This window comes from Staurois parvus, unplaced genomic scaffold (assembly GCF_062004578.1).
Source record: "Staurois parvus isolate SC_StPar_1 unplaced genomic scaffold, SC_StPar_1.0 ptg000362l, whole genome shotgun sequence".
Classification (NCBI taxonomy): Eukaryota; Metazoa; Chordata; class Amphibia; order Anura; family Ranidae; genus Staurois; species Staurois parvus.
The window spans coordinates 3,808,898-3,880,986 of NW_028318158.1; the positions used below are offsets into that span (position 1 = coordinate 3,808,898).

Here is a 72,089-nt window from a genome sequence, read left to right on the forward strand (position 1 = left end):
AGAGAGAGAGAGAGAGAGAGAGAGAGAGAGAGAGAGAGAGAGAGAGAGAGAGAGAGAGAGAGAGAGAGAGAGAGAGGGGGGGGGATGGAAAGAGAACAGAGAGAGAGAAGGAGAGAAAAAAAGGCAGCGAAAAACAGAGAAGGGATAGAAAGATGAAAAAGACAGACAATGAGAGAGAGAGAGTGGAAGTGAGGGGTGTGGGAAAGAGAAAGACAGAATGTCAGAAAGAACAAAGAAAAGAAAGAGAAAAAAAGAGGAAAAGAAAACAGAAAAGAGGAGACAAAATAGACAGAGAAGGAGAGAAAGAAAAAATAGAAGTCGGAAAGTGACAGAGGGAGAGAGAAATTGAGAGGGGGCAAGAACAGGGAGAGAGAGTAGGGGTGGTGGAGAAGGACAGAAAATGGGAGAGAGAACAAAGAGAGACAGAAGGAAAGAAAACAAAGAGAGAGAGAGAGAAAGAAAAGAAAGAAAGAAAGAAAGAAAGAAAAGAAAGAAAGAAAGAAAGAAAGAAAGAAAGAAAGAAAGAAAGAAAGAAAGAAAAAGAAAAAGGAAGGAAGAAATAATTGAGGATATTAAAATAAATAATAATACATAAATAAATAACAAAATAAGTGTACATATTCACTTCAGTTATGCAATCATGTGAAAAACATCCGCATATGATTGATTAGGTCTTCAAAATGAGCCAAACTTTGCTTTTCATGTGATTGATTAAATGAAGTTAATATTACTGTACATTTTTGAGTGAAGATTGTCAACTCCTTTAATATATCAACCTATACATGGAGAATGAGAGTGGAAAAAATAAGAAAATTAAATATAAATAGTAAGTAAGAAAGAAAGAAAGAAAGAAAGAAAGAAAGAAAGAAAGAAGGAAAGAAAGAAAGAAGGAAAGAAAGAAAGAAAGAAAGAAAGAAAAAAAGAAAGAAAGAAAGAAAGAAAGAAAGAAAGAAAGAAAGAAAAACAACATTTAACAGAGATACAGAGAATGGTCATAATAATAGAGAAGTTACTTGTGGCCAATAAAAATGTCTTGATGTAAAACAAATGGTAACACTGTAATCATTCCAGCATACAGAGAAACAATCGTTTATTCTATGAAGATTCATCTTTAGGTCAATGCTGTCTCCTGTACAAAAATATAACGTTCTATTATAAATCAGAAAGACATCCATACATTATATAAAGTGATAATAAACACCAAAAGTGACTCCTTCCTACACAAATAAACTTTCTCCTTTATGAAGCACTGACACTGAAAGACCTCTTTCCCTTTTCATGAATCCTACCTCCGGTATCTGCAGGCGCTATAGACTGTGAAGTCCCAGCCCCCCCAGATAATGGAGTGATTAGTTGGGCTCATTTTTGGGGCCCTGTGATGTTTCCTTGTCCTCTGCAGCCCATCGGAAAGGCAGATGAAAGCCCCCGCGCCGTGTTTGTGTCCGCACAATCCTTCCTTGCGATATTTTGGGGTCTGGGAGCGGATTTGCGTCACTGAGCGCTCCTTGGCGCAGCAGATAAAGGCGGACAAATATTGGAAAGGGAAATGCTCTGCCAGTTATTAGGGACACAATTGTTTTTTTTATATTGCTTCTCCGGAAGAAATAAGGATCGCTGCCTGTGCCTTAAAATACTGGAGGGGAGTCTATTTTTGGAAGGATCGGGCAGGAAAATCCGCTGATTCGGAGGGGTTTTGGAGTGGATGACAAACAGGATGAGCGCGGCTATTGTCCAGCCTGGCCGGGCTATTTACAGACGGCGTGCTGGGCTCCTATCACTGCTTATCAACACAAAGGAAGAACAACAGCGGCGGGGTGACAGGGAGAAGGGGGGGGGGGGGGGGCTGCCACAAGTTCAACATCCAGCAATTACCATCCGCAGCCACAAAACGCTGCGCCAAACCTGCGCCGATAATCATGCTGCTAGCTTTTATCACCCTGTCCAATCATTTCAGGAGCTGGGTACAGATGGATTGCTTGCACTTATAGGATGCTGAAAGTGAGCAGAACTATATATATATATATATATATATATATATATATATATATATATATACCTTTAGGAAACCAATATTATTTATTTATTACAGGTACTTATATAGCACCGTCAATTTATGCAGCGCTTTACATGTATTGTACGTACACATCAGTCCCTAACCAATATATTTAATTATTATTGTAACAACTGATATGATTCACACATGGAACTTTGTATTAAAGACCTCACACTGGGGTTGCTTTACTAAAACTGGAGAGTGCAGAAACTGGTGCATGGCAGCCAATCAGCTTCTAACTTCAGTTTGTTCAATTAAGCTTTGACAATAAAACCTGGAAGCTGATTGGTTTCTATGCAGAGCTGCACCACATTTTGCACTCTCCAGTTTTAGTAAATCAACCCCAACGTGTAATGTATTCAAGGTAGCGTGGACTCATTTTAAGTGCATTGCACAGTACATAAAAAGATGAAAGTGATGGAAAAAAGGTTATTCATACACATAAGCAAATATAATCTAATATAGCAGATGGAGGAAATTTTTCAGAAATAAAAAAATATGGGCATCCTCTGACAGCTATAGGAAATGATCCCCAAATCCTCCAAATGTCTTTTGGGGATTTGTCTGTCTGGCTCTGGGATCTCCATAGCACTGTACAATAATGACCTTGTTACATACACCTATAATATAGAGCCATGTATCTATCTATCTATCTATCTATCTATCTATCTATCTATCTATCTATCAAAAATGTAGTTTTATGTAGCAAAGTTATTGTAGAGAGAGAGGAGTTTTGTAACTCTATTGGGCTTAATTATTAAAGAGGTTGCGAGCCATTACACATTACAGATACAGTATATTTTCTGAATATTCGCTTCAATTATCGAAACACATGCAGATGCAAAATAACTAAACAATTTGTTTTTCAAAAAAATTGGAATATCGAAGTCAATATTCATACACATTGTTGTGCGAATATTCTCAACTCCATCAGTAAACCAGCCTCTATGTATTGGTAATATTCATTGAAAGTTGAGAATGATTTACTAAAGCATTGAGAATGTTCCAAAAAAAAAAATAAATAAAAAATTACAAAACACAAGAACAAAAGTTAAAAAACAAAGCAAAAAACAAAACAAAAAAAATAACTGCAATTATCCAATCATGTGCAGATGAAATAATCATGAATTTATTTTTTACATGATAGGATAAATGAAGTAAAACTCCATTTCTCTTTTTTCTTTGTAAATATTCTAAGCTACTTTAGTAAATAGATATTTATAAACCCAGGAGTAACAGGAATGGCCAGTCCAGAGGACACTTGTACAATGTAATCATTTTTCAGAGATGTTTCATTCTTCAGAATCATGGTTTGATGACAAAACTATATAAATGTATCAGATGTAATGTAATGTCCGATATTGCATAAACTGTGTACCCGCATTAAGTAGAGCATAAAATGTATGTATCCAGAGAAATGATGGAGAAAGTGATTTCATACACAATACAATGGAAATACAAACATGCTGCCATACAGATCCATTACATTTTAAATATATATAAATATATACACACACACCTTTGTTCACAACAAGCCAGATAATAATAATAATAATAATCTACTGTTATTCTTATTATTACTTTATAGCTGGTTTGTTGAATTTGTTCTGAACAAAGGTATTATTATTTATTATTATTATTATTATTATTATTATTATTATTATTATTATACAGGATTTATATAGAGCCAACAGTTTGCGCAGCGCTTTACAAAATGAAGGTAGACATTACAGTTACAATACAGTTTGGTACAAGAGGAAGCAGAGGGAGTATATACAATGTCATTGATCTGTAATAAACAGCACAGTACAGCATAAAACAATAATAATAATAATAATAAATAAAAGTTTGTGCATTTGGTTTTTTAGGACTGATTATTTTATGAGACCTGATAACTGACATGTCTGTGGTCCCTGATAACTGATATGTTTGTGGCCCCTGATAACTGATATGTCTGTGGCCCCTGATAATTTACACATCAGTGGCCCCTTCATTGATCCAGTAGGCCTTTCCCTCTCTGTTTTGGAACATTGAAAAGTTTTATTCTAACTTGTCTCCGTGCTCCGATTGGCTGACGGGCGGACAGAAGGCGTGGCCGCTCCCCGTGCCTCCGCCATACAAAACAACGAGAAGGAGGCGTGTCCAGGATGCAGGGGCGAGGCCGCCTTACATAGCGGGCTAGCAGCCAATCAGAGCAAATTCGGGGATTGGCTGTAGCAGAGCGGAGAAGTTGGGCAGTTTGTCGGAGTTGTCCCGTGCACAGTGCCGTGCTGCCTCCTCCGTACACACAGCGCCCAGGAGCGGAGAGTGTTGGCCCCACACCCCGGGGGCCCCTGTGAGATCAGCCTGTACCATGTACACCACCGGCCTGGCCCCGTTCTATGCCGCCTCTCACTTCAATCTGTGGTCTGCCTATTGCTCGGGGGGCTTCCCTCCTCCGGACCCCGCTAAGAAACCTTCCTTCTGCATCGCTGACATCCTCCATGTGGGGGGGGACCCTGACAGCCCCCCGGGATCCTCCCACATGGGGGTCCTACACCCGGCTCACTACCAGACAACGGGGGGCTCCCCCCTCAGACCCACCCCGGTCACCCCAGACTCTGGATTCAGGATCTCCCCTCTGTCCCCCTACCAACCACCCCACCACCACCACCGTGGGGGCCCCAACCCCAGGGGGCCCCATGGGAGCACCCAGCCCACCCCCTCCAGCAAGGACCTCAAGTTCGGGATTGATCGGATCTTGTCCACAGAGTTTGACCCCAAAGTGAAGGAAGGCAACACCCTGAGAGGTAATCTGCCTGATGGATTTATTATGATGATCAATAATCCACATATCGCTCATTGTTATCAATAATCCATTGGGGGGGGGGATTGCTTGTAGAATTCCATTAACACTTTGTCACCTATCACCAAATGACACGGGGACAATTGTGCATTGCATGGGATGTGAGATTTAATAGAAAACGTAACAGTAGTACATTTCTGATATGTATTCTACATTCTATATAATCAGTCAATAGTATTCATTATTTTTTTTGCTGTAGATGTAATGTAGATGTAAAAATATATATAAAGAAGGAGAGAGAGCAATATATATATATGTGTGTGTGTGTTTGCCATATTTTTTTAATTATAGTAATCTTTTTTCCACAATGCTACGTCATTGATATATATTATTATTAAAAACAACAAATAATAATATTAACAATAATATATATAAAGAGACAGAGACAAAGTTTTACATATATATATATATTATATGTGTGTGCATATTTTTTATATTTATAGTGCAAGTAACCTTTTCTCCACACTGCTACGTCATTCAGATAATAGATATTATGCAACTAAAATATAAAGACAATATATACATATGTGTGTGCATTCCTTATATTTGTAGTGCAGATAATCTTTTTTGCACACTGCTTCACCATTGATATAATACAATTTTTCCTTTGTTAATCACATTATTGGGGGCTCATTTACTAAAGGCGTTTGTAATCTTTACAAAATAATTGGTCTGACTATTCAATTGTCAATTATCCATTCATCTGCAGATGAAATAAATGAACAAGAATTGGCTTTAAAGTTAATTGTAAAGATCGGAGAATGTCCAAGCAAAAAAAAAAAAAACAAAAAAAAAAACAACACCCTTCAAGTATCTAATCATGTGCAGATGAAATAATAAATATGGAGAGTATCTTCTTGGTCCGCTTATAAAATATCACTTTCTGGTGGATCTCCAGATAACAATTCCTCCTGAATATTTCTAAAAACATTTCTAGTCAATCCGTACACAATATATGTAATAGTATATCTTGAATACTGGTAGAAAAAAAATGACATGACCCTGTCCCCAGTAGGTGGAAAAATATGCCCATTATTTATCCAGAAGACTGACATATAGCACATATTCTGACACTGATCGTATGTTTTATATTCCTTTACCAGATCATTATTGCTGGCAATATTATATATAATTATTGTACATACATGATATGCAATCAGCGATACAATATTATTTGTGTATTGCTAAACACTGATAGCTAGTCACGATTTTTAAAGGTTAAAATGAACATATGTAGAAATCTTGTAGCACTGATGTAATACACATAATTAAGAAATGATCGCACCGATAAATACTGCTTGTGATATTTGTTATATAAAATATACATAAGATTTGTATCTAACACATGAATTAAAAGGAAAACGTATAAGCAGAAAAGTTACGTTTTCATCAATGTAATTTATACATTTTACATTGATATGCAGTTTCTATGATTAATGTTCAATACACAGCAATAGATCTGCAGTGTTATAATCTATTCGTTTCATCAAATATTTTCCTAGCGATGTCAGGGCATTTATTGGACAGTCAAGGTAAAAATCTTAGGGAAGTCTTGTAATACTATTTAATACAAATCAGTCTGTTCCCAGATGGTCATGTCTGTTCTATCTGAGATTACAGTATCATTAATCATCCATCATATATATCATTGCAATTCTAGGTGATATGATAACAGGACACCTTTACTACACTGTAACATAATCTAGGTAACAGACCTAAAAATCACATTAGAAATTTAGAAATATTATTTGGGGCTTATCTGCTAGAGGAATGTTGTAGGTTGAATAATGATGATAATGATACTACTACTACTACTACTACTACTACTACTACTAATAATAATAATAATAAGTGAACCTGTCGTTGCTTTAAATATCTCAAATTTTTTTAAGCTCACAAGCCTGATTGAGCAGTATATTAATTAGTTTATTAGGACAACATATATAAAAAAAATTACAGTTATTTAAAACACACACACACTAATAGGGAAGATAAAGGGAGTTGCATCTATAATATGGAATACTGTTATTCATTTTTTGGGTGCTGAATTTTATATTTATGAACAATGGAAACATATATTTTGTTTCATAGAGAATGGAGAGTGTGTAGAGTATATATATAAATATTTATATTTATATATGACAAAATGGAGTATTATTTAATCTTCTGAGCAGATTTGAGCTCTTCATTATATATCAATGTACAATGGAATAAGGTGTAGTATTTTGTATAGAATAAAGAGTACATATCTTTCATTTATTGTATTTTTAAAAAGAATTGAGTATTGCAACATATTCTATGTAGAGTCTGTATTATTTATCTAGGTACAAAGATTTTGTTGCATTTTATATAGAATGAGCAATGCATATTATTAACTGTTTTTTAAGGAGAACAACGTATTACAGTATTTTTTTCATAGGTTTGTGTAATTTTACAGTTTTTTTTCAATGAGTTGTATGTTATATAGAATGAGCAATATATATTATTAATTGTATCTTTAGGAGAGTGGAGTATTACAGTATTTTTTATTGTAGATTTGAGCTTTGTATTATATATGTAAGTACAGCAGAGTAACAAGTTGTATTTAGTAAAAAATGGATAGAACATAGATTTTTTGTGAATTATTTATTTTAATTAGAATTAATGAGTATTAACTAATATTCTATGTACAACTGAGTTTTGGATTATTTTTTATGTAGAATGGTTTGTTTTCTGTATAAAAGCATGCAGTGCATCTTTTGTGATTTATAGATGTGTGCTGTATGATATAGAACAGAATGTGGAGTTGTTACGTTGTATCCATTGTACAATGCAGAGTGGGTGGGGGTGAGTGGGGCACAGTGCTGGGGTGGATGCTGGCATGCCAGTGGGTACAGCTGGATCTGTTAACAGATCTTCTCCTTTGTGATCACAGATCTGACCTCATTGATCAGCTCAGGCCGCCAGTCAGGAGTCCACACTGCCCCCCACATGCAGTCTACAGCCAGCCAATTCTTCGCCTCTCTAGAGCCCCTCAGTGATACCCCGACTATCCTGGGGCAACTAAACAGCAACCAGAGGAGCTCAGTGCAGCAGCAGTTCCAGGACACCTTCCCAGGTACTGTCCCCTCCCGGCCAGTCCATCTATAGTTCACAGCTCACACATTTATAACTACCACACTGGCTAATGGGAGCTTTTACGGCCCATTGCTGTCATTAAAACACCATCACTGCAACATTTCCCCTATAACATGAATGGCCTTCTATGGGCCAGTTTAGTACCCCTTTAAACAATTCCAAATAAAACTTTTAATTGCACAATAAGAATGCAAAAACCTACCACAGTTTTATCATCATTATTATTTCTTCCTTATTGTTATGATCATTTGGTTATGTATTATGTACATATGTACACATGAAGGCTTGTTTATTTAAATATTTTTTTACACTGGCTTGTGTTCAAACATTCAGTTGGGTTCAGGGTAATATTCTTTCTTTTTGACTGATCCTGATTCAATGGGGGTTACTAGAGGCAACTAGAACATCCACTTTGCATGGAAAGTTGCACTTTGTAAGGGAATTTGCCCCCATATTGAAGTCAAAATGCTTTTTTAAAGAAAAATTCCTTGCATGTGATTGGGTATTTTTTGCAAAGTGTAATGTCCCCAAGTTCTCTAAGCTCTGAGAAAAATACCCTTGCAAAGCACAACTTCCCTTGCAAAAGTGAACAGCCCATTTGACCTTAATAAATCAGCCCCTGTATTTGAAGTGAACAAAAGCCAGCCTAAAAGTATCCACTTTAATAAATGTACCCACATTGGGAGTGATTTACTAAAGGGGAAAAATTATGTCATTTAGCTAAGAAAATGTGCATTAACCTTAAATGGCCAAGTATTTAAAAAAGCATAGATTTACTTTGCAGAATATTGGTTGACTGAAGTTAATTGTGCTTCAAAGAAATGAAAAGATATCCTGTGTATACATTTGGATTGATTTACTGAAAGAGTGCAGACTGTTCCCTTAACTTAGTAAATAAAGTAAAGCTATTGTTCATTTTGAATACCCAGTCATCAGAAAGGGAACAATCATAATAATAAACAATATTTGGCTCTTGCTCATGATTGGATCATTGAAGTGAACGCAGCTTCACCTTATTCTAAAATAAGTAAACATCCTTTTTCAGAGTATACATACTCTACCTCTTTAATAAATCCATGACATACTTTAGTGAGCAAAATACAATTAAAAGTAGATTTATTTACTAAAGGAGTTGAGGCTGTTCACTTAGGAAACTGCATGTTCCCCTTTAAAGAAGGTGAACCTGTGTTTACTTTGAAGACCCAATCTTTTGCAAGAGAAATGATTAAACCAATGTTTTTGCTAGCATGTGATTGGTTGATCATTCGAACTTCATCCTGAATGGTTGATCATGTGAACACAGCTTCATCCTATTTACTAAACTCAGTGGACATTTACTAAGTCAACATTGTCTTTCTTTAGTAAATCAATCTCAGTGGGGTCATGCCACAGTAAGAAGCAACTCTTCTTTAACCTGGCCATAGATCGATTGAATTCAGATGGTTCAGCAGGGACCAGCTAAATTTCTATCCATGTGTGGCCACTCCCTCTCGACAGATGTTGATCTAATGATTGGCTTCTGTTGAACAAGTTTGATGGAAAATGTTTCTTGATCAGCGTCTGTAACGAATGGGCTGCAGCCGCTGATCAATGAATTCTGACAGTGGAGGAGTCCCGCTGTCACAATACATTGTCTCAGTGGGGATGATTCCTCTATTTGCCTCTCTTGTGTGGATGGGGGTATCTGTTTGTTTGTTTTTCAATCAGCCCCCTGGTTGGTCGAAAAAAAACCCCAAATACTCTATAACCAGTCTTAGGCTTTAAAGTTTTGTACGATATCACCCTCACAGCTCAGATCTGCATATGTTTGGCTTAATTGTACAATGATACAAATAGTATGTGTTCACCCACTTTATGAACTGATTTGCCTATCTATATATATTATCATATATCTTATATGCTAAAAGCAACCAATGCAATTTATTGTTTAGCCCCTAGAGGGCATATTGGATGACTTCTGGTTGGTTGATGCTGGGAAAAGCTACACTTTTTTTTTGTGTCTCCCATTTTTATAGAACTACAAGACGCAGCACTTAGAAGTAGAACTCCCCCCACCCTTGGCAGATGGTCATCTCATGATATTTTCTGTTTCTGCTCGTCAGGCCCATATGCAGTCCTCACCAAGGATACAATGCCTCAGACGTACAAGAGGAAGAGGTCATGGTCCAGGGCTGTCTTCTCCAATCTCCAAAGGAAGGGGCTAGAGAAAAGATTTGAAGTGCAAAAATATGTCACCAAGCCAGACAGAAAGCAGTTGGCGGCCATGCTGGGGCTCACCGATGCCCAGGTAAGATGATGGCACAAATGTGACACTGCCACAGGGCAAAGTTTCATTGACCTAACATTGCTATATAGAGCACAACTAAACCACTAGGTTTAAACCATGGTTGACATTTAGTTTGCTAAAGCATGGTGTGACATAAACAATTGCTATGTTCTTAAATATACTGTTTCATCTTTTCCACTGATCTCCTTCAGTCTCTTTCAACCACTTCCTATCTATATGCATTCATTTCAGAGTCAGCTTAACACCTTTGCTCTGGATCGGCTTCCTGACAGTGACAATGGATGGCCGTGCCTGTGCAATGTGTGCAGCACATAATATTGTAGTCTCCATCAGGGGTGCCTGTGACAGGGTGACAACACAGGAGCACAACTGGGAGACAGTTGTCACCCTAAACCAGGAAATGCTTGAATGATCCTCATTTGTATAATCACTAGGTATTATTAAAGGAAAGCTAAACTTTTGAAAGATTGACAGAATTTTCAAAAATATTTTAAAAAACAGGATACGAGCTTGTATGACAGAAGTGGATACAACACCACCCTGTTCTCTAAGTTAAATGAATATTCCCTTTGCTAGGTGAACGGCCAACATCCAATCAGATGTAAGGAAAAATCCTGCTTTTTTCCCATTTGCCTTGCACCTGATTGGATATTTAAAGTGTATATTCACTTTGGAACGCCTGTTTTAACCATGAAAAGGCCTCTGCATCTTGTAGTAAATGAGTGCCTTACATATGCTTGTTGTGCAGTCTCACTTTGTTGAATGAGCTGTGCTTGGCGCTAGTTCTGCCAGCCAAACAAGACACATTTTACAAGACTGCTTTTGCACTGATCCATTTTTCTTCTGCTTTTGTGTTACCATGCTTTTGCTATGGATCAATGTGAAAATAGTCTAAATCATACAGCGCTGCCACTGTGGCAATATGTACTTGCCGTTCCTGCTCACCATAGTAACTTGTGGCTTGTTGGTCATGGAGGGGATGGTTGGGGCAGTATAAATGGGGATCAAGCGCCTGTGTTTACCACTCCTCAGCTGCATGTGTAAATGAGGCCTTATAGATTTCTTTTGTTCAGCCCACAGGCTAAATAAAAGAAATCCAACAGATTTCTGCATCCACCCTAACAGAGCAGATGGAGCAATCTCCCTTTCCAGGCTATTATATTTCGACAGCCTATGGTGCGTGTTTAGGCTGTAGACGTACCCAAACAGTGCCTGCATCTGATTGGAATTCAGGTGCTGTGATGACAGATTTTCTAAAAGTCTCCTTTGATAAACATCAGTTGAACAATCAACTTTTGTTGAACTTAGGAGGGCCATACATTTGTCAAATTTCATCCAAACCAGCAAGAGACCTCCGAAATGCAAGCAATGCATGGCCAGGTTAAGGCATCATGCACACTTGAGCTCAAAAATGCTTCTTTTGCAATACACAAATGATTTTTTTTCTGCTTCTACATGCCCCTTCATGTCAGCCTATGTTCATGAATACATAGGAGTTTCCAGAAGTTTAGAGGCAGGGGCGTTTATAGGCAGAGAAAAAACATCACTTGTGCATTCAAGAGGGGAGCATTTGTAAAAAATGCATGTAAACGCATGTAAGCATGCCTAAGTGCAATGCCCATTTAGTTTAGGTGTTTTTTTTTATATCAGTGGACAGAATAAATTAATATTCTGGCCAATGAAAAAAACAAACACTCAAGCGTTTGACACACACCTAAATGCGTTTTCAAATCACCACTTAGGCGTGTTTTTGAAGCTGCTTTCCTCCTGCTTGGAGAAAAGCGATTACAAAAGCTCCAGTGTGCAATGAAGTTTAACAGTCGAAATGTGATCAGTGTATGGCCAATCTCAACTGCTCTAGCCGATTACTCTCCACATGTCTAATAGGGTTGTTCTCTAACATCTTGCTTTCCTTCCTCCATTGATGAATGTTTATGCTCCTGAATAACATTCCAAATATATACATTTTTAAAAAATAAATGTTCAATCAGGATCCCGCTAGGTTATGTATTTTCAACATGCCTAGCCTCAAGTGTTAATTATAAACACTCCAAAGACATGCTGGTAGGTTAATTAGCTACTTAATTGGTCCTAGTATGTGTATGTATGGATGTGAGTTAGAGACCTTAGATTGTACTCTCCTTGAGGGTTAGGGACTGATGTGCTAGTGCAATATATGTAAAGTGCTGCGTAAATTGACAGCACTATATAGGTACCTGTAATAAATAATAATAATTATTATTATTATTATACAGGATTTATATAGCGCCAACAGTTTGCTCAGCGCTTTACAATATAATGGGAAACAATACAGCAACAATACAGTTCAATACAAGAGGGATAGGAGGGCCCTGCTCCTGGGAGCTTACAATGTAGGAGTAATTATAAAAAAAAACAAATGATTAACAGCTTCTTGTTAGGTTTCTAAGTACAGAAACACACTGTAAAATGAGAACACAATATAGATAATATGTACAAATTCTACATCCTCTATTTGTGCTGAAAAATGTCTACATATTTGTTTCATATTAAAAGTACACAAAACCTTCGTGCCGATAAACTCATCAGTTGCAAAGAGTCCTAAATTTGCATACTGCTGATAGAAGTTCCTTATCCGGTGGGATAAAAGAGAAGAGAATATTAATGTAGCATAGTAAGTGTAGTGCAGAGCTGTTAACTTCAATCATACAATTACATGAAAGTTAAAATACAGGTTTTTTTTTCACAGCCACACTTTATTCACTAAACTAAGTGAATATTCTCTAATCATTTAGTAAATCAACCCCTTCCATATGCCCCTTCTAGACTGTAAACTTGTAGGAATGAGGCTTTTATTTGCAATGGTTCATGCTACCAACTCCAACATGTTCTCCCTAGCTCAGTGCTGCAGACAATTTTGGTGCTACAAATAAATGTTATAGATGGAGACAGTCATTTGTAAATTGATATGTAAACTTTTTCAATGTAAAATTTAATCTCACAAATCCAGTTACTTCAATTAATTACTATGCCAAATATATTAATATGCAGACATATTTATACTATAATAAAATAATATATTATCTCATAGCTTTACAGCTGTGTAATTTGTTTGTTTGTTTTTTATATTTTTTTTTATACAATATAATATTCCTATATTTCTAAAGGGGCCCAATTAAAAAGAGATTTCCAATATAGGTACAAGCCTATGCATAAATATGACCCTATTCATGGGCATTTTCTCCCATGTTTGCAGTAGTTATAACTATATAACATAACATTTAATGCCCTGGGTGTAGGGGAAAAAAGGCAGTACTTGCAAATCTGCTGGGTGACAACTGTGCCATGTATTGTCCCCCCCTATTGTACAGCGCTGAGCAAACCCTTTGGCGCTATATAAACTCGTAGTAATAATAATAATAATAATGTGTAGGGTGACAACTCTCAGAAAATATGCTTTGAATTCTCTCCATGGGAATCCACACTGAAAAAAATGGATGCTATCAATGGGACTAATGTAATAAAGTAATAGGGACTGTTTGCTTTGCAAAGTGAATGTTCACCAAGCTTAGTTAATAAGGTCAACTTAATCTATCCAGTCATATGCAAGAGAAATTAACAAAAGAGATTTTTCGTTCTCCGTAATTGGATAGTTGATTTAAACACAACTAAGCACACTGACCATCGTCCACCCATTTAGTAAATCAACTCCTGAGATTCATTGTTTGAATCAATAACTGTTAAAAGCGACAGGCAAATATATTGAGTGTTTGCCACTTTAGGAATATGACCTTATTTTTGCATGTTTACTTCTGATGCAGATTTTTTAAATAAATATGTGGTTTTATGAACAGCTATAGCCCAATAATTTATATATTGATCATAATTGTTATTCTGCCTTCACACTGATACAATTAGTCATACATCAATAACATAGGAGTTGATTTACTAGAGGACCAAAGTATTTTGAAGTGAAGCAAAGTAAACATTTACCTTGCAAGGAATACATAATCATGCTAAAAAATGATTGAATAATTAAAATAAGCATTGCCTCAACAAATTGAATAAAAATTCACTGTGCAAATAGGACCTAATCTACTCCTTGTGCATATCAACCACATAAATGCATTTATGTATTTCTCTGAAATGACTTTTCTCAAGCTCAGAAAAGCAGTTAAGAGTGCAAAAAAAAAAAAAATAGAACCACTTTTTGTCCTCTAAAGACTGTTACAGGAAAATAGAGTGATTTTTGTTCTATTGCACATTGCGAAACACAGGATTGAGGGGAAGTGAAAATCAGTTTTTCTCTTGTTTAAACGGATTTATGAAACGTAAGGATGAATAAGGCTATAGATTGTGCCTCTTTATGTATTGTGGTCGGGATGAAGCAAGAATCTGGTTTGCTGCAGAAAATGATTTGGATGTTTCAGACATAAAAATAATGCTTTTGTCTTGCTCAACATGATGAGAAACCATAATACAGGGAGAAAAAAGGGGAACCAGTGTCCCCCCTCCTTCTATAAAATCCAAACTTCTGCTTTATTCTTTCTTGTTTTCAGCTTAAAATCACCCTCCTAATAGTGGACAAGCTAAAAAACCCTTTGTAGAACAGTTTGTATCTAATATGATTACATTCATACCGCCATAGATTATATGCTGTTACACCTTTAACAAATGCTGCATCATAGCATACATTCAAACAAAGTAGTGATTTTGTTATTTATTCACTACCAGTCTGATTTTGCAAAAAATAAATCTCTGTTTTTAAGTCCTTTTTTTAACTTAAAACATACCTGCTTTTTTTCCAAAGCCATACAGACCTTCCTCTTCCCCCCGCATGTCTGTCAAATTTTGGCAAACTCTGTAGGCTGCCTGCACATAGCACAGGTGGATCCAGACACCAAAAACAAACGCAGAAAGCACACAACACAGGTACCAGCGCCCATCTGAACGAGGCCTTATAATGCACTATTCAATTATATTGGATCCTTCACACAGTGTAAACTGGCAGCTGTCTTAGCAATATTGTTAATGAACCCAATTTATTATTCCATTATAAAGTTTAATTTATACTTTCATTATTATAATACAGGATTTATATGGGGCCAACAGTTTGCTCAGTGCTTTGCAATATAACAGGAGACAATACAGCAACAATACAGTTCAATACAAGAGGGAAAGGGGGGCCCTGCATGGCTTTATTCTCAAGCATCCAGTTCCAGAATGAGGCTGGAATTTTGCAAAGCTTCATGATCCCATGATGGGGAGCCATTTGTACAGCAGGCAGGGTCTGCTCAATATCCTGGCTGGACCCCCTTCTGGGTCTCATCAACTTCACCCTGTGTTCCTCCTCCAAAATGTTCCTCCTTCCACTGATGCTTGATTCCATATGGCCATTCTCTATGCAAATTTTGGCCGGTTGATGAACCAGTCAAAATTTGCTCCATGGGTGATCTTGCCACCACTCTCCCACCTAATATCCTATTGAAAAATCAAAGGAGCTGGAAAATTGTGGACCAAAGAGTGCCTGCATCCAATCAGATGCAGCCGCTGTTGGATATTTTGACAGCCATTCGTGTATTTGTGCTTTATAGTGTGGATGGAAGAGTCCGTTAGATGTTTTTTTTCAACTGTGTATGACTGGAGTAGCCTAGAATAGTCAAGCCACAACAGCTGTATAGTAAATGCTGGATCAAGCAGTCACTCCGCAAGAGTTATATAATAAATACTGGATCCAGCAGTCAGTCCGCAATAGTTATATAATAAATACTGGATCCAGCAGTCAGTCCGCAATAGTTATATAATAAATACTGGATCAAGCAGTCACTCCGCAATAGTTGTATAATAAATACTGGATCCAGCAGTCACTCCACAATAGTTATATAATAAATACTGGATCCAGCAGTCAGTCCGCAATAGTTATTTAATAAATACTGGATCCAGCAGTCACTCCGCAAGAGTTATATAATAAATACTGGATCCAGCAGTCAGTCCGCAATAGTTATATAATAAATACTGGATCCAGCAGTCAGTCCGCAATAGTTATTTAATAAATACTGGATCCAGCAGTCACTCCGCAATAGTTGTATAATAAATACTGGATCCAGCAGTCACTGTGCAAGAGGTATATAATAAATACTGGATCCAGCAGTCACTCCGCAATAGTTATATAATAAATACTGGATCCAGCAGTCAGTCCGCAATAGTTATATAATAAATACTGGATCCAGCAGTCAGTCCGCAATAGTTATATAATAAATACTGGATCAAGCAGTCACTCCGCAATAGTTGTATAATAAATACTGGATCCAGCAGTCACTCCACAATAGTTATATAATAAATACTGGATCCAGCAGTCAGTCCGCAATAGTTATTTAATAAATACTGGATCCAGCAGTCACTCCGCAAGAGTTATATAATAAATACTGGATCCAGCAGTCAGTCCGCAATAGTTATATAATAAATACTGGATCCAGCAGTCAGTCCGCAATAGTTGTATAATAAATACTGGATCCAGCAGTCACTGTGCAAGAGGTATATAATAAATACTGGATCCAGCAGTCACTCCGCAATAGTTATATAATAAATACTGGATCCAGCAGTCACTCCGCAATAGTTATATAATAAATACTGGATCCAGCAGTCACTCCGCAATAGGTATATTATAAATACTGGATCCAGCAGTCACTCCGCAATAGTTATATAATAAATACTGGATCCAGCAGTCACTCCGCAATAGTTATATAATAAATACTGGATCCAGCAGTCACTCCGCAATAGTTGTATAATAAATACTGGATCCAGCAGTCACTCCGCAATAGTTATATAATAAATACTGGATCCAGCAGTCACTCCGCAATAGTTATATAATAAATACTGGATCCAGGAGTCACTCCGCAATAGTTATATAATAAATACTGGATCCAGCAGTCACTCCGCAATAGTTGTATAATAAATACTGGATCCAGCAGTCAGTCCGCAATAGTTGTATAATATATACTGGATCAAGCAGTCACTCCGCAATAGTTGTATAATAAATACTGGATCCAGCAGTCACTCCGCAATAGTTATATAATAAATACTGGATCAAGCAGTCACTCCGCAGTAGGTATATAATAAATACTGGATCCAGCAGTCACTCCGCAATAGGTATATAATAAATACTGGATCCAGCAGTCACTCCGCAATAGTTATGTAATAAATACTGGATCCAGCAGTCACTCCGCAATAATTATATAATAAATACTGGATCCAGCAGTCACTCCGCAATAATTATATAATAAATACTGGATCCAGCAGTCACTCCGCAATAGTTATATAATAAATACTGGATCCAGCAGTCACTCCGCCATAGTTGTATAATAAATACTGGATCCAGCAGTCACTCCGCAATAGTTATATAATAAATACGGGATCCAGCAGTCACTCTGCAATAGTTATATAATAAATACTGGATCCAGCAGTCACTCCGCAATAGTTGTATAATAAATACTGGATCAAGCAGTCAGTCCGCAATAGTTGTATAATATATACTGGATCAAGCAGTCACTCCGCAATAGTTGTATAATAAATACTGGATCCAGCAGTCACTCCGCAATAGTTATATAATAAATACTGGATCAAGCAGTCACTCCGCAATAGGTATATAATAAATACTGGATCCAGCAGTCACTCCGCAATAGGTATATAATAAATACTGGATCCAGCAGTCACTCCGCAATAGTTATGTAATAAATACTGGATCAAGCAGTCACTCCGCAATAGGTATATAATAAATACTGGATCCAGCAGTCACTCCGCAATAGGAATATAATAAATACTGGATCCAGCAGTCACTCCGCAATAGTTGTATAATAAATACTGGATCCAGCAGTCACTCCGCAATAGTTATGTAGTAAATACTGGATCCAGCAGTCACTCCGCAATAATTATATAATAAATACTGGATCCAGCAGTCACTCCGCAATAGTTATATAATAAATACTGGATCCAGCAGTCACTCTGCAATAGTTATATAATAAATACTGGATCCAGCAGTCAAGCTGCAGAAGTTTTGCCTTAAAGGCTGACCTTCCCTTGGCTACCTTTTTATACTATATGAAGGGTCCCCTTATAAATTAATATTGCATTAATATATAATATATAATATAATATATTGCTGGTATGGCTTTGGGAAAATGTGGGAGCTTTTCATTTATTTTAGTATATGTAAAAATATATATATTTTTAATTTTTGAAAAATTAGTCTGGAGGTAAATAAATAACATTTTGTTTGAGGCTTCATGCACACTGGCTTATAAACCCATAGAAGCAACTAATGTTATCCAATGTGTTCATGCATATTAGGTAGCCTAGAGGCATTTTTTAAGCTCAGCGTTTAGAGGCAGAAAAAAACACTTGTGTTTTGCGTTGTTGAGAACATTTTTCTGGCAGAAAAAAACACTAAATGCTCCTAAATGCTGCTAAATACTAGTACAAAAATGCTTAAAATTAGCATTTTGTATGCCAAAAGCACTGGCATTTTTTAAGCCAGTGTGTATGGAGTCTTAATGCATGGTGTGATGTAGCGATTATTAAAGGGGTGACATTCTATATTCCATGGTAATTTATTATCATTATTATAGGCCTCGTTCACATGAGGCAATTTGATCCATGCCGTGTGCAAAGCATGGGGAGGCACAGGTGTTGTGTGCACCTAAAGAGAAACTTCACTTTTGCTGAGAAGCAACAATTCCCTCTGGGTGATCAATGTATATTGCAGGGTTTTTTACACACTTTGTAGCAGAGTCCGACCTTTTGTTGCGCTAAAGAAATAGCTGTTTGTTTTACCAGACTGTCCTAATGAGAAAAGCTGCAGGGCCTGCACCCCTTTCGAAATATTTAACCTTTGGGCAGTAGCTCACCAAAATTTCCTATTGCAGGGGATGCCCAAAATGTAAATAGTATTTTAGTGAAGACTTTTGGGAAAATCAGTGAGCCAATCACACAAGTAGGAAATTACATTTAAGGGGAGGTTGTATATACCAACAGTATACAGAGCGCCTCCAGGATTCCATATTGCATTTTTGTTACTGAAAATTTACAGATTGAAACAGAAAAGTAATTTTTTTTAGCCTTAAAATACATGATTTGTGGAGCAATTGTATATGCAATATTATTTTTTTTTATTTGCTATACTTTTTGCCCAAATGAAATTGGAGTTACCCTGAATGCATGAATGAAAACAAAGGTGCATTTGTTGTGTCTTTTATGTCTACCTGGGCTTCAGCTTTTAGAAGGTTTTAGAAGCGTTGACCACTTCTGGCTGGTTCGTAGGATCAGACTTTTTTTTAGGCAAGCGTAGATTTCATATCTGTATTTGCAGAGAAGACTTTCCAGCAAGTGCAGAGTTATTTATAAACCCTATGTCATTATTGGCTTCTCTTGGGGACAATATTGGTCTGTTTAGGTCTGAAGTAGCTCCAGTTGGGCTGAGTTTATCTGTGTGTGCAGCAGTGTGGCTGGGAGATTGTTATCAGCCCCTGGTTAGAACAATGACACACCGCAAGCTGCCAGCATTGTGTGCTGCGCGTTTTATGTCCATGTCCTGTTTTCACTTGATATAAAACACCTGCTGAACTGAGGTGACATGGCTTACTGTTCTCTTCTGTATATAGATTGCTAGCTCCAGGGGGCAGTACAGCAAGATAAGGCTGGCACTCTCTGTGGGGACTTGAGCTGCATTCTACTGTATATTCTTTTTTATTATGACACTCCTAATGACTTTCTTGTGATGCCTGTGACTTGCTGATACTTATAGTCCCACATCGCCCAAAACACTGATCAATGTGAATCTAAAGCCATCTCCTGTATTATATCTTGTATCATACCTGCAGTCTCTGACCATCTACTGTATTATATCCACAGTCTTTGACTATCTCTTGTATCATACCTGCAGTCTCTGACCATCTACTGTATTATATCCACAGTCTCTGATCATCTCTTGTATCATTTCTGAAGACTCTTACCATCATCTGCATTATAGCTGCAGCCTCTGACTATCTCTTGTATTATTACTGCAGCCATTGACCATCTCCTGTATTATATTCACAGTCTCTGACTATCTCTTGTATTATTGCTGCAGTCTCTGGCCATCTACTGTATTATATCCATAGTCTCTGACCAACTCTTGTATTATTTCTGCAGTCTCTGACCATTTCCTGTATTATTTCTCCAGTCTCTGACCATCTCCTGTATTATATCCACAGCCTCTGACTATCTCTTGTATTATTTCTACAGCCTTTGACCATCTTCTGTATTATATCCACAGTTTCTGACTATCTCTTGTATTATTTCTGCAGCCTTTGACCATCTCCTGTATTATATCCACAGTCTCTGACTATCTCTTGTATTATTTCTGCAGTCTCCGACCATTTCCTGTATTATTTCTCCAGTCTCTGACCATCTCCTGTATTATATCCACCGTCTCTGACCATCTCCTGTACTATTTCTGCAGTCTCTGACCATCTCCTGTATTATTTCTGCACTCTCTGACCATCTTATGCATTATATCCATGGCATCTGACTATCTCTTGTATTATTTATGCAGTCTCTGAGCATCTCCTGTATTATATCCACTGTCTCTGAGCATCTCCTGTATTATTTTTGCAGTCTCTTACCATCTCCTGTATTATTTTTGCAGTCTCTGACCATTATCTGTATTATATTCAGCCTCTGACCATCTCTTATATTTTTTCTGCAGTCTCTGGCCATCTCCTGTATTACATCCACAGTCTCTGACCATCTACTGTATTATATCTACAGCCTCTGACCAACTCTTGTATTATTTCTTCAGACTCTTACTATCTTCTACATTATAGCTGCAGCCTCTGACTATCTCTTGTATTATTTCTGCAGTCTCTGACCATCTCCTGTATTATTTCTGCACTCTCTGACCATCTCCTGTATTATATCCACCATCTCTGACCATCTCCTTTATTATTTCTGCAGTCTCTGACCATCTTCTGTACTATATTCACAGCCTCTGACCAACTCTTGTATTATTTCTGCAGTTTCTGACTATCTCTTGTATCATGCCCATCGTCTTTAATTATATCCTGTTGTGTGTGTGTCTGCTGTCTCTGATACTGAATTGCATGTGCGGCCCTCTGGTGATGTTGGGGGCTGTACTTGGGTCCCCATAATCTTAAAATATGTAAACCCAATCACTAAAATCTCATTTAAACTTTAACAGGTTAATATTTTGTCGCCCATATAAAGCTTATGTGCTTCAGTTAGGAGGGAAGTCTTTAACACCAATACGCCTCACATATGGGCCCATGAGGTTTTTGTGCTGCACTCACTACTTGCTCCCAGCACAGTGACCGAGCCGTCATAGACATCTCCTGGTCTCCAGTGATGATCACAAGCTGGCGGGACTGGCTCCCCGTGACAGCCAATCACAGTGGTCATGTGATCAGGCAGTCTTACTCACCCCTCAGATGTAAAGACCCTGTTAAAGGGATACTGGGCACGAAGGGGTTAAATTCATTTCTAAAGTCATTGTCAGTATTTTTTTTCTGTAGATTTTATTAAAATAATACCCACAGTCCTTATCATGAAGGTCCTTGTTCAGACACCTCTGGTTACGTTGGGACAATGCTCTGTCCCTGTTTCCCAGTTGTGCTCCTGTGTTCTCAATCTTTCACATGGGCTTCCAGAGGAGACTACAAGAGGTCAGGGGTGGACTGACCATTTGGAAACCCGGGCACTGTCCGAGGGCCCGGGGTCGTTAGGGGGCCCCATGAGATGCCCCTGGTACCTTTTTCATAGGCTGTTATTAGTTTGGGCAAGGACACAGGGGCCCCATGATCCCCTATTGCCCGAGGGCCCCATGAGTTGTCAGTCCACCCCTGCAAGAGGCTGTGCAGGCGCACATTGTACATGAATGGTTCATTATGATCACCATCAGGAGACCCACCATGAGAAATGAAGAGATCAGTAGTGCTGAGATGGAACAAACGATGAAACAAAAATGGTCATCAAAGTATTTTATTAAAGAAAGCCAATTATTTGCAATACACAGTTCAGCAACTATAAGCGTACATCTACTACAACATTTACCCAATGGACCTTTTTGTTTTCCTTTTGACATCTATTGACTTTTAAGGCTAACTACACCCTTGTCTTTGCTAGAACTGCGGCTGAGTGATACGGATTGATTCACTAAGGTCCTGATTTACTCCTGTTGAATTTTCACTTAACTTTGTGAATGAAATACCGATTTGCTTGCAAGGGACAAAATACAGGATTTTTCTTGTAAACGATTGGCTGATTAAAGTGAACAGAGCTTCACCTAAGGATGGGTTTACACTGTCGGGGTGTGTTTACCGTGTGTTGTGTTAGGGCAGCCAGTTCATTTCAATAGGCTGCCTATTGAAGTAAAATGCACCAAGAAAGGTATGCACCATAGAACATGGCAGTTCTTATAATGCATTATGGTGCTCTGTAATGTATGTGTGTTTGCCAGGTGTATTTATCTGTCATTAAAGTGATATTAATGGCAATAAAAAACAAAAAACATGTTATACTTACCTGCTCTGTGCAATGCTTTTGGACAGAACAGCCCCGATCCTCCTTTTCTCAGGTCCCCTGCTGGAGCTCCTGGCCCCTTCCTCCTGCCGAATGCCCCCAGAGCAAGCAGCTTGCTATGGGGCCATCCAAACAGGTTTGCTCCAGAGCCGCTGCTCTGTGTGTCTATTCACACATAGATCCGTAACTCGGCCCCATCCCCTCTCTCTCCTCATGGGCTCACTGGCTGTGATTGACGATGAGGATGGACAGTCTTCGGAGGGCCGAGGTTCTTGCGCACATCGCTGGATTGCAGTTGGGCACAGGTAAGTATTATGGGGGCTGCTGCACACAGACGGTTTTTGACCTTCATGCATAGAATGCATGAAGGCAAAAACCTTGAGCCTTTACAACCACTTTAAGATTGAACGGTATATGATATGATGATACTTTTAGCCCTGAAATAACTTGGATCCTAATGATGTTTTATTTGACTTGGGTTTCTGTGATACCAGGCTAACATGCAATGAAGTCAAGTGTGGGCAGTGGTAGCTGCCTGGGTTTTGTAATTCAGCTAGCGCTGCATCATTTAACCTCACATGGGACTCAAGACCTGATAGCAACCCATGACACCTGCTCAATCTTATTATCATCAACCCTATGCCCTATCATTCATTTATTTTCACTTTGACCTTTTAACATTTTGGCTGCGCCATATTTTATGCTTTATTTAATTTTTATATATCAATAAAGATACTTAGGCATTCCCTCCAGTAGTTGTACTGTATGTCCGGCAGCCTGCTTGCTAAATGGATGCTGAGATCAGCCCAGTCACATGTTAGGATGTAGCTAAACCCAAGAACAAACATTTAATACAGTTCAACCCACAAGTCCTTAAAGTGACTGTAAAGCTTTATTTATTTTAAATAAAATAACAAACATGTCACACTTACCTGTTCCATGCAATGGTTTTGCACAGAGCAGCCCCAATTCTCCTCTTCTGGGGTCCATTTCCAGTGCTCCTGGCTCCCCCCCCCCCACCAAGTGCCCCCATAGAAAGCCGCTTGCTATGGGGGCACTTGATTGGGCTCACTCCTGAGCTGCCCTGTCTGTGTCTATTGACACAGAGAGGGTGGCTCCACCACACCCCCTGCTCCCTCTTCACAGAATTTGATTGACAGCAGCGGGAGCGAATGACTCAAGCTGCTATCAATCTGCCCAGGGAGTAGGGAGAGAGCGGAGAGAGCCACTGCTTCCATGCACAGCGCTGGCTCGAATTTGGTAAGTATAGGGGAGGAATCCTGTGACACAAAAGGTTTTTTACCTTAATGCATAGAAGGTTAGGTAAGGTAAACAAATCTTTAGGCTTTAGAACGACTTTAAATGTGGCTGCTGCATTTCTTTTTTTTTCAGGCTTTCTTTTCTGTTATTTTCACCTGGTGATTCCTGCCCTAGGGTGACATTGCTCACTCATTGTGCTGTATCTATTGAGCAGCAAGATTGCCACCCTAGGACAAGAAGTGTGTTAGAACTACAGAGTACCTCCCCCCTCTGCTCATCTTCACAACATGGGGGGGAGAGGATGGGGTCTGTAGTTCATTGTTAGGGTTACCATACACTGATGGTGAATCAATTTAAAATTCAGCACCAGGAAGATAAACCTGCAGTGAATGTTTGGTGAATATAAAATGTACTGCTTTAGAAATATGCCCCTTTAAAGCGGGCCCCGCTCCCAACTTAAACAGCATTTCAATCTTATTGTAAAATCCATGAAATGTCATAGTGGTTACATGCCTTTCTCTTTTCACCACGTAAAACAACCTCTTCAGTTTAAAATAGAAATGAAAGAAAAAACATTTGTGTATAGATATAAAAAAACATTATAAACACCTTTTTCCCTTTTTATAAGTGATCACATACCCTCTGTTCTAAGCTGAAAACGTAGCTCAGAGAGCTGGGGGAGGAGAAACAGCAGGACATTGACCTTCCCAGTGAATGGCTGTGCAGGGAAGGAGGGGGGGGGGCGTGTCATAACAAGTCTGATCATTGGAGGAGAGTTCTCAGCCCAGCCAGAAAACTGCCCACACTGTGCTCTCATGTCTAGTGTGGTCAGTTTTTAAAAGAAAAGCAGCTGGACTGGCAGGAACACCAGGGATTTCACACAAAGTTCCTCTACTACAACTGCGACAGCACCACTGTTTGTACGTTTGTACCACAATCACTAAACCCCCTTTTCTTCCCCCAGGTCAAAGTATGGTTCCAGAACAGGCGCATGAAGTGGAGACACTCCAAAGAGGCACAAGCACAAAAGGACAAAGAGAAAGAAGAGTCAGAAAAGACTGAGGTCCCATGCTCCGTGGAGGGAGACATGGACAGAAGCAGCAGCCCATACAGGACAGACGGGGACAGTGAGAGCAGTGACTCTGAATTGCTGGACTTGATGACCAGTGACAGCGAACGGACTGAGGTCACCTCTGAGCCCCAACAAACCAGCGTTATTAAATTGTCCCCCGCCACCGACCTCTCCACGCCGCAAGTCCCCCCTTGTTCAGAGCCCCCCAGACCACAGAGCCCCCCTCTGCAATAATCCAGAGGACCCTGGATGACGGACTAGTGTGCTGGATATTGGTCGCCCTCCTCTCTGGATACTTCATTTAGGACACACTGTGAAAATATGCTCTGGGTGGATTGTGTTGTATGGACGATTGTACCACTGGGAACATTTAGAGGAGAGTGTACAACTTGGCAGAGCGTTGAAAAAATCCTCTCCTTAAAGAGCCACTAAACATAAGTCGCAAGTTGGTTCATTTAAAAGAGCTAAAAACATCCACTGACGAACGTGCAATTATCAGGCTATAAAGAGGACAGATAACAGAAATATTTAAAGCTGAACTCCAGGCCAATGTAAAATACACAAATTAATGTAGCTCTAATTTATCATTAAATATACTTTTTTAAAATGTAAGCAGTGTAAGTACCTGAATCTGGGTTTGTATCAACCTATTGCAGTCCCTCTACAGTGGAACTCAGAGTGGTAGAGGATGAACCAGCACAAGGTGCCAATCAACTGTGCTGCGGTGCTCATGTGCTTCCAAGGAACATGCTGATAGGAGAAGCAAGCAAAGTGACAGTGAGGAAAGCTCATTGGTCTTCTGCTTTTCCTTTTACCACCTGTATGTGTTACCTAAAGTGGGACTAAAGACACAGCTTACTGTACATTTTACAGGGGATTGTGAACAGACAGGTATGTGTATTTTATTTCAGAAGAGACGTTGGGGTTGATTTACTAAAGGTAATAGTCTGTGCAATTTGCAAAGTGCAGTTGCACTCTGGAAGTGAAGTTGCTCCAGAGCTTAGTAAATTAGCAGAGGTTCTTCTGATTTCCATCATCCAATCATGTGCAAGCAAAAATGGCTTTGTTTTATTTTCCCTGCATGTGATTGGGTATTCTTTGCAAAGGGAAGCTTTACCTCATTTACTAAGCTCTGGAGCAACTGCACTTGAAGATTAAACAGCACTTTGCAAAGTGCGCAGTATATTTGCCTTTAATAAATCAACCCCATTGCATATCTCTTCTGCAATAAAGAGCCTGCCTGTTCACAATTTTTTTTCTCAACTTCAACTTTTAACTGCATCAGAGACAAAACAGGTGTCCTTCCCTTCCAGGCAGGGCTGTGCTGTGAGACGGAGCGGTGTAAATCTCAGAACTGGATGGACAGAAATACAAATCCTTTGGCAGGTAAAACAGCTTTCATATTTGAATTTCATATAAGTATCTAGCTCTTTGTTTGGAGTTCAGCTTTAAAGCTATGCTGCAGTCAAAATTGCCTTGATGATACAGAAAGTAGAGAAACATACGGCCTGCTATACAGGCTTCAGTAAGTTCCATCTCTCAGTGATCTTGTAAGGTGCTCTCTGGAAACTTGCTGTAGTGGATAGATTTAATAACTTACTGATTTCAGATGTGGCCTGGATATGCTCCTTAGGAACTTAGTGCAGCATGGAGCGATTGTTTACAAAAAATAATTGCTGTTCTGTTCAGTAATCCTTTACAGCAGTGGTTGTCACGTTCGGAGGTATAGGGGGCCTCGGGTGCAGCCCTTGACAACACCAAAGGGCTGCCCATACCATTCAGAATGTAATGCTAGACAGGAGATGCCGAAATTTCAGACATGAAAGGTCAAATACTAGGGCCATGCCACAGGTTTGGTCGGAGACTGGAGACATGCAGCAGGAGACAGTCACAAGCTGGGGGCATATTTAATAGGACTAATAGAGATCACTGCTATAATCCATTTACATATCAATGCTCCCTCTTCCTCCACCAACTGCTAGGGTCCAAGGGCAGCACAGCACGTACCAAACGGTCCTAAGTGGGCCCCTAGACCTGAGGTAGGGAACCAAAGCTTTACACGAATATGGTCAACTGTCAGTTTAAGCATCCTCTACCCAAGGGGTAGGCAACCTTGGCACTCCAACTATGGTGAAACTACAAATCCCATCTGGCCCTGGGAACCATGCTTGTGGCATGTCTTGTAAGTCAGAGTCTTGCAATGTCCCACAGGAGTTGCAGTTCTACAACAGATGGAGTCTTGTGGTTGCCTACCCCTGCTCCCATATAAAATGGGTGTTTTTGTGTTCAAACATAAAAAAATGTGTCTCTCCAAGAACAACAGAATGTGAGGGGTCACTATGTGTTTTTTTGAACTACACCCCACTGAGACCCAGGACAATCTTTCTCCCCTGACCCTAGATTAGAAGGCTACATGACAATGGTCCATAAATGGTGAGACCTAGAATGTGGTGGTCCAAGGGTTTCAGCCGTAAAAAACTGGCTATCGGCCCAAAGTGCACCTCTGGGTGTTCACCAGAAAAGAAAAGAGGGAGGTGGGAGAGCCCTTATAATGTAGTAATTCGCTCAAACATGGTAACTCAAGAGGTTTATTAATAGGACAAAAAGGAGAATGCCTTCCATCAGTTGACGCTGTGATCACCCTGTGGGGTGTAGACACGCAACCCTGTCCCCATGCAGGATGTAAAAGGCTGCTGTCGATGCCATCGGGGTCTCAGTCCTGGATCCTCTGCGGGGTTCTCAGGCAGGTTTTGAACTGTGTATGTTAGAAAAGATCCAGACGTGGCGGGAGATACTACTAAAACTTGTACAGCTGTGCATGGTAGCCAATCAGCTTCTAACTTCAGCTTGTTTAATTAAGCTTTGACAATAAAACTTGGAAGCTGATTGGTTTCTATGCAGAACTCCGCAAGATTCTGTACTCTCCAGTTTTAGTATATAACCCCCATGGACTTTTACACAAAATCAGTCAATGTGCTTTGCTTGCCTTTCACGTTGACTCTTTCATTGTATGTTTAGTGGTCTTTTACCCTGGCAAAGCTAATGCTTGCATGCACCATCAATTTGCAATGTACAAGTGCTTCCTGACTTGTGCCACAAATAATTTACTCAATGCACAAAGTTGGACTTTTTCTTTTGTACATTTTGTGAACGTTTTATGTGCAAATATATGTAGCATCATTCAGTAGCACAACAAAAAATAATAAATGATCAATTAAATTGAATATTATAACTGAACAATGTTTACAATGATTTTTCATGCAGTGGGGCGCAGTGTATTACTAATTCAAAGGCTTTAGTATTACAACTGGAGTAAAGGCCAAATTGTTGGTACCGTAATAACCAGTCAGAAAACTCTTTTCAGTTAAACTGGTGGCTAAAAGAGCCTTGCTATTCACAAGTTTAAACATGAACTGCATTTTGAAAATAGCTTTTTTTTGCATCATGAAAACACAATTCGTGAGTTGTGCTTTTCACAATTATGGCTAGCTCAAGGACTGAATCCTAATATTTAGGTAAACATTTTGAGAAAGACCTAGGATGAAAACTTCCATAAAAAATTTAATTTTTGATGTCCTTTCTTGCACTAAGAGGGATTTACTAAAACTGGTGCAGCTGTGCATAGTAACCAATCAGCATCCAGGATTTATTGTCAAAGCTTAACTGAACAAGTTGAAATTAGAAGCTGATTGGCTATCATGCACAGCCGCACCAGATTCTGAGAGCTCCAGTTTTAGTAAATCAACTTCTACATGTAATTTAGCCACACAAAAACTTCTCAAACAAAAAGTATTCTCTCTGCGCTTTTATCCAGATTTCTAAATAATACCCCATTAAAACATTTGCTATATCTATAAATTGAACAATAATTAGAAGTGATATTACAATTGTACTGTAATATTATTAGAATTTATACAAAATAATAATTTAGTTAATTAGCCCTTGCTGCATACTCCTAATGAAAAAACAATTACAGGGTAGCAAGTAGCTCAAGTTTTAGTGTTAAAATTGTGCTTTTTTTAATGCGATCTTTCAGATAGTTATGTTCTGTGGCCATATTAATGCAGAAAGGGACAAAACCGCTAGTCAAATATGTTTTTTTTCTGGTGCCAGATGGATGGTTGCTAATTAGCCCAACTAAAAATGGAAAGATGGTGCTAAATATAATCGTCGTCAGCAAAATGTTGGACTTTAAGCTGTGGATTTGCAGACATTGTGGCTCTCCAGTTGCCATTGAGCTGCTTGTCCCGTGTAGCTCCAGGCAAATTAGTTCCACAGTAACATCAGACACAGAGGGGGTTGATATACTAAACCTGGAGGGTGCAAAATCTGGTGCATCTCTGCATAGAAACCAATCAGCTTCCGGGTTTTATTGTCAAAGCTAAATTGAACAAGCTGAAGTTAGAAGCTGATTGGTTACCATGCACAGTTGTACCGGATTTTGCCCCAGAGGTGCTTACTAAGCTTGATGTGGAGAACTCAGCTGTAGGAGTGGATCGGGTTGTCTGACTTGTAGATGGATCTTCCAGCTAGTGTTGTAGCCAGTGAAATCAATGCATAGATTATCCATTTGATGCATGGTGTGTTTCCACTTCTAATTGTTCCCAGTGTGTGTCTGTTATGTGCCTTCTGTATAATGTGAAACTGCTTCGACTGTTTTGTGTATATCCCCTCGAAACATGCACTGAAAATACTGTAAATAAAAGATTTATTATGGTTTTTGATCATGTGTATCTATTATTATTATTACAGCAGAATGATGAATTTGCTATCATCATATAATATGATGACTTTGTTGATGAAAAGCAAGAGCACAGATTAACAATGACAGGAGCTTATCTGACAGCCTCACCTGTGACTGTGGATCTGTGATATCATCAGGTCAAAAGATTATGTCATTGCTACTGTCCAGAACAGGTCAAATAATTTATCTGAAATTATATACAGTCATGGCCGAAATTGTTGGCACCCTTGATATTTCTCCAGGAAATCATGTATTTCTCACGAAACGTATTGCATTAACACATGTTTTGCTATACACATGTTTATTCCCTTTGTGTGTATTGGGACAAAACAAAAAAAGGGAGGAAAGAAAGCAAATTCGACATAATGTCACACAAACCTCCAAAAATGGGCTGGACAAAAGTATTGGCACCCTTTCACAACTGCGGATAAATAAGAATGTTACAAGCATGTGATGCTCCTGTAAACTCACCTGGGGCAAGTAACAGGTGTGGGCAATATAGAAATCACACCTGAAAGCAGATAAAAAGGAGAGACGTTCACTTAACCTTTGCATTGTGTGTCTGTCTGTGCCACACTAAGCATGGACAACAGAAAGAGGAGACGAGAACTGTCTGAGGACCTGAGAACCAAAATTGTGGCAAAATATCAACAATCTCAAGGTTACAAGTCCATCTCCAGAGAACTAGATTTGCCTTTGTCCACAGTGCGCAACATTATCAAGAAGTTTGCAACCCATGGCACTGTAGCTAATCTCCCTGGTCGTGGACGGATGAGGAAAATTGATGAAAGATTGCAACGCAGAATAGTCCGGATGGTGGATAAGCAGCCCCAAACATGTTCCAAAGACATTCAAGCTGTCCTGCAGGCTCAGGGAGCATCAGTGTCAGCGCGAACTATCCGTCGACATTTAAATGAAATGAAACGCTATGGCAGGAGACCCAGGAGGACCCCACTGCTGACACAGAGACATAAAAAAGCAAGACTACAGTTTGCCAAAATATACTTGAGTAAGCCAAAAGCCTTCTGGGAAAACGTCTTGTGGACAGATGAGACCAAGATAGAGCTTTTCGGTAAAGCACATCATTCTACTGTTTACCGAAAACGGAATGAGGCCTACAAAGAACAAAACACAGTACCTACGGTAAAATATGGTGGAGGTTCAATGATGTTTTGGGGTTGTTTTGCTGCCTCTGGCACTGGGTGCCTTGACTGTGTGCAAGGCATCATGAAATCTGAGGATTACCAAAGGATTTTGGGTCGCACTGTAGGGCCCAGTGTCAGAAAGCTGGGTTTGCGTCCAAGATCCTGGGTCTTCCAGCAGGACAATGACCCCAAACATACGTCAAAAAGCACTCAGAAATGGATGGCAAAGAAGCGCTGGAGAGTTCTGAAGTGGCCAGCAATGAGCCCAGATCTAAATCCCATTGAACACCTGTGGAGAGATCTTAAAATTGCTGTTGGGAAAAGGTGTCCTTCCAATAAGAGAGACCTGGAGCTGTTTGCAAAGGAAGAGTGGTCCAAAATTCCGGGTGAGAGGTGTCAGAAGCTTATTGATGGTTATAGGAAGCGACTGATTTCAGTTATGTTTTCCAAAGGGTGTGCAACCAAATATTAAGTTAAGGGTGCCAATACTTTTGTCCAGCCCATTTTTGGGGTTTTGTGTGACATTATGTCATATTTGCTTTTCTGCCTCTGTTTTATATTTGTTCCAATACATACAAAGGGAATAAACATGTGTATAGCAAAACATGTGTTAATGCAATACCTTTTTTGTGTGAAATACTTGATTTTCAGGAAAAATATCAAGGGTGCCAACAATTTCGGCCATGACTGTATTTGTGCTACAGAGAACTTAAAGTGGGTGTAACGCTCAGTCATGAAATATGAACAAAGCATATCCCTCTATAGTCTGTAATTGTCTCAGTCCAGAGCACTAAGTGTCTTCTCTGTCTGCTGCTTCATTCCCCTGCTATCAGCAAGAATCACTTCTGACAAGTTTTCCTGACACCAAGAGAAACATGGTGACAGGGGAGGGACTTCCATCAAACTGACAGCCTCAGCTTAGTTCCTGTATGATGTATAGAGGGGATGTGTGCCTTACCTCCTATCAGCTCTCTGAGCTCTTCTCACTGAGGTCTGCAGAGTGTAATTTCAGCTCTCCGACACCTTTTTGTGACAGCTCTGCAAACTTTATAAATTCAGCACTTTCAGCTAATGTAGAGAAGATCGCAGATAAATAGGTACAACTTATAAAGGAGGATTTGTTTCATCTCTGTGTATCACCTGAGGCCAGTCACTTCACTGGGTATATGTAAGGGTTTACAACCACTTTAAAGTATAACTCCAGCCAAAAATAAGATTAAAATTAATAGCCCATTAAACAATAAAATAATACAACCAGTTTTTGCTTGAACGTCCTCTGAGTGCAGGTCAACCTTAATAAAAGAAGCAGCACAGTGATGAACTTGTCTCTGTCGCTCTGCTGTGTCTTCCTATCAGCGTGCTCCTTACAGATGGTAGGAATTGGCCAGGCGTGTGGACTATACTGCAGCGCATTGCAGACAGTATGCAAACCAAAACGTTTAGAGCTAAGGGACATTATGCCAACAATTCTCTCTCAGCAGTTTTCTTTTGCTCAGTTCTATTTTTTTTGATTGCAAAGGAAGATTTTTTTACCTGAATGCATTCTCGGCATTAAGGTAAAAAACCTGTGTGCAGCTCCTCCCCAGCTCCCCCCCCCCCCCTCCATTATACTTACCTGAGCCCAGGGGCGGACTGACAACTCATGGGGCCCCGGGCAATAGGGGATCATGGGGCCCCTGTGTCCTTGCCCAAACTCAAAAAAGCCTATGAAAAAGGTACCATGGGCATCTCATGGGGCCCCCTACTGACCCCGGGCCCTCGGGCAGTGCCCGAGTTTCCAAATGGTCAGTCCGCCCTGCCTGAGCCCGATCTTGATTCACCGCATTGCACAAGAGCAGCAGCTCTCTCCAGTGTTTCTTGCCTCACTGGACATGGAGGCAGCAGTGGGAGTCATTGGTCAATCACAGCCAGAGAGCAGAGAGTAGGGGGCAGGGTTGATCTGCGCTGTGTGTGTGTCAATGGACACAGAGAGCGTGGCTCGAGATTGAACCTGCATGAGTGCCCCTATAGCAAGTGGCTTGCTATGGGGGCACTCAGCAGGGGGGGAGGAGGGGAAGGCGGGAGACCCCAGAAGGGGAAGAGGCTGTGCAAAACCATTACACAGAGCAGGGACTTATGTTTGTTATTAAAAAAAAACAAAACATTTACAATCACTTTAAGGCTCTCATAAACCAGAAAGAAAGTTAAACTAGTCCAGCCAGTTCTTCTCACATTTAAATTGTACCTAAAGTCAAAACTTTTTTCTAGTTTTGTATTGACTGGGGACGGAATAAGAATCAGTCAGGTTTTTCTGCTGTCCAGCACTCTGTTAGAGATATTTACCCTCACTTCCTGTCCTGCTGACAACCTTTTCAACAGACAGGAAGTGATAGAAAGTCTCCAACTGCAACACAGACAGAAGTAAAAATGTTATTCTTTAAGTTAACTAGAGGAAAAGCTAGAATCCCTCTGAGATTTTGGTGGTTGTCTGTTGTCCTGTTACAGACCATGACAATATTCTAATCTATCCAAATCTATCCCAAACTGGAAAAAAAGTGTTGGCATTAGATGCAATTGAGGTGTTTATTTCACTCTTATGAAAGAAAAAAAATACGATTAAAGCATAATTTATTTTATCGATTAGATAGCAATTGTTTCCAATAAATTCAAGTCACTTAAATAAAACTAGAAAAAGATACACATTAGCTACACTTTCTTTTCTCCTACCCTCAAAAAACTTTATTTTAACATCGGACTTCACAATATCAGCTCAAAGCACACTGCCCTCCTCCATACCCTGCTGCTCCTCCACTGACGCATTTCACCCAGTCATGGGCTTAAACATGTCAACCCCTCTTAGATTGTAAGCTCTGAGGAGCAGGGCTCTCTGTTCCCACCTGTATTCATTTGTATTGTAACTGTACTGTCTGCCCTTATGTTGTAAAGCGCTGTGTAAACTGTTGGCGCTATATAAATCCTGTATAATAATAATAATTTGAACTTTTCCATGTTACAATAATGTTTTTTAAGGAAAAGCAAAAAAAGACATGGTGGAGGTACAACTTTTTCTGTTTGAATTTGGCTAGTTGGAGAAGGATGGATCCTGTTTAGTTAGCACCTGTTGTTGGTGAAAGCGAGCCAGGTGACTGCCCTGGGTGGTATCTTGTATCTGTATTGATTTTGGTCATTTAAATATACCCATTGTTTTTCTTAGCTTTAAATAATTTGAAACCTTTGTTAAGCTGATTAGTTGGATTGTACAATCTCTGTAAAATTACTATTAGATTTACCAAAATGATGTAATATGAAGGCATACCTAAACAAACCATTCCATTTATGTTCTGTCAGACAAGACATTGTATCACATAGATAAAATCACCATTTTTAAAATGGTGAGAGAAGGTTACAACCTGCATCATGTTAGGTCTGTGTCAGGGGCGGACTGACAACTCATGGGGCCCCCGGGCAATAGGGGATCATGGGGCCCCTGTGTCCTTGCCCAAACTCAAAAAAGCCTATGAAAAAGGTACCAGGGGCATCTCATGGGGCCCCCTACAGACCGAGTTTCCAAATGGTCAGTCCGCCCCTGGTCTGTGTACCCTTTGAGGTGATTTCCTCTCCCTGTCCTATTATTTTTTTTAATGGAATTTAATGTCAGGCATGTTAGCAGTGATAATTGTGCAGAATTGTAATGCTGCCACTTTTAGAAAGAAGCAGGGATGATTCATTGAAAAGAAATATACTGTATATATAGATAGATAGATAGATAGATAGATAGATAGATAGATAGATTATATACAGTATTTTACTGGGAGTCAGTATTTTGGTTAGTGTTTTGTGGCTCCTTATCAATCAACAGGTAAAATTATGTATTATAATTTTGTTTTTATTTATTATTAATTGCAGTAATAAACAAAAGCCCTGGAGGCACATTTATCAAATTATCAATTTCCACATTTTTAATAGATTTCACTTCTCCTTAACTATTATTTTGCAATCCTTTACATTTTTCTGGAGTTAAATCTGTAGGGAAGTTTTCAATTTGTTTCACAAATTCAGTCTTCCCAGTCTGGCCAGTGTTCTTGGTGATTAGGATCCCCACTAAAACCCATTATATTTTCCTATATATAATATAATATATATAATTTCTGCATGTTACAGCTTGAACTAATATAAAATTAAATATCAAGGTTAAGAATGAACAGGTATAATTTTAGTTCCATTCTAAAAATTTTGCCATAAGAGCTAAACTGTGTAATTCTTCGACATACGGTAAAGTATAAAAAAAAACAACATTTCTGATTATTCTTACTGGCTGTTGCTATGTGGTTAGCTTACCTGGTGTCTTTTGATAAAAATCAACCCCTTATAAGAATACTAACTCTAAATTTTTGAACAATTCTGTAGAGATGACATCTGAAATAGGCCATTTACATATTATTTATTTATTATTATTATTATTATTATTATTATAAATAATAAATAATAATAAACATATTTTTGAACAATTCTGTAGAGATGACATCTGAAATAGACCATTGAAATAGACCATTTACATATATTATGCAATCCTGAAAATACCCAGAAATAAATCTGCTCGTCCACACAAAAAGTGCCATATGAAGCAATGCCAAAAAGTCATTATTAAGATAAAAAAAATGTATGATTTTGCATTGGTTTGAAAATGGTGGTCGACAGTGATGAACTCAGAAAGTATGAATCAAGCCAAATAAGTGAGAATTCGCCCAGGATTTGTCAGTCATGATTCGCTCAAAATTCTCAAGAAGTTTTAAGAACATTAAATTACAATATGACTTGTGTCGCAATTATATATGCTATATTTTTTTATTTGCTATTTTTTTTCCCACGAAAGTGGAATTACCCTTTAAATATGGGATTTTAGTAATTGGTTATTGATCTACTTAAACAATGGAAAAATGGAAAAAAAATAAAGGAGTTGCGTTAATTTTTTTGTCACTGTTTTATTTTTGTGTTTTAATACTGTTATTATTATCATCATAGTCATATTTGATTAGAAAAAAAATTGTTTTGCAATTCCCATTATTGTTATCATAATGATCATGTTTGATAGTAGGTACTTATATTATGCTTGTTTTTAGGAAATGTATTATTGTCAAGAGAGATAATGGATTATTATTTTACGAAACATCAGTACTACTATTATCCTTATTGTGTTACCCATTGTTATTGTAGATATTAGTGTTATTATTATTATCTGGAACAATGGTATTATCAGTGTGGTTGTGCATAATATGTATTTATGTATTGGTGCTTTAAATGTATTAAGAAAAATAATATTTATTTATGGCAATGGTTATGTTATTATTAGTGGGAATTAGTGAAATTGCAAACTGTATGCAAAAATTGGGAGACTTCGGTGAAATTCCACCATTTTGGCTGAAAACATTAGCGTCAATGGGGTTGATTTACTAAAAGCAAATAGACTGTTCAATTTAAAAGGTAAGTTTCCCCTTGCAAGGGAATGATCCCCAGAACTAAATGAAATGAGGTGAAGCTCTACTGACTTCCATTATCCAATCACCTGTAAGCAAAAATTAATTAAAAAAAAGTAAAATTTCACCACATTCACACAGCTCTAGGGAAAATGCTCTTGCAAGGTACAGCCTCCCTTGCAAAGTGAACAGTCTACTTGCCTTTAAAAAATCAAACCCACAGTGAAGGAGAAATTAAGGTGGTTTTTAAGGGTTCAATGGGCTTTATACCACTCCTGAGGGTTACAGAAGCTCCTTTTAATGATTCAAGACCCATTCAAAACATGATCCTTCATTAGCCTCATTATTTTGTGCACGGAAAGGAAAAATACTGTCAAAGTACATTAAACACATTTAAGGCAACAGTATTCACAAAAAGATCAAATGCACAAAAAAAGTGTTCATGTCTCTCTAATATCCACGTCCTACTATTCTGCCCCTTTCTTTCCTTTTTCTTTCCTTTTCTCAGTCTTTTGGTGCCTTAGTCCATCCCATATATTTTTCTTCCATCACCCTCCTCTTGGTATCATTGCAAGCTGTGTAATTTATGTTATCATTATATTTTCTATTGTAATAATGCACCCAAAACCTCTTGGCATTGCAAAACCACAAAATGGTGATACATCTGTTTTTTTGGAAACTGTTTTTTTTTCTTATTGAAAATAAACTATTGAAACAACAGCAAAAAAATACATATAACACTAATAAACTAAACTAAGCTACACTGAATACATTCATGCCCTTTAAATGAATATAAAATTACATTATAATAAAAATTATCTTAAACAGCTAAGTGAGCAAAATTTAAAGCTTCTGGTGAAAACTGTAAATTCATGCAAAAAAAATATTTTTCCGCAAATTATCATTCTTTGCGCTTCCTTATTATTATTAGAAGTAGTAGAATACATTGTGGTAGTAAAGGTGTTACAATTATTGTTGTTTTGTTATTTTATTATCAAATATCAGTTATAAGAAAAAGCCATTTATGATATTGGTGTCATTCAAAAATATGGTTTGATATGGTTACTAATAATAATGATGATGATGATGATATAGCATTCTTTGTAGTTATTTCTATTTGTAGTGGATTTTATATTATTGATATATTACTACTTTTACTACTAAGATTATTAAGAAAGATACCATTTAGGTTATTCCTCTGATACCTGTCATCTAGAAACTCTCTAGCCCTCATTTAGCTAAGCTCTCAGTTTACCTGTCTCTCCGCAGACCGTCACCCCTGTGGCGCTATCAGCCTGGGAGGAGGAGGACAGGGAGGGGGCGGGAGGTTGCTGCAGAGCTGAGCAGCGAAAATGTCTTTTCAGGCTGTGGCCTTGAAGCAATAAAGTGGTGGCTTTGCATTGACTTTATGAAATGGCTCATGGCAGGTACTGGATCGCTCAGTGTCATAAAAACACAGGCGGCTACTGTCGCTGGGCCTGAAATTAATTCATGGCATGTGAGCTGTCTGGATGATTTAACCCCCCGGCCCAGGTAGCAATATTATTTTTAAATTAATGTACACAAGGGCTGCTTCACCATGTGTTTTTCACATAATTGAAACCTATTTGGTTGGGAGGAAAATTGCATTTTGTATCATTGCCGTGTAGTGTATACATAATGCATTGTGCATGTTAACCTTTTCTTTGCTGTACAGCATACAGCTGTGCAGTGATGCCCTTAAACAGGGGCTCACCAATTCATGGAAGTTTAAAGGAACAGCTAACCCAATCAAAGAGCCAGAAGACATTTAGAGGGAATTAGTAAATGGGCTTTCCATTGTCAGCAAGGTTCAGGCAATAGTTATTTTGGTTGCATTGGCTCATTAGTTCCCAAAATAAATAAAACCATATCGTTAACTATATATGCCAGTAATCAAGTAGATTGAGGTGTCTGACTCTTCTAAGCCAACTACAGGCATTCTGACCTGCAGCTGGTCTGACCGTCTATGATGATGAATAGCAGATCCTGCTGATACATATTTGCACTTATGCATAAATTAACATACAGCTGGGAAGAGGGGTGGTAAGAAAAGTAGATGACTTTGCTTGGTTTTTCATTTAGTGAGGATTTTAAAGCTGAACGTTAGACAGATATACAGTATTTGTAGCACTGCCCCCATAAGAACTGCTGGTTAGGATGGGTCCTCTGCTCTTTGCCTCAACCTCTTTAACTACTTCCCAACCGCGTACTGTAGCTTTACTGCTACAGTACAGGCCGACTGCACACAATGATGTACATATACGTGATTCTGCTTTTCTGGGTAGGAGCCCACCCACACTGTCATTGGGTTCCTTACATGCCAATTCCCAGGTCCTGGCTTGCAATTCATGGGCGGAACCCGACGATCGGTGGACCAAGTGACAGGCGTGAGATCTGTGTATGTAAACAACAAAGATCTTTCTCCTGTTGGCGGGGATGTGCCATTTTTTATCTTCCTGCAGAGCATGGAATAAAAACCAGCACACCTCCTAGTAAAACAGCACACAGTACGCAATATCCCTAGTAAAACAGCACACAGTTAACCCTTTGATGGCCCCAGATGTTAACCCCTTCCTGTCCAGTGTTATTAGTACAGTGACGGCGCTTTTTATTAACACTGATCACTATTAGTGGCAATGGAGATGTTAGTGGCAGTTAGTCAGTTCCCACCCAGTAAGTGTCAGATTGCCGCTGCACTATCAATCGCTGATCGCTGCTACTAGTATAAAGAGAAAAAAAATTCTATTATCTATACCATTGTTTGTAGACGCTATAATTTTCTCACAAATCAATATACACTTATTGGGATTTTTTTCTACCAAAGACATGTAGTAGAATACATTTTGGTCTAAATTTATAAATAAATTGTATTTCTAAAATTTTTTATTGGATATGTTTTATAGCAAAAAGTAAAAAAAAGATTTTATTTGTGGAAATTTTTGTGTTTTTTTTGCGTTTACAGCACAAAAAAATACAAAAAAACCCAGTTGTGAACATATACCGGCAAAAAATGTGTGGAAAAATAATATAAATTTAATTTGTGTAAAGTGTTACATTACCTTGGAATTGTCACTTAAGTAATGCAGCGCCGTATAGCAAAAAATGGCCTGGTCATTGGGGGGGGGGGGGTAAATCTTCCAGAGGGCAAGTGGTTAACAACGTCAGACCCTCTGTCACACTATGTTGAGTGTAAAAAGAATGCAATATCAGAGAACATCACTGAAAGTATTATTTAGTATCCAGTAGTAGTACTATAACAAAGAAAACAGGCACTGAACCAGTTAGTAAAGACAAACTTAATATACTGTATTGTCACCTGATATGGTTGGTAACAAAATAATCATAGAAATTGTTTACCAATTTTTTTAACAAGTAATAAGGACTAAGCATAAAATGACACTTGGCATCCTGATCAGTATAACCAGTATCAATCTCACCTATAGTGCAGCAGTGAGCAGTAATAAAGCTTGATTTACAAAACACAGAAACGAAAAGTCAAAATGCATTGATGGCGACTATGCTAGGCATAGGCCTACTGGATGTGCACTATCCATAGAAATTACGGAAATGGGGGAAGGGAACAAAATTGAACTGCAGTATGGATTTATGGGAGGGGCAGTCTTCTGTTCTTCTGCCGCCTATCACTGGGGCTCTTTAAGAAGCGGTGGTGCACTTAATGGCAGTTTTATCAAACCAGCATGCAGTAAAGATGTGGTAAGGATGCAGTACAGGTCCAATGCCAACTCGAACTACAACTCCCTTGGCTCCCAGCATTCTGCATAGAAGTCCATAGGCATTTTTGGCTATAGCTCTCCCACTGCTGACTGGAGTGAACAGTGTGACACAACATTCAACATAACAGCAAAAAGTGAAAGTAAACAGATAGTAAAAGCAGGAAATGTCTTTTTCCCCATGTTTCTGTAATGCAGCACCTGGCTACACATAGAAACAATGCAAATTAATGCAGCTCTGTAATCATTAACACATAAAGAAATGTATATTTAAAATGTGTGCAGTGTAAGCACCTGAATTTGATTTGGCATTAGCCTCTTGAAGTTCCTGTATTGCAGGGCTGAAGTGCAAGAGGAATAAGAAGGAGTGACAGAGAGTTGCAGGATCACCCTAGCCACTATCTTCTGTCATAAATGCCTCTCCTGGTTTTTCAGTGGCAATGTAAGCTGAGCCATGCATGAGTAGCTTAGGCCACATTCACCCTTTATGTGCTGTTATGAAGTGACATCATTATGGCCCGGTCATTCAAGTAGCTACACAGGGCCACCCTCAAAAATTTCAATGCCCCCTATGGCCTGTAAAAGTCAGCCTTTACCCTCTATAAATGACCTAGTTCTTAGGTGATCGTATCACTTCTATTCCCTGGCGTCTAGTGTAGGTTTAGCTACCCTCTAAACTCTCAGTACATTCTGGCCCATATATACTAAATTGTGCTTTGCAGTAGAATTTAAAAAGAAAATTAAATTAACAAAAGACCTATTGAAAGAGGACCATTCATAATTGTGTTTTTATTTATATCAAGACATTTCTGTGACATTTTGTATAGCCATAAAAACAGTTACAAGTGTATAAAAACACAATTATCCATGCATGGTCACTCTCCAAGATCCTTTATTAAATTTAATTTAATTTTATACTTATTATTTTTCCCCTTTTTATAGTCTAATTTTCATTTATGAGTTTTCTTGCCCATGAGCTCATGATATCATGGGCACAAATCTCACTTCTATACACTTCTACTACACATTGTGGCCATTCACCACATGCAAGAGAAGGTGGCTTTGTTCCTACATACAGTGGGAGCATGAAGAACATACATAGCTACTCTGTAAAAGAAAGTCAGATCACAGCAGCAAAAAAAAAAAAAGGAATTTGGAGATTTGGAGCAGACTGAGATCAATAAAAGGGACTTTTTTGAGTTAAGAATACATACTTGAATACATTTTTTTAATGTCACTTTTAACAGCAGTTTCAAGCTCCCCCCAAAAAATTAAAAGTCAACAGCTACAAATACTGTTATAATTTTAATATAAGGACACTTACCTGTACAGGGATCCAGTGATGTCCTCTCCCAAGCCAATTCTTTAATCGGCTTTGGTGAAGGTGAGGGCATCTTAAGTAAGGGAAACTGGTGTGAAGCCTTGTGGCTTCACAGCCGGTTTCCTACTGCACATGGGTGAAGCACACTGTGCTTTGTGAATGGTCCCGCAGTCTTCTGGGACCTGTGTGTGTCCCAGAAGGAGGAGGGGGGAAGGAGGAGGGGGCCGAATCTCATGCTCAGATCGCCACAGTGACCTGGAAATGGGAGCGGGTACCTGTCAAAACCAGGTACCCGCTCCCCCCAAAAAGTGCCAAATGTGGCAATGGAAGGGAACAAGTGGAACTTCCCCTTTTGAGTGAAGTACCCCTTTAATGAGTAAATCCACTTTAGTTGAAAAACAACAAAATAATCCCCTCTGAGTGATCAATGTTCATTGCAGGGATTTTACCAAACTTTGTAACACAATCCTAACTTTTGCTGCTCTGAAGAAATAGCTCTATGTTTTACCATGTCCTGTGCAGACCGAATCTGAATGGGAAGGTCTGGTTCATTATAGTCACCTGGTGCACCACCAGTATTCTAATGAGAAAGCTGCATCCCAATAGAAGTATTTACCCTTGGGGGCTATCTCACCAAAACTCAAATTTCCTATTACAAAGGCGGTGCCTAAAATATGACCAACAGTGTACAGAACACCTCCAGGTAGCCATATTGCATTCAATGTTGCTGCAAATTACAGCATCTGCAGACTGAAAAGAAAAGGTAGTTTTTAATAACATTACATTGCAACATTGCTTGTGTAGCTATACTTTTTTTCTAGGAAAGTTGAGTTATCCTTTAAGTCTTGTGTATTTGCATAATGCCAGTGCAGCTCTAGAAATCTAGTCTATAAACGTTTGCTGTGATGTTAAAGTGGTTGTAAAGGCTCAGGTTTTTTTTTATCTTCATGCATTCTATGCATGAAGGTGAAAAACCTTCTGTGTGCAGCTGCCCCCCCAGCCCCTAATACTTACCTGAGCTCCATCTTGATCCAATGATGTGCACGAGAGCAGTGACTCTCCCGTGTCTCTTCCTCCTCACAAGCAGCAGGAGCCATTGGCTCTTGGTACTGTCAATCACAGCCAATGAGTCAATAAAAGAGAGAGGGGGTGGGGCCAAGCACCTGTGTGTGAATGGACACACAGAGCAGTGGCTTGGGAGCAAGTGGGGGGCCCGCATAATAAGCTGCTTGCTATGGGAGCACTCGGCAGGAGTTAGGGGTCAGGAGCGCCAATGGGGGACCCAAGAAGAGGAGGACCCAGGCTTCTCTGTGCAAAACCACTGCACATAGTAAGTATGACATGTTTGTTATTTTTTAAAAATCTGCCTTTAATATCACTTTAAATTGGTATTCAGCACCTGAGAATTTCATTTTGTGGGATTGAGCATTCTTCTACAACCTTCCCTCCTATGGATGAGGAAACCTACGACTGGGAGAAGCGGGTCTAAATTGGTAGAGGAGGTGGGGGCGGGGCTTACTATAATAGTATTTATCACTACTATTACAAAATGCACAAAACCTTAAGTAACTGTACAAAACCACCCTTCTTTCATTGTTAAGTTGCACAATTTCTTGTTTTTACTCGCAAACCCTCCACGTCAATCCAACCCAACCGAGTGTCTTATAAAAAATTTCCATTCATTTAAATTTTTATCTTTCTGGTAGTGGGGAACTTTCTCGATAGTGGTTTTCCGGACAAGACGTGTCCTACCTTTCCATACATGTGAGTTTGCATGAAGATATTTTTCCACTGTAATACTCATTTTTTTTATATCAGCTTGTATGAAATGCTTTATATTAGCTGCTGGTTCTGCCATTACAAGGGAAAGTGCTGGCGCAGAAAGACTTCCATAGTGCAGAGAGTGTAATAGAGGTGATTGATTGAGTGTGAACAAGTTTGTGCCATGAGCCTATTCTTACAGATCTCTGTCAGGATATGCAATATTTGTTTTAATACTTAATCTGTAAAATAATACTATTTATTAAGCAGCATGACATCAGAGTCACAAGCTCCGGACTTTCTGGCGTCCTGTAAGCTAACGGCACTTTGTAAACTCCTGTAATGTTATATTGGACTCTGGGCTTATGGTTTCCCTGGGAAAAAAAAAGTCAATTTATTACTCGAATTTCCCAGAAGCAGACTAGATCTTGTCAGAAAAAAAATCATAAAACTTGTTCTGGCCATGTTGAGGCATTAGCTGAAACTCAAACTGGTCATTCTTGGAGAGAATAGGCGATTGGATGAGATGGATTCTTCTTTTCACAGGCTGGTAACTGATTTGGACCGGCCCTTCCTAGTGTATGCTTGGCCCTGGTGGTGTCTGATTCTTTTTCCATTGCATTAAAAGCTATGCAGGTTGCATGTATGGGCAAAATAAAAAAAAAAAATATTTAGTAAACCTCTGCGATAGACACATTACCCCATTGTTGTCTCTTGAAAAATGCTGTTGAAAAAATTCTGTTGAGCATGCCTAAAAGCCACTGAGCTCATTATTTCCCATAGTGTGCTGACAACATTGCCAATGCTTCACTGAAATATGAAGCAGTGTTGTCAGCCCTGCCCGGTTCTTCCTTGCTACACTACAAAAATACATCTCCCCCAAACTCCATAACATAACCCCAACTCCCATTATGTTATAGAGTTTGGGAGGGAGCTAGTTCTGGAGTCCAGTAGGGGAGAACTGGGTAGGGCTGACAACACTGTTTTAGTGTTCTGCAGTTCAGCCAGAGAGAACTCAGTCATCTTCTTCAGGCCCTCAGCCAAGTTCATGCTGAGACCCACACAACAAATCCAGTACACAGGCTGCATCCCAGGGGCAGCAGCCACAGGACAAGAACACTCTGAACAGGCCTCTCAAACACTTATTTTCTCCCTCTTTGGCAGGTGGTAGAGCCGGTCCCCTTTAAGGTGCCTCCTCCCCCATAAGATTACTGGGAGTTTAGGCAGGACCAGGGTGGGAGATGTGTCAGACTGCAGAAAAAGGAAAAGAGGCAACATTCAGCAGCTGTGCTCCTGATTTCCCCCCTCTGGGGAGAAGGGCAGGGTGCCCTGGGGTTAACCATCCTAGCCCCAATGTAGAAGGAGAGAGTCAGTGCAGGCTCAGAGGAAGACTTGAGTTGGTCTACCCCTTGGTTCCTCCTCTCCCAGGAAAAGTAGCCAACCTACAGGGAGTGAGAACCTATCCGCAGACACATGAGCAGCCTCCAGCCCCTTGGAGTGGAGTAGCAGCTCAGGTGAAATAGTAAGAGGGGTCAAATTGTGGTCAGGGGTGAGAGGTGGTGCAGGACAGCCCCTCTGGAATTTCCCCCTGCTCTGAGGATTTCGGAGGACTGCACTCTTGAGGGACCTTAGCCAATCTCCAAAAGAAGGCTTGGCAAGGGGCTGGGGCTCCCTTGAAAGCATTGAAGCCTGCTCAGCAGGAGGAGTGGGGAGAGTGGAGAGTCCAGAGGAAGATGTGAGGCTGGAAGGAAGGAGGCTGCCATGAGTCCTAGTGGGATGCTGCCTGCCTGTGGGCCTGGAGCTGGAAAGGAGGAAAGCTTGGAACTCACTGGCCCCCTGAGCTAGAACCACCTGTATGGCAGGGAAGGAACAGCCCAGTTGATAGGCCTGATATCAGTGAGTACACCTGCACCCCCTGGGCGGATAGGGGAAGGAGCACTTTGGTGGGAAACCAGAGTAGCCTCCCCTAATAGAGACTGTTCACCCATTTAAAGGAACAGAAGCAGAACCCCCTCAGGAAAACCTCCAGACTGTTAGGTGAAGAGGAGAATTTCATCCAGCGTCTAGGATGGTACATTGAGGAGATATTGGCTAGCTCTCCAACAGAGACTGTGTTGCAGAAGAGAAGCTTGCGAATAGTTCCAGGACGTTTGTCCTCAGTTATCGGTTCCCTTGGGCATCCTATACCCCCTTACCCTATCCCAGTTCTAAATCCCCTCAATAAACAACAAAACAAAAGCTCAAGGACTGATTTCTGACTTTGAATGCAAGCTTGTGTGGAGAATGCAGAATGCATGGCTGTGCATGTCTATAGAGGGACCCAAATCAACAGCATCCCCCAAGGGGGTAGTGCTACATTTATAACTCAATTGTAGCTGGCAAGCTAAGACCAGTCCTAGGTTGTTAATATGGTTCTCATATATGTGTATACCAAACCTGCCAATAACCTCAGTACAGTATATATGTGCATATGTTAAAGCCAAAAGCAGAATCATTGCTGTGATTTATGTCTTTGATTGTTATATGACATTTATATATTCATTGTGTTAGCAGAAGCAGAAAAGGAAAATATGCCTTTAAGAGTTAGTTAAAGGTGAGCCAATCACAGACAGCCTCATACTGTACAGAGCCTTAACCAATCCCAGCCAGTTTCACATTTGTGCCTGTGTAAAACTCCCTGCTAGGATTTTCTAGAGACACATGCTCACCAGACAGAAGAGGAAACAGACAAAGTTCCAATCAGAAAAGCTTTATGGAAGCAGAGAAAGCCAAATAGTTCCACCGAACTTACGAATCAAGTCACTGTAGAGTAATCATAATCGATACAATCTACCGAATTTAATGAATTAATCTAACAACATAAGCTAACGAATCTAATGAATCTATCGAGATAAGCTATCGAATCAACCCAATGTAATACGAATTAAACCATTGTAATATGAAAGAAATAAGCCATTGTAAGCAATTATATGAAGAAGATTGAAGTTATTAAAGAAGTTAACTAAAGTATTCGGTGTGCTCTTTAAACCTACTGCATCTATAGAGCGGCATTGGAGGAATTACAGAGTAAAGTCAGTCTAATCAAACAAAGAAACAGCAATTGCATAATTTTTCTAATGCCACAGGGCACCAGAGGGTGCTGCGCCTGCCACATCAATGGTTGACCCTCCTACTATTTCTGGAAGCTTCTTCCAGAGGCAGACAGGAGCAATCAACCACTGAGCTTAGGGAAACTTGGCCAGACTTATAAGATAGATTGCTGCTCTACTGAATACAGCAGACCTAAAAACTAGATTCAGCCTGACTCGTGCAGAGCGCCACAAGACTAAACTGAAATAAGAGTTAGAGAGGTGCAAAGGAGCAGCTGCTTTGACTAATAAAGGTAATAGTAGATATGTATGTTGTCTGTTCTTAAATGCAATATTAAAAAAACCCAAACTTTAAAATGGTCAACAGATTCACTTTAAAGTGGCAAGATTGTGATCCCACATCCATCATCTAACGCACAGGTGTCAAACTGGCGGCTCTCCAGCTGTTGCCAAACTACAAATCCCATGAGGCATTGCAAGATTGGCAGTTACAAACATGACTCCCAAAGGCAGACGCATGATGGGACTTGTAGTTTCGCAACAGCTGGAGGGCCACCAGTTTGACACCAATGATCTAATGGATGCATCTTGCTTAAAGTGGTAGTAAACTCTCTTTTAATAATTTTACCTAAATGTAAGCTTATAATAAAGCTTACCGGTAAGTAAAATTAATATCTCCTAAACGTGAACCGTTTAGGAGATATTAGCTCTTTTTGATAGCTGGTGCATGCGCTCCAAAGGAGTGGCATACCCGTGCTGTTCTTTCAGAGCACTGTGCCGTGGCCCGGGACTCCGGCGCGCATGAGTGATGTCATTGTGGCTCAGCCAGTCAGCAGGCCAGAGCTCACGGAAGGAAGACTGGGTGAAGATGGAAGACTCGGGGACCCATGACAGCGCTATGATGTAGGGCTTTGTTTCAAGGTAAGCCCTTCATAATGCATATTAGCACATTATGCCTTTACCTTGCAGGGTTTTTTTTTTTAATGCGGTTTACTATTGCTTTAAAGGACAGCTATCATGAAGAATATTGTAGGGAATATGTAATAAGAGAGTGCAGCTGTGCATGGCAACCAATAAATTACCAGCTTTCATTTTAAAAGTTTAAGGGCCCTTTTACACGGGCAGACCATTTGGGTCCGCCTGTTCATTTTTCAGGCGGACCTGTTTGGAACACCCATTGTTCTCTATGGAGAGGTGGATGTAAATGGACATCTTATCCGAACCTATCCGCTAAAAACAGACAGATGGGGATCTGTTCCCCATCCATCTGGTGGATTGGATGACAGTCGGATGTAAATGGACAGGTGATCTGTTTACATCGAACAGCAGACTGTGTCCGTGTCCACTCTGCACAAGAGACATGGACCTGTCATTCGCCTGTTCAGCGGGGATCAGCCAACAGATGCCCTGCTGAGCAGGCGGATCCAATTGGTGGAGTCCAGCAGTGTGAAAGGGCCCTAACGTACCAAGATGAAAATAGAAGCTGATTGGTTCCTATGCACAGCTGCTCCAGCTTCTCTCTGCTCCACTTTTAGTTAATTCCTCCCATTACATTTTGATAATTGTATTCAACGGTTAATACATCACCAATCCGAGAAATAAGGGATTTCATCCTAATTTTAGTATAGTAAGTGGAGCTATGCAAATAATTATTTTTGGACCAATTCCTCTTTCTCTCTGTCTCCCCCTCTTTCTGTGCTCCCCCTATCTGGAAGGCACAACATCTCTCGATTTATAAAGCTAAATGCAGGAGTGCCGGTGTGAATGTAGCCCACCTCCCCCTCTCGGACTCCCAGCTTGTCCAGGTATGTTGATAAGTATGTATGATTGCAGACATGCAGCCAATTACTGCTGTCTATTCATTCCATAGGCTGCACATGTCCTGTAAGAATTGTGTACGTTTGTGGTCATATGATCCAGCATACAGTAAATAAAGGACCCCAGCTGCTGAAATGATCACTCAGCATGAAACTGAGAACAAAGACCTCTAATGTGATCAGAACAGCTAGGCAGAACATTTCTAGGTGGAGCTCTACAATATTCATAGGGGACATATGCTACCCTTATAGTACAGATGGACTTCTCAATAAAACATGGATTCTCTCTTCTGAGATAAACTATAGTGTCCAAACTAACTGCAGGTAGACTGGATTACGAAGGTTCAACACAAACAATATTTAAAGGATACGTTCACCTTTGGAACATGTACATACTTGCCACCTGTCACGGATTGCCTAGGACAGTCACAATTTTTGGACTCTGTCCCGCCATTTCTCAGTCCTGAAATCTGGAATAAGGGCTGGGGGAGAGTAATGTCAGATAACAAGCACAGCATGCCATGGGAAGGCCTGCAGAAGCTCGGCATGGAGGGGACCAGGGGCGGACTGACAACTCATGGGGCCCCCGGGCAATAGGGGATCATGGGGCCCCTGTGTCCTTGCCCAAACTCAAAAAAGCCTATGAAAAAGGTACCAGGGGTATCTCATGGGGCCCCCTACTGACCCCGGGCCCTCAGGCAATGCCCGAGTTTCCAAATGGTCAGTCCGCCCCTGGAGGGGACATTTGTTTACCTTGTCCATCATGGTCACTGTATTCCTTCCCTCCGCCAGTGACTCCCTGCGGGTCCCCCTCACCTCAGAGTCAGTTCTGTTGTTGGCAGGGAGAGGAAGATGTAACCTCCTCCTCCCTACTCCACATCCTAGTGCTCCAGCTCCCAGCTTCCCTTCTTCCCTGCCAACACCAGAACTGACTCTGAGGTGAGGGGGACACGTAGGGAGTCACTGGCAGAGGAAAGGAATACAGTGACCATGATGCACAAGGTAAACAAATGTCCCCTCTATGCCGAGCTTCTGCAGGTCTTCCCATTACACCCTGTGCTTGTTCTCTGACATTGCTCTCCCCCAGTCCTTATTCCAGATTTCAGGACACAGGCCAGGACTGAGAAATGGTAGGACAGAGTCCAAAAATTGTGACTGTCCCAGGCAATCTCTTCCAGCAAAGCTAAAGCTTTTTCACATATAATTTGCTGCTGAAATAACAACCAGGAGAATGTGAGCCGGAACACCAGGGAGGAGAAACACCTGCTGACGAACTACAAGTTGCAGCATGACCAGAACGTTTCAACATGTCTGCACAGAACATGTTGAGGGACTTCGTGTTTCTGGAAAGTGCTGAAGCCAAAGATGGCCCAAATGTACAAGAAGTGTCAGAAGCATGGGCATGCTGGGTCTTATAGTTACTCACCACCAAGTGCCCGGTCATACCAGTGTGGTTTCAGGTATGATTTGCGAATTGAAATCGCACTTGAAATTGCATCTAATGAATGTGAATGCCAGTGTCTTAACATGTGCGATTTGCCGCAGCGTGATTTCTAAAGTAGTTCTTGCATTACTTTTTTTTGCAGTTTTGTTACGATTTCACATACATAAAATATAATGGAAATCGCACTGCAAATTGCAAGAAATCATTGAAAATCTTCACAAGTGGCAATAAAGTCTTTGGAAATCACACCTAAAAATCATGCTGAAATTGCACACAAATCACGCGATTTTAAATCACAGCGATGTGACCAGTGACTTAAGAAGACAAATTGTCCCAAGTCTGCAACGTTACAGGAAGTTTCAGTATTTAGTTTATCTCACCACCCTGGGACTTGTAGTTCACAGATTACCAACACACTAGTAAGAAAAGTGCACCAACTCCCAACATTGTCTGTCCGAGGTAATAAAAGACAATACTGGGACTTGCAGCTGCCCAAATATCTGAAAAGCTTGCATTAAGGCTGGCCATACATTATACAATTTTCTATATTATTATTATTATACAGGATTTATATAGCGCCAACAGTTTGCTCAGCGCTTTACAATATAACGGGAGGCAATACAGCAACAATACAGTTCAATGCAAAAGGGATAGAAAATTGCTTTAGATTTACCAAAAGCCATATAATATGAGGTCGAACCTAAACAACACTTTCAATTGTATCCAATTAAGCAGGCCCTTGCACTACATAGTTGAAGGTAAATCTAAAGGAAATTGAGCAGAAATTTGGGGAATGTTAGCAACTTTGCATGTTACATATTACACAGTAAAATGTCACACTGTAACTCCTTATTTAGGGTGTACCATGTGACATGTCCGTGTACCCCCCTGAAGCTCCCCCTCCCCTGTGACAGCTCACGCACAACCCACAGAGTGGGCACGTGATCATAATGCCCATCTTTGCGTCCCACCATTTAGAATCTGTTAAAGGGCCAGGAGGCAGAGGCGGGAAGGGATTTAGAGATGTCCATTGTTAGGGTTTACAAACACTTTAATTGAATTTAAATGAATCCATATAATTGTATTTAGACATGCACTTTCTATCTAAAATAAAAAATATATATATTTGTAGTATAGTCATTTGTCTTGGGATACTCTTATATATGGTTATACTGCATACTTCTTATATATGGATACTCTTATAAATTTCTGATCTTTCTACCTTTTTATGATTTAATTAGTTAACTCCTATGTAATCCAATAATGGGGAACTATACTTGGAGCATAATTTGGTATACAACATTTACATTTGTCCAATGAAAAGTCATCGTTAGTGTATTTTTGTTGGTGTACGGTGTCCTGTAAATTGTCTGGAAGGACTATTTCAATCACTTCTTGTACTGTATCTAAAGCTAATCAGGTTGGTTGACCATCTACATTGGCTGATTTATGAAGACTGGCTGTGACCTGTAAATATTTGTTTTACAAGGCTGGTGACACATTACCAGGCAAATTACATGGATGTGATTTGTGGGACTGTTAAACTGTTCCTTCTGCCACACAGGAAGAGTCAACAGCAGCAAATCTAAGATAGCACCACAACGCCCCGACTATGGCAGTGACTGAGTTCTTGATGGAAGAAGGTGTTGCTGAAGAACCAGAAAGAAAATGTCAGTCCATGGAATATTGACACTAAGGGGCCTAGTTATATGTTTTCACCCAAACTTCACACAAGTTTTACTCAAGATTCACATATTAACTAATCGGCTTCAACTAGATCCTGGGTGAAAATTGTGTGAAAACAGTTAAAAATAGACATCAAAGTTTCATCTCAGAAAAAAAAAAATTAAAAAGAAACAAGGCAAACGTTTTTTAGGATCCACATTCATTTCCTGGACCTGGGACAGCAATCAACTCAAACTTTCAAGTGTTACATTCTTGTGCTGGAAGCTTCAAGCCAACAAATAAAATGTATGTATACTAACAGATAAAAATGTAATATGTTTCAGCATAGCAGTCCTTAGATGCCTTGGCTGAAAATGAGTTATTTCTTCAGTTACTGTTTCCTTTATTTCAACTTGGAGATCCTGTGCATAACATTCTTCCTGCCCTAGGATGACAACACTCACTCACTGCACTGTATCCACAAAGAATCAATGTTGTCACCCTAGACATAAAATATTTACCCACTTTACACCCAGGCTGAATCTGACATTTCTGTCATACCTGTAAAATTCAAATTTTTTTGCTAGAAAATGGTGAGTGTTGCAAATTTTTTTATGTCACACAGTGTTTGCACAGTGGTTTTTCAAATGCAATTTTTTTGGAAAAAAATATATTTTAATGAATGCTAGTGTATAGAAACATCACATTTTTTTAATTTTTAAAAGTTAAAAAATGTTTTTTATATTTAATTTTTTTTTTACACTGTACTATTTATTTTTTTTTAATCAAAAATATTGCTTGTGATAGCATGGGCCATGAGAGGTCCTCTTTATGGAGAGATCTGGGGTCTTTTAGATGAGATCAGTTTGATGTTGATGCTGCACAAGCTGATTGCTGCATTGTTACTGGACTGCCTGATTGGATGGAAGAGCCCAGTAAAGTCAGCGGCGGGAGGAGGAACCCTTTCTGCCACCTTTAGAAGTGGTCAAGTTGTTGTATGGCCACTCGAATCACTTCTACAATAAGAGGAATCACCGGCTGAAAATTTGATACCAGAATGATGCCTGGTGCATCATTATTTGTTTGATAAGATGCAGACATCTTATCAAACAAATATAACAAAACTCTTTATATTATTTATTTAATATACAATAAGGATAGAAATAGGAGACGTTAATGAGGATTTGAAAGAAAAAGTAGATCTTATTGTAGGTCACACACTTTGCTCTGACAATGTAAAAAATAGACTGAATCTCACCATATTTCTTCATCTACCATATAGCCCAGACTTGAATCCAGTGACTTACATCTTTATTTCCAAAATTGAGAAAGACTTTTTACTTTGATCTTGAAGGACATCACTATACATCCAATAAAGAAGCTGAGAATGCTGTCAGGAAAAGGTTGTGGAAAAAAGAGTGTGGACCAGTGGTGGTCAACCTATGAGATATAGTGGGATTCAGCCATGGCCTACAACATTACTGAAGAGCTGCACATAATATCCAGTTTATGTATTACCGCAAAAGCATGTATGAGATTTTGGACATCCTATAGGAGATGTTTAGAGACTGTTGATGTGCTTCAGGACTGTTTGGAGACTGGATACATGTTGCAGGAGGCAGAAATAGACTTGGAAGATATTGCTTGAGACTGCAAGAAATCACTGGCATTGCAGCCACTTTACAGACCAGTAATCCCACTCCCAGTACTGACTGCTAAGGTCTGAGAGCTACACACCAAGAAGTACAAAAGGGCCACAGGTTGGACACCAAGGGCATAAGAAATCTTATATATAACATATACAGTTATCTAGTAACTATGTACAAACATTTATATATGTAATTAAAGAGCATATTTTAATAATTATTTCTGTGTTTACTTTATTAAAATATTCTCATCTAGTCATGAGTAACAGACATGGTGGCAGTGCTTTTCATTCAACCCTTGTACGTAATCTATAAACGATATAAATGGAAAATAACATACCCACACCACACACGAGTTTTAGAAGGTGACATTTGCCTGCAAGAGAAGGCTCTCTCCGGTCTCATTGTTGGCTTTAAAAATGTTTTTCCAGGGGCTTCCTGCCCTGGAGTCATTTATGACGGACGTCACTGGAAAGAATATCTCCCTGGCTTCACAAGGAGAAATCAGCAAATATGTTAAGACACCAATTAGCAAAGGCTAAACCCATTAAAGAAGTGGACAATTTCTTTGGTTTCAGCCAGGTGGCCCAGATCAGATCACTTTTAGGAATCCTTGTCTTTTTATTATGCCAGGGACCTCACAGCAGAAGCTGACATCAATAATACCATTAATGGCTCTCATTAGAGGAAGAACCAGGCTACAGCAGCAACTTCCCCAACTCTGTCCTCACTGCACGGCTACAGAGTGTTTGGAGAAGGGCACTTTTTTCCTGTTTGTTGACATTCAAAACCTGTAGTTCAATAGATCAGTCAGCTGAGCTGAGAACCAGCTGCCATTATGCCTCTTCCAAGGACGAAGATGTGTGGACTTTCTTTCCTGGAAGAAGTTTGGTTTGACAAAAGATACTTACCAACTGCACTTAAAGCTCAACCCCAGCTTTGGATAGAGGGGGAAGGGACTTTGGTCAGCTTTGAAATGCTTCCAAAGTTAGCTGCTGTTAAATCACATCATTTCTAAAACAACTGATCCTAAAACTTACTGCCCTTATTTAAAGTGTATCTAGACCAAAAACCAAAAATTTAATATATTGCAGCTTATTAGTCACAAGACGTGTAACTGTATTTGTTTTCCTTTTTTTCCCTGTTTTTTTTCTTTGATTTTCGCCTTGTGATGCAACCAGCAACACACTTCCTATCCTAGGGTGACAACACTCACCAACAATACTGTATCAGGACAACAGAAAGAGGACTGGACTACTGGAACCTCCCAAACTCCTCTACTCCACAACATAGGTGGGTGGGCTTTGTAGCATCTATAACAAGGTAAGTGATAAGAATTCTGCACAGCCAGAGAACATAGGAGTATCAGTTGACAAGACTTCATTTATTTAACAGGTATAAAAAAGTGCTATCAAATGTATATTTAACAGACCAAGAGGAAATACATAATACAAGTTAATTGTTAGTGTTTATGTACTATAACTCACTCCTATTAGCATAAAGTGAGTAAAATATTACAATAAAACTATTAAAATCATTTTTCTGTAACAAGAAAGTGAGATTTTTATAATTCATGAGAAAAACACTTAATGTAATGCTTCTTTAAAACAAAGTGCATGTATTCTTTTTGCCCCTCCTTCTAACCTAACCTAACCTAACCCTTCCTCCCCCTCCACAGATGTATAGTTACTTTAAGCCAGTAGCCTCAGTTCTACTGCTTGTTTACATCTCTTGCCAGAGGTCTTCGCTGCCCTAGCCATGCCTGTGCATTAGTGCCCTATAGACTTCCAAGCAGCTGCTTTCCGAGGCAAGAGATGATTGGAAACTGTTCCATAGAGGTCTATGCTTATTTCTATCTGAGACCCCATTTTGGAGACATTTGCATCCCTTCCTGTTCTATTTACACCCGTACAAGGAATAGGGGGCATGGTATCCACTTGCATAAAAAGACACAGACCTCCATAAAACCATTGGAGTTGATTTACTAGAGGTAAGTAGACTGTACACTTTAACCAAACACAAAAAGTCTGCGCTCAGTGGGGAGGTAAGGCAGCTGGCAAAGGAATCAATATATGCCAACCCCAAAAGCCTGTAAATAAATTGCAGCACCAAGAAAAACAAAATTATTCCTTATGTCGTGGTACCTTCATAGGGCCAGCAGTCAAATAGGAATATACACAATATATAGCAAAAAATTAAAAACCCAGTGGTGACCAAATACCACCAAAAGAAAGCTCTACTTGTGTGAAAACAATTAGATATATATTTTGTTTGGGTTGCATGACTGCGCAATTATCAGTTAAAGTAGCGCAGTGCTAAATAGCAAAAAAAGGCCTGGTCATGACGGGGGTACAATCTTCAGGAGCTTAAGTGGTTAAATAATGAATAGATATGGAACACAGTGTCCACAATCAACAAAGTGCATCGGTGCCTTTAACAGGCTGAAGAAATAAATGTCAGCCATGAAGTGAATCCACAGATCCAGTAGGGTTGCCACCTTATTCCTTTAAACCTGAACACATATTAATTACACAGGTTCTGAGGCTAATTTAATTCAGATAAGGCATCAAGTGAGTTTAATTAGCCACAGAACCTGTGTAATTCATATGTGTTCGGGTTTCAAGGGATGAGGTGGCAACCCTAAGATCCAGTGATCCCAGCACCAAAGGTAGGTAATATGCTTATAATACCCACACCCTCTTATAAAGAGGCTGATCACATGTCTGTGACTTATCCCAGTGTGGATGGATCTTCTCAGTGCTTCAATCCCTCTATGGTGTCCGTTTATGACACACAGAATAGCTGAGATTCAGAGAATCGCAGCTATTCTCTGGTCATTCACAGTTTATAACACCCAGGAGAATATGTTCAGCCCTTCTCTGGAGATCTGTGTTCTCCCTCCAGATTCTCCAGCCCAGAGCTGGAGAAACGGAGGGACCGAAAACTAAGCAGAGATAATTTACCTCTGCTTAGTAAACTGATCTTTTACTGTAATCTCGCGAGATTATAGTAAAATCAGCCGTTTTCCAGAGTTTGTAGACCGTTCTCCAGCGTTTGGAAACCGTTCTCCCTTCGTTCGGAGAACTGCTTCATAAACTGCATTCACAGGAGAACTGTGTTCTCCGAGAATGCCGGAGAACTGAGCAGCGATCTATTACCGCTGGTTCATAAACGGACACCTATATCAGAGACCCAATACTTCTCTGCTGCTCAACCCATCCAAATCATTTCCCGCTCCTCACATACAGCTCAATCATAAAGCAAATGGAGCAAACAGAGAGGAGGCTCTCATAGTGAAGCATATATAACTTTATTTGAGCAGTAAATGTTACTCAAGTATGGAATCTAAGCTTTAATGTATTTATAATACTTTCATGGACTTTATTATTATGCATCTATTTATGGTGGATGCACTATTTATAGGAGTACTCTTATAGCGCTGGAATTTTTTCTTTATTTTTTTAGCAATCGTGTATCTTTACTCATTGCTTGAAGCTACTTATTTGGTTAGTGCAGACTTCACAACTATATATATATTTTCTCTACTATGGAATCTAAACTGCAACATTAAACATAAAAGAATAAAAGTCAGCAAGAGCACTTACAAACAGACAGCAGCATGTAGTGTCAGTATGTAGGCAGGTGCAGTCTATTTTCTCCACTGTATGTGGTGCCCGTACAGAGCGGTGCTGCAGCTGGAGGGGAAGTCAAGAGAAACTTCCCTTGGTTCCCTGGGGCAGTGTTCTGGTTGGCTACGCTGCATCCAGGTGACCCTGGCGACCATCATGGGTCACAGAGAGTCTTTTTTTTTTTTATTAACATTTTATTAAGTTTTCACATGTACATACATACATGAAATTTGAGGAAAGAAGAAAAATGAGGCTCATCGATGATAAGAACATGAGAAAATAAAGAACATACAATGTCAATAAAGCAACAGTGGAAGGACAATCAAGTCCGTACATTTTGAGCAGGTTGAGCAGAGATATAAGCATCCAATGGGTTCCATACTGCTTCAGATATGATTATAGAGTTGGCATGTAAAGTGGTTAGATATTCCATTTTTCTGATGGCTGCAATAATCTTAAATAATGTCAGCATTGAAGGGGGTGTGGAGGAGAGCCAGCTCATTGGAATGCTTCTCCTGGCCGCTGTCAGAATATGTACGGAGAGTTTCCTTAATGGTTTGGGGAGACCCAGGAAGGGCAGGCCCAATAGAAAGTAAAGGGGCTCAAAAGGGAGGGAGGTACGCAGTAGCAATTGTAGCAAGGACAGAACCTCTTCCCAGAAGGGAGTGATGGACCTACATTCCCAAAAAATATGATAAAGGGAGCCGGGTTCCCTCCCACATCCCCAGCAGGCAGAGAAGCAATTGGGTTACGGGTATGGAGTACATCAGGGGTTCTGTACCAAAACATAACTTTGTATGCGTTTTCCTTATAGACTACGCACATAGACTATCTGGATGCGTTTTCCCATATTTTTCTCCACTGCACCAGGTCAATGTCACAGCGGAGAAATTGGGACCATTTACGCATATAGTGGTGAGTGTCATTGGATAAGGGATAGATGTCCATAAGGAGCCTATATGTATTGGAGATTGTGCCCCTTTGATGTGGGCCCTGTATACACAGGCGCTCAAAGGGGGTAGGCTTTTCTAAAGTCAATGAGGGTGATAAGGTAGAAAAGAAATGGTGTATCTGTAAATAGACATAGAAGTGTTGGGGAGGTAGGTGAGCGTTTTTCTGAATATCGGAGAAAGATTTAAGTTTCCGAGTCACAGGATGGACCAAGTGGCGTAGTTGGAAGAGATTGGCTGAGGCCCAACACAGAGAATCTTTTTACGTCCATGCCCCCAGGTTTTTGCTTGAATATGTGAAGTGGCTAGTGTAGGGAGAGCATCTCCATCTGTCAGGGATGGCACTAGCGTCAGGGAAAGCTTACGGAGGAGTAAAGAAAATTCAGGACCTACTTCTACACTTCTGCAAGCTCCCTCTTGGGTTGGACAGGCCAGGCTGGATTCCACCTCCCTGGGAAAGAGCTGTCTTTAGTTTGGACCTACAACTGTTGACTCTTCGCTGAATTGACTATAAGTTCCTGGTCAGGTGAACTCCCCGCTGGGCTGTTGTGGTCTCCCGAACTTCAGTGCATTTATTGCTGCAGTACCATGCTGCACCTACCCAACAAGTATGATCAATTTCCGCCCTACACACTTTTTGATGCAATCTGACATTATCATCCCCATTCACAAACATTTAAAACATACTAAAACAGAATAGCTTATAACAAAGATAACAAATTTACCTATTAAGATAAAAAGTATAATGCTAGCACTAGAAGTTAAGGTACAATAGGTATAAATGTTATATTATTAATAAAATGTGGAGTGAATGGATGAATGTCTGTGATGATTGCATATAATACTAAAAACTGAAAAGATTATTGTTTATTTTATTAAATATATTCAATAAAAAAATTGTCTTAGGTTCTAACCCTTCCTTATCTCAAAGGTATTTTTGCTTCTAACCTTTCTCTGCTATCTTGTATAGAAGTTAAAAAGGCTGTGGTTGGGCTTCAAAGAAAAAAGTTTACACAAATGTACAATAAACAAATTGCATTCACATACAGTACATAGCTAGATATACTTTATAAAGAGTACAGAGACTGCTATGAAGCTCTCTAGAACTCGATCTCTTCACGATGGGCTTGATGTACCCAATGACTTACTCCATCTTGCAGTAGATAACTGTAATACAATGTAATTAAATCTTTATGACTTTACTGCTGCCAAGAGCCTGTTCTCTGTTTTGTTCTTTTACAGCATCCAGGAAATGCCAATACAAGGTCTTGATATCCATGAAGAAAACACTACCGTCTCTAAACCCATCAAACTCATTTCCAGGTTTCAATCGTGAGATTGTCTGCGATGGATTACGGTAAACATAAAATTGACAAATGAAAATGACTGGTACTCATCACCTCAAAACTGTACAGAGGGGGTATTTAGAGCATCTTGTTACTGCCATACATAATGAACCTGCCAAAGATGTTGTTGCTAAAACAAACAATGACCATGTCACCTACTCACCTCCCTCTAGAACTCTAAGTGATTTATAGAGATGTTTGTATTGACAGATGACATGAGATGGAGCCAAACTTAAAGGGAGTTTATGTTTAAAGTTTATTGAGTTCTTTATTGGATCATTTAAATTAAAACAAATATTTGTGAGGACAAGTAATACTTGGAACTACACTGATTTACAACTTTCTATAGCTCAAATAACCTTAAAAAAAAGAAAAAGAAAAGTTTTTATACTTTTTATTTCCATGGTCACATGTCCGCACAGTTTTCCTTCCCATCCTTCTTTCCCATTTAGGGTCATGTCTTAGTTATCAGTGGGCGGGCATCTGAATGAAGTCGCACACAGCAGGAAAGTACATTATTATTATTAATAATTATAGTTATTATGAAAAACCTGCAAAATGTAAATCTGTTATAGTACAGTAGCCCAAATTCTTACTGACCTGTTTTGCTCGACTCTGCTGCTTGATACTCACTATGAGCAGCTGGAGTTTTGACATTGAGGTTCTTGCTTGGAGCCTCATGGGCGTGATCTGGTGGAACCACTCCTGAAAGCAGGCATGATCTGGGCAGGACCACCTGGAAGATGGAAGTGTTAAAGTAGAATAAAAGGCGATTTGACCTGTCAAGAAAGATACCATAATCACAAATTAAAAAAAAATAATCGAACAAAAGGCAAAACAGTTTTTCATTTTGGTCAGATTTTTGCCATCTCTTGGGGAGATTTCCCTTCACTTCCTATCCCATAGCCAAAACGGGAGGTGAGAGAAAATCCCTCCAAAGTGTCACCAAGGTCACCAGAAATAGTGTCCTCATTGAAAAATTTCTCTCTATCTGCTCTGGTGACTACCCAAAATTAGGGATTTTCTTTTGCTTTCACTCTTGGTGATAACAGAAAACATTGATTTTCTAATGGTAATTGGGATCAAATTGACTTTCTTTTTTGAGCATAGTGATGAACACAGTGATCAGAAAATTCAAAAGAATAAGATAAACAATTATTCTCGAATAAAGAATTTCTAACAGTAAATGTGAGTTGTGTTCTAGAAATTACATTCATTCCAAAATTGAATGTTAAAAGAATTTTGAAGCATTTTTAAATGACATTTGTCAAGTCATCAAGTGTACTGAGAATTATAGTATGAATGAACATTCATTCGAAAATTTACTAGTGTATGGCCAGCTTTATTATAGTTTAAGGCCCCTTGTACATGGCAGCGTCTAGCCCCTGTGCATCCAATCCTGGCATTTTAGTGCACCTAGCAGGCACAAGTGTAGCATTCAGCCAGGGCACAGCTAAATATTGTACTGAGTGGCACGTGTGTTTAGGGCTCTATGTGTTCAGGAACGTATGCTTGGAAGACAGGTACTCCTTCATACGAAAACACTAGGTGCCCCGTGTGCAAGGGGCCTATATATGGGCCATGGGTGGAAGTGGCAGTGTCCTGGGGAATAGGACAAATGTGTTGGTAAATATATTAACTCACAAGAATTAATGGTTTGTACTTTAATATTTATGAGGCATTCCTTCGGTGTGTTCAAATTTCATCTTTAAATCCAAGCCTGCTATCTAAAAAGTATAAATCAGCTTTAATAAAGACCTGCAGAAACACACATTGTTTACTCCATTTATTCTCTGCAAATAAAAGATAAAGTGTCCTGTCTTTTGTGCATCATGTGTCTGGAATGAGGTCTTCATCATCGCAAATTATAAAGATAAAAACGTAATCCCTCCAGCCAGCATTTCCACACAGCGCCAACATCACATAATGCACATTGTCAGTTATTGGAGATACAGAAAGACAAGAGTTACTGGAACCAGGAGTCAGCAACTAGTCCCAAAAAAATGGTTCTTTTGAAAGGAGATGTAAACCTAACAATGACCTTATTTGTCCCTTTTGGCCTGCCAAAACATAACAATGAATGCATCTTGTTATAGATATATATTTTTTCTTTTTTCAGTGTGAGAGGTATGTCACATGGATACATAAGATAAAATGATTGTTATATCTTTTTTTTAACAAGTGTTGATCCTGCCAGAAATCTGGTCAGCTAATAACTTCCTGTGCTCTCTCCCTGTGCTGCACTTTTACAAGTTACATTGTTTCCAGCTATGTATCTCTAAGGACTACAAAAGCTTGCCCCTGTATATTTTCAAGGTGTGGGGGAGGTGATGCTAATCCAAATCAGGGGAGCATCCAAGGGTGACAATGCTAACACATTGACAACACAGTAAAATAAGAGAGTGTTGTCAATGACAGGAAGTGAAGCCTGAAAAAAGAAAACAAATGCAGCCACCACATCTAAAGACTGGTAATTTGGAATATATTAATTTTGTTGTTCTTGGGGTTAGGTACATTTTTCATAGCTGTTATAAAGACAGAGGGAGCTGCTGGGCCTAGTTTTTGCATCTTTGTTCTCCAAGAACAGGTTGGGCAAAACCATATGTAACAGAGGGCCAAACTGAGAGTAATAAATCTGAATTCTTGTGGAACCTCGAGAACGTTATTGGTGCCTCCAGGAAGTGGGGGGGAGATAAGTATTTTTTCATGCTGTTTTTTTTTACACTTTTTTTCCTATTTGACTGTAATCAAAGTCATTTTCATGCAAGGCCCACTTTAAGTGAAAGATCCGTATAGGATGGTAATGGTCATCTCTGTCTAAAGGCTAAAGGATGGTGATTGGGGCCCTACCTAAGGCAGAACTATTCTTTTTTTTTTTTTTAATAAAAAGTATGTGCCCAAGGTGCTTAAAAAAGAAAAAAAATCACAGTTGCCGATACAATAGTTACTACCCTTCCAGCACTTTCTCCTGTGATACATGGTACAACTACAAAGTAAAAGGGCCGCACGCAACCCAAGAAACAATAGTTTGCACATGCATATCTTTAAAAAGGTTGCTTTGTGGTCATCTAGTTTTTTTGTGGAGGTAATACAATGACAATCCTTTTTTATTTGTTTTATGCTAACATGACAAAAGGGCTCTCCTGGAAAGCTTGTAACCTTAGGCCATACTGTATACAGAAAACTTTATTCAGAAGGTAATTTTGAAAAAAATGATAAAAAGAAACCAGTATGTTATGGAAAAAAACAGCAATTGTTACTGACACACAGGGTTTTATTTATTAAAGATGGAGGGTGCAAAATCAGGCTCACTTCTATATAGAAACCAATCAGCTTCCATGTTTTATTGCCAAAGCTTAACTGAACAAGCCGAGGTTAGAAGTCGATTGGATTCTGCGCAGAAGTGAGCCTGATTTTACACTCTCCAGCTTTAGTAAATAAAACCCAAGGTGAGCAAAGCCAACTAAATTTAATTAAGGAAGGGTTTAGATCTACAGTACTTCAGTAATAACTTTTTAAAATAAGAATTGCCAGCTCTTTTTACAAATCCTTCAAAAGTCAACAAATACGTATAAATGAGCCTATTAAATTGTAGTTTGACAGAAGCTGAGCAGAAGATCTGTTTTGGCTGCAGGTTGATACTGTTTCATTTGCTAAGTTACAGGTATTTGTGCAGTCTTAAGTATCCTATTTAGAGGATAAATTAAATTCAGGAACCGACTTTCATCATGGCACATAACACTTACGCGGCTTCACCATCACTTAAATCCATAATCCAGGCTATTAACTTCTACATATACCTGTGCGTGGGTGTAAATTGATAAAAGTACATATCAATTGCGAGGTTTCATTTACGCCAGACTATTTACACGATCCTCAATGCAGCAGAGGAAAGTTCAAAGCTACATACCCAGTGCAACTGATACCAGTTTATTAAAATGCCACAAGATGCACACATGCTTCTGGGAAGGGCACAGAGGGGTGGAAGAGTGAGCTGGTCGAAATGAAAGTGCACAACTGCTAACTATCCAGGTAGTGTTTCATGCTTAAAAACAAACACCCTATATATATATATATACATATTTTTTTTTTTTTAATGATTGAGTTCCAGTATTTACAGTGAAGGGAACTGTCAATGCTAAAATACATAGGCATTGTAAACAATTTCATGTTTTTAATTTTGTAGTGACAGTTTAGGGAAGACTTATTTCTGTTCCAGCATGACAACCCCTGTGTACAATGTCAGCTTCATAAAGAAATGGTTTGATGAGTTTGGTGTGGAGAAACTTAAGTGGCTTGCACAGAGCCCCAACCTCAAACCTACTGAACACCTTTGGGAGCCAAGCCTTCTTGTCCGACAGTACTGAACCACAAAAATGCTCTTTTGGCCATATCGGCATATTATCCCACGAACGCACTCCAAAATCTTCAGAGAAGAAGAAGGCAGTAATAGCCAAACAGGGTGAGGCAGGGAAACTACCACATCAATGGTTTTGGAATGTCCAACAAGCTCATGTAGGTCAGAGGTTCACAAACTTTTGTATCATACTACTGTACAGGGTTTCCCTAAAGTCTGGACACATAGGCAAAATGCATATTTTCAATAAATTTCAATACATATTTCAGGAACATTTTATTTAACTGGAATATTAATCAATAACATCTTCAATGTGATTTCCACCATTTGTGATGGAAAGTTCCATGCGCTTTGCAAAATTCACATAAACCTGATGCATTAAATCTACATTTCCACCAATTTAAGTGTGTGCGTTCATGATGCTTTCCTTCGGTGGTTCCTATCTATGATTTTCATTGAGTACACCTTCTCCTTTAGCATACCCCAAAAAAAGGACTCAAGGGGGTTAAGGTTTGGTGAGCTTATATAGTGATATATTGTATACATACTGTGTGTATACACATATAGTGATATTTCCTATGTGTCCATACTTTAGGGACACCCTATACCAATACTAATCATAAGTAATTTTCAATTACTCAAAATTTTAGAGAAAATCAACAGACATGGTATAAATATAAGAATTTTGGGAAAATGCATTGAAATCAGTGGGGGAAAGTGAAATTAATCTTTGGTGGTTTTAAAGGGAGCACTGTGCTTTAAATTGCTGAGGGTTAGAGAAACTTCTTTCAACTATCCTGGATCTGTTCTTGTACCAAAAACAAGCCCCCATTAGCTTTGTTATTTTTATGCATGAAAAAAAGTGGACAGTAATAAAAAAAAAATTGAAAGCTACAATACACAAATAATGATCAAATATGCACACAAAAAGAAAAAAAAAACACAAATGCAAAGAACATTACGTGAAATAAACAAAACTACCCAAAAGTACTCCTCACCCCCAAAAAGACATACCCTCTATCTTTCTGTGAAATTTTGGCAAAATTAATATTTGCATAATAAAATCAATGTCACCAATAACACTCTGCTCACCCCTGCTTAGCAGAGACTCACGAACTTCTGTGAAGCTAAGATGGAGATAGGAAATTTCCTGTAAAAGTGGCCCTGTACTATGGGCTCAGCATTCCGATGTATGATCAAGGGAATGTTTCTATGTCATATACACAACTATAGCAATTTATCACTCATCTGTCCCCTTTTTTCAAGGGACAGTCCTGATTTACAGACCCCAAAATAGTGTGCTCAAAGTTTCACTAAGTTATAACTGGAGTTTGGGCAAATGTGGATGGAATGGAGACAGTAAAAGGCAGAAATGGCCTGTAGTTGTTTTTTTTTTTGCATTTTATCATGTTGGGCTTTTAGATACTGCACTCTGCTCTTGGCAGTGAAAGGTGCACAATATAAATTAACGCCGCCGCGCCTTTGAAGTCCACAGCCTGCCCTCTTATTGCTGTAATACCTCGCACAATGGTATGTTACAAATTTATGGCATGTTTTGCATGACCACTAAAGAGGATAAACAATGTGAATTTAGGTGCAAAGTTAAAGAGCCCTCCTCCCCTAACATCCCCCCCACCCACCCCCCTCCAATCCCATGACTTACAGTGCCCAGAATTTCCGTGTAACTGAACACTCTGTCGGATCTCAAGCCTTTATTTATATAAACACATTGCAATCTTTCCATTTACATAATTTTTGACATGCTATTGACTTCCAGATGGAAAGTCTGCAGCCCCGCAGCAGCACAAATATCTCTTTCTTGTACGCCGTGATGATTTTAAAAGCATGCAATGATCTAAGCCATAATACTAATATTATGCATCATTTGGACAGGATAACGATGCCACCTTGTCAAGCCATCGCTCTTAACACAACCCATTTGGTGAGTATCACAGTCATAAGGGTTTGATGAATGAGGAAGAGAACATCTTTTGGCTGTGCAGCCCTCATCATAAGCATTCCCCTCCTAATCCTTGCTAGGCCTATCTCAGAAGAATGCGACCAATTGTACATGTTATTCCTTAAAGCACTGGAGAGCCGGACTAGTCAAATTTATAGTCTGTGTATATTTTCTGGCTCCAGATAGTGGTAATGTAATGGATGGCTCTATTTTATGAAGCCAGACACAGGTTACTCAAACCGGGAGCCAGGCCTTGTATGGTGTACAATGACTCTTCTTAAATCCCGACTACAGGCCATAAAACTCCCTACTAAATGTGATGGCTGATACCGGCAGAACATTTATTGATAGCAGAAACGTTTCTTACCAAACATATCTTTTTACGAGATGGGGCTTTAATACAGCCATTAAGGCAATATTGACATTTAACTAAGTAGGAATCTGTGAATGTGTTTCCCTATAAATGTACAAATGGTGTAAAGCAGATAAAATAGGAGGTGAGAGTTTAAAACAGGAAAGAGATTTTTTTTCTCTCTTCTTTTAAAGGTGTTTGCTTAGCTATCACAGAAAGTTCAAACAGCTTCTGCTGAGGCTTAAAGCCTGGCTATAGGATGATGGAGGTGACAGTTTTACATTTCCGTGGGTACAGGTAGAAAAATAGAAGGCAGGCAAATCCCAGAAAACACAGCCTTATCCATTGTACTACATAAGAAAAAGGTCTAAAAATATATATTTACACCACTTTATTGTATCATATAGAGGCAGTAAACCACCAGACTTAGCCTGACAAAAACAGTTAAAGCAGGGGTAGCATTAGGTATATTTTTTCATATTCAGTGCATGTATATGTAAGTGAAATGCCTCCAGGTATTTATTACAGTAATTTCAGTACAATGCCTTCATCTGCTTCTCTCTCTTGAAGGACGATGCCATCTATGTTCAGGCATTGTCCAGGGCCATCATTTGGACTGAATTGCCAGTCAAAGATGACACAATCATGTAAAAACCTTGTGCTTGTGAAGTTCTTGGCTGTGTTCACACACCTCTGACGTCGACATGCAGTCTGATTCCCGAAATTATTGCTTTGTCAACCTGAAGGGACTCATGTTTGGCTGTTACTCTGTATAATTGTTGGTGTTTGTATACAGCTAGAGAGGAGAGGAAAGGGAGAGAGAGACGCCAAGCAGCCACTGGTACAGTATAATTTTATTAAATAAATAATAATTAAAAAAAAAAAAAAAATATATATATATATATATATATATATAATCACAAACTTCTCTGGGTAGTAGGCATGTAAACAGCTTAGAGTAAGTCCAAAGCCAACAAGTGACGGTCCTATCCTGATCGGAGCCGCTGTGATCACTGGAGCATCGGGGAAGCCAGTGCAGTGATCCAGAGAGCAGCTGCAGGAAACTCCTGTGAGCTGTCAAAGGAACTGTCGGATAGCCGAGGATGCTTTGACCAATCAGGAATGCCTTTTGGAGGCTAGCCCCACCTCCCTCATCAGTTGGTATGCAGCTCTAGAGCGTTCCTCCCATATAGGGAACATGCATAGTCTATCATGAGTTAATAGAGGAGGGTGAACAGAGTGTGCAATACATTTCATACCTCCCCTCTTTTAAAGGGGATACCATCTAGGCCCTTTTGAGTATGATTATTTGTTCCTCCTTCAAGGGGGAGGCTTGGTGTGGTTGGTGGTCCCCAAATTCCTGATCTTTCTATTTGTGATGAAGCAACAAAGTTTCACAGAATCTGAAGAAGTGGGATATTTGGGAACCACAAAACGCGTTGTGGTAAAATCGTTGAAATCCCCCCTGTCAGTGCCATCACAAATTCATAAACACAATAAAGGAGATAAGCAGTATCTAGTAGGGTGGCAAGATCAACATCAAGTTGTGGAACAAACTTGTACAACTTTTATGTAACATATTTTTGAACGTAAATAGGAAGTCATGTTGGACTATGCCATGTTACATTTTTTATGTTTTTTTTATATGAATTTGAATAAATTTATGACATTTTAACAATAGTATATATGAAATATTTTATCAGGTACATTTAGAGTCCCATGAAAGGTGCATTTCTTGTTATTAAATTGTAATTTTATGGATAATGTTGTTTATTTCATTGATCCTGGCAGTATATATGTGTATGTCCTGATCACTGGAGAACAAGAGACTGAAGAAATGGTTCTTCCTGCCCGCAGCAGAGTGATGGCATCATATCAGCCTAAGCAAAGTTACAGGACTAGAGCTCAGGACAAATTTTGAATAATAAAGATATTTTTTGGAAAATGTTTCTGTTGCCTTGTATTATGACCTGGACTCAATTTTTTAACACTGAACCAAATCCTACAAAAAACAAGAGACAGCTACCTCTCAGATTATACTGTATAGTAAGAAATCCTCATCTCTTGTAAATAACTTGCAAGTCTAGTTTATGGGAATCAGTCAAGTATCATTCATTGACATTTTTCACCATCTTCTGAAGTCTATAACTTCAAAGAAAATATGGAAGACTAACACAGGAACCAAACATGTTAATTCTAAACATAAATGTGTGCAGAAATCTGCATACACAGAATTGTGCCAAAAATATTGGCACCCCTGCATTTCTGTCAGATAATGCACCACTTCGCCCTGAAATTTGTTGCAATTACAAATGTTTAGGTATGCTAATGTTTATTTTTTTTGTTTGTATTGGTAGGACACAAAAAAAGTGGAGAAACAAAAAGCCAGATCTGACACATTCCACGCAAAACCCCCAAAATGGACTGGACAAAATTATTGGTACCTTCTTAAAATTGTAAGAAATAATTGTATTCCAAGTTTGTGACGCTCCTGTAATTTGTAATTAAACTCACCTGTATTAATTAACAGGTGCTGACAATATAGCAATCACCCCGGCAACCAGTTAAAATTATGAAAAACTGACCCAACCTTTCTGTTATGTGTCTCTGTGTGCCACATGGAACATGGAAAAGAGAAAGCAACAAAAAATTGTCTTAGTACTTGAAAATAAAAATTTTGGAAAAGCATGGACAATCTCAAGGTTACAAGTCCATCTCCAGAGATCCTAATGTTCCTGTGTCCACTGTGCGCAACATTGTCATGAAGTTTACAGTCCATGGCACTGTAGCTAATCTCCCTGGACGTGGACGAAAGAGAAAAATTGATGCAAAGACTGCAATGCAGGATTGTTCGAATGGTGGATAAAGAACATCGATCAACTTCCAGACAAATTCAAGCTGACCTTCAGACACAGGGCGCAACTGTATCAGCTGGCACTATACGTTGCCATCTGAATGAAAAAGCACGCTATAGTAGGAGACCAAGGAAGACCCCACTGGTGACACAGAAACATAACAAAGCCAGATTGGAATTTGCCAAAACTTTCTTGAGGAAGCCAAAATCTTTTTGGGAGAATGTGCTGTGGATGAAACACAATTACAGTCTTTTGATAAAGCCCATCATTCTACTGTTTTCAGAAAAAGCAATGAAGTCTTTAAAGGAAAGAATACAGTCCTTACAGTCAAACATGGTGGAGGTTCACTGATGTTTTGGAGTTGCTTTGCTGCTTCAGGCACTGGATGTCTTGACCGTGTGCATGGCATTATGAAATCTGAAGACTACCAAAGAATTCTGGGGTGCAATGTAAGACCCAGTGCCAAAAAGTTGAGTCTCTGTCAGAGGCCATATGACAATGACCCAAAGCATCAAAAATCACCCAGAAATGGTTTCAGATAAAGCACTGGAGAGTACTGAACTGGCCAGCAATGAGTCCAGATCTGAAGCCCATAGAGCACCTGTGGAAGGATCTCAAAACAGCATTTGGAAAACAGAGCCCTTCCAATCTGAGAGACCTGGAGCAGTTGGCAAAAGAAGAGTGGTCCAAAATACCAGTAGAGAGGTGTAAGAAACTCATTGATGGTTACAGGAAGCGATTGATTTCAGTTATTTTTTCCAAGGGGTGTGCTACCAAAAATTAAATTGAGTGTGCCAATAATTTGGTCCAGTCTGTTTTTGTGGTTTTGGGTGGAAAGTGTCAGATTTGGCTTTTTGTTTCTCCCCTTTTCTGCGCCACACCAATACAAATATAATAAATAAACATGAGAATGCCAATATTTTTGGCCATGACTGTATATATGGGAGCTGTTCTATGTGCCAAAGAATTAGTATTTTTACAATGAATCAGTAAGATTTCTAAGACAGCTGAGCTTAGGCTGCTGACCTGACTCTTCTCCGCTGCATTTTTGGCATTACAGCCTGGTCACTTACCTGCCTCCAGCCTAAAACTGGACAGTGAAAAAACAGTAGAAGATTAATGAGCTCATCCTATGGAGTTAATATTTGACTGGCAGTTTCGATGAAAAGGTAAAGTGTTCCAAATAACCACTTACCAGCTGACTCCCAAATAACAGAATATCAGAGGCCCAGCTTGGGCTGGCTTTCCCTCTTGTATCAGTAGGATCCAATTGGAATCCTAATTTTACAGCAAAAGGAAGTTTTGGATCCTGCTGTACAATGCTTGTTTAGAGGGTCCTCTACTGCGCACTTTACAGAGTTCACGATGAACTGGTAGGTGGTATTTTTACTTCAATTATTGAATCAGACTAGCTGGTGAAAAGAATCTCAACTCAGAGTGAACTGGCCTAAACTGTTGCTAATTCATTCTATTATCTATTTCCTCATCATCTGTAGTTTAGGACAAAACCTAATTTTGCCTTTATATTTAGATAGGTCCACATGGTTTGGCTGGACTGAAAGAACATACAGTCAGAGACCATTAGTCCTGTTATCTCACAAATCTCAGCATGCATGAACAGTCATCACAAGGAGTGCTAATAGGTGTTAGACTGATTTTGCTGATCTAAAACAGCCTCCAGATAATGCCAGTCGCCTGCTGATTAATAGCTGCCACTTCTGATTCTGAGTGACTGTTTTATGGCCTCTGCAGGCACCAGCAGAATGAATAATTAAACCTGAGCATCAGCCTAGGAACTGGGTGGTCCTCCCTGACACAGACCAATTCACAAGTGTCACATTTGTAGCATCAGGATTCATTCCCTGGAGATGTGCTCTCATGCATGGACATCAGAAGATACATTTTTTTCAGTAGAATTTGTTCTTCCCAATGCTGCTTCAACCTGTAGTTTGCAGACAAATAAAATATGAAGGAAGTTCCAAGGAGCAGGGCCCTCCTAACCCTCTTGTATTGAACTGTATTGTTGCTATATTGTCTCCTGTTATATTGTAAAGCGCTGAGCAAACTGTTAGCGATATATAAATCCTGTATAATAATGAAGGAAATTGACGTCAATGTAATGCATGAGTTATTTTTTTCAGCATCGAAAAATTGCAGAAGCAGCTGAGGTGCATTTATCAGAGATTTGTCAAACATCAGATAATAGTTCTGCTTTAAAGGTTATCTAAAGGCAAAAATTGATTTGATATTTTTTGAGATAGTGTATGAACAGGGTAAAACCTTGGTCACTTTTTTTTGCTGTCTGTGTCCCTGCTGGGAGTTTCATCATCTCTATTTTTCCTAGTGGCCATTGCCTTAGAGAAAATGATAGATCCAAAACTGTAGGTTGGTCACCAGAACAGGAGGAGGGGAAATATTCCAGTGGATTCCAGTTGCAACTAAGGGGGATTTCTCAGGCTTTGAGAATTTTATCTTAAAATTCTGCTGCCTAAAGCCTTGTACACACGATGAGAATATCGAACAAATGATTGCCCGTTTTTTTGCATGCTAGTCTTATATAGAAAATGAATAGGTTGTTAGAGTTACGCAAATTCTTGTAAGACAGGATACAACTCCTGCGATGATGTAATGTATTGTATTGTATTTTAATGTATTCCTTCGTTTCTGAGCATGACAGGTCTTGGTCACTTGATTTTTTTATGGATGAATACTATACTAATTAAACAAAGTTTGTACTGTTATCTTATGAGAAAAATTTACATGCTTGTCCCTTTGGAAATTCACATGAACTCTCATGATCAGCTCTCAAAAGCTGTGTACTAATGATCAGATTATCATACGATCGCTTCGAAAGCGGTATATTTCATTCAATTTTATCATCATGTGTACTAGGCATACATCAAATATCATTGTTGCTCCCTCTGAAAAAAATATCAAATAATAAGTGTTCAGGAAAATCCCCAAAATAAACCTGGACCCAGCATATTTCCCCTTAAATCAAAGCTTAGTAAGCTTAAGGAAAAACATGTTGGGTTCTGGGTTATTTTCGGGAGCAACAATGAGCAATCTTTGACTTAGGCAGCAAAAGTTTGAGATCAGAGTGAGTACAGATCCGTGAATAAGTTTAAATTTATAGTAGGGACATGACCCAAGTGATGTAGTAACAGTGATGCCCTCTGAAATACAGTTGTGGCCAAAATTATTCAACCCCCAATGCTGTAAAGGGGTTTAGGGACTATAGTGTACATTTGGAATTGTATTCAGAATCAAATCCTACAAGGACGTTGTAACTACCCAAATGCAACTAAAATGACATCAATTGTTTATGTAATACAGTAGTAAATGGTTCTTATGTGGTTTCTTCATTGCCACAATTATTCAACCCCTTAAAGACTACCACTCTGAAGAACAGAGGTTCATACAGGTGCTTTCCATCAGGTATTGAAAACACCTGTGGATGTCACCGAGCAGCAATCAAGCATAATAAGCACCAATTAGGCAGCTTTAAAATGACTGTGATACTCAGCTCCTTCTAGACATTTACTGGTGTGGTTACAAACATGGTGAAGGCAAGAGAATGGTCCAGGAAGACAAGAGAAGAGGTGATTTCTCTTCACAGG

General features: G+C 39.3%; 1 protein-coding gene across 2 annotated transcripts; it reads left to right on the top strand.

Moving 5' to 3' along the window:
- The first annotated feature begins 4,282 nt into the window (after positions 1–4,282).
- On the top strand, positions 4,283–29,907 carry HLX (H2.0 like homeobox). 2 transcript variants are annotated; one of them, XM_089685037.1, is made up of 4 exons: positions 4,283–4,842; positions 7,813–7,995; positions 10,118–10,302; positions 25,076–29,907. In XM_089685037.1, exons 1-4 carry the CDS (start codon positions 4,407–4,409, stop codon positions 25,415–25,417), a joined length of 1,146 nt encoding a protein of 381 aa, XP_089541163.1. In that variant the 5' UTR covers positions 4,283–4,406; the 3' UTR covers positions 25,418–29,907. The 2 variants fall into 2 exon arrangements, with proteins under 2 accessions (XP_089541163.1, XP_089541165.1); XM_089685039.1 differs by lacking the exon at positions 7,813–7,995.
- Positions 29,908–72,089: the final 42,182 nt, after the last annotated feature.

Bases quoted from the DNA above. Each gene is read 5' to 3' on its own strand.
- HLX (XM_089685037.1), top strand. From the start codon at position 4,407: ATGTACACCACCGGCCTGGCCCCGTTCTATGCCGCCTCTCACTTCAAT. The intron at 4,843-7,812 runs GTAATCTGCCTG...TTGTGATCACAG, and splicing joins GGAAGGCAACACCCTGAGAG to ATCTGACCTCATTGATCAGC. The intron at 10,303-25,075 runs GTAAGATGATGG...TTCTTCCCCCAG, and splicing joins TGGGGCTCACCGATGCCCAG to GTCAAAGTATGGTTCCAGAA.